Source organism: Chenopodium album, chromosome 3 (genome assembly GCF_948465745.1).
Source record: "Chenopodium album chromosome 3, dcCheAlbu1.1, whole genome shotgun sequence".
Classification (NCBI taxonomy): domain Eukaryota; kingdom Viridiplantae; phylum Streptophyta; class Magnoliopsida; order Caryophyllales; family Amaranthaceae; genus Chenopodium; species Chenopodium album.
The window spans coordinates 14,096,119-14,168,207 of record NC_137836.1 but is presented as its reverse complement, the minus strand read 5'-3'; the positions used below and the strand labels follow the sequence as shown (position 1 = coordinate 14,168,207).

General features: G+C 35.6%; 3 protein-coding genes and 1 long non-coding RNA gene across 5 annotated transcripts; 2 read left to right on the top strand and 2 right to left on the bottom strand.

Annotated features, from left to right (window-relative positions):
• The first annotated feature begins 25,868 nt into the window (after positions 1-25,868).
• LOC145623856 (uncharacterized) lies at positions 25,869-29,359 on the top strand. Its single transcript, XR_014110274.1, has 2 exons — positions 25,869-26,224; positions 28,856-29,359. It is a non-coding gene; the product is annotated as an uncharacterized LOC145623856 (long non-coding RNA).
• A 14,777-nt stretch (positions 29,360-44,136) lies between these two features.
• On the bottom strand, positions 44,137-45,473 carry LOC145624868 (uncharacterized). The gene is made up of 3 exons (XM_081677953.1): positions 44,985-45,473; positions 44,669-44,811; positions 44,137-44,554 (listed from the first exon to the last, which is right to left on the bottom strand). The coding sequence occupies exons 1-3, from the start codon at positions 45,471-45,473 to the stop codon at positions 44,137-44,139; spliced, it is 1,050 nt and encodes a 349-aa protein (XP_081534079.1).
• A 3,331-nt stretch (positions 45,474-48,804) lies between these two features.
• Positions 48,805-49,701, bottom strand: LOC145624867 (uncharacterized). Its single transcript, XM_081677952.1, has one exon. The coding sequence runs from the start codon at positions 49,699-49,701 to the stop codon at positions 48,805-48,807; it is 897 nt and encodes a 298-aa protein (XP_081534078.1).
• A 2,547-nt stretch (positions 49,702-52,248) lies between these two features.
• On the top strand, positions 52,249-63,139 carry LOC145623855 (phosphatidylinositol 4-phosphate 5-kinase 9-like). Of its 2 annotated transcripts, XM_081676738.1 has the most exons (9): positions 52,249-52,677; positions 53,430-54,781; positions 55,292-55,459; positions 56,593-56,758; positions 58,415-58,525; positions 59,452-59,639; positions 60,393-60,550; positions 61,492-61,657; positions 62,642-63,139. In XM_081676738.1, the coding sequence occupies exons 2-9, from the start codon at positions 53,505-53,507 to the stop codon at positions 62,910-62,912; spliced, it is 2,505 nt and encodes an 834-aa protein (XP_081532864.1). In that variant the 5' UTR covers positions 52,249-52,677; positions 53,430-53,504; the 3' UTR covers positions 62,913-63,139. The 2 variants fall into 2 exon arrangements, with proteins under 2 accessions (XP_081532864.1, XP_081532865.1); XM_081676739.1 differs by lacking the exon at positions 52,249-52,677 and having other exon boundaries at positions 53,387-54,781.
• Positions 63,140-72,089: the final 8,950 nt, after the last annotated feature.

The window sequence follows — 72,089 nt, the reverse complement described above, 5'->3', positions numbered from 1 at the left end:
GTACATATTGCTATACGGTAATGCCATTCGGGTTGAAAAACGCGGGTGCCACCTACCAAAGAGCAGCTACAGCATTGTTACACGACATGATGCACAAAGAGGTGGAGGTCTATGTCGACGATATGATCGTTAAGTCTAAAGATCGCCCAGGCCATATCATTGCACTTCGCAAGTTCTTTGAAAGACTCCATAAGTACAACATGAGATTAAATCCAGCAAAATGTGCATTCGGAGTCACGTCAGGCAAATTACTTGGATACGTAATCAGTTCTCGAGGGATTGAAATAGATCCTACAAAAGTAAAGGCGATCATGGCTATGCCACCACCCAAAACTGAGAAGGAGATCCGAGGCTTCATTGGAAGGTTGCAGTATATAAGTAGGTTCATATCAAAGCTCACAGCGATATGTGAACCTATATTCAAGAAGCTCAAGAAAAATGTCCCAGTCATATGGGATGACGATTGCCAAAAGGCTTTCGACAAAATCAAAGAGTATTTGGCAAACCCACCCGTGCTAACGCCAGCAATACCTGACTTTCCTCTTTGACTCTACCTTACGGTCACAAGAGAAACGATGGGGGCAATGCTAGCACAAGAAATCGAAAGCAAGGAGAATGCAATCTATTACTTGAGCAAGAAACTTCAAGGATATGAGACGCGATACACACCACTTGAGAAGTTGTGTCTCGCACTCGTATGGGCCGCACAGAAGCTAAGACATTACATGCTCACTCATACAGTGCATGTCGTGTCCAAGATGGATCCTCTCAAATACCTGTTCGAAAAAGCAACACTCAACGGCAGATTATCAAGGTGGATAGTCAATCTTGCTCAGTTTGACTTGAGATTTGTGCCACAAAAAGCCATCAAAGGTTCTGCGGTTTCTGACTTCTTAGCAGACTTTCCGCTAGAAGAAGCTGAAAAAGAAGAAGATGAGTACGATTTCCCTGACGAAGATTTACTCATGACCGAAGATGATAGCTGGACGCTCTATTTCGATGGAGCTTCAAACCAGAAAGGATGTGGTGTAGGAGTCTTGCTCGTATCACCCAATGAAGAACACATCCCAATTTCCATGAAGCTCGACTTTGATGTCACCAACAATGGCGCAAAATATGAAGCATGCATTTTGGGGTTAGAAACAGCTGTCGCCTTGGGAATTAAGAAACTTAGAATCTATGGTGACTCTTCACTAATCATTAACCAAATCTCCAAGAGATGGAAAGTGAGAAGCGAAAGTCTCGCCACGTATCAAGCTCATCTAGAAACTCTCACGGAGCAACTAGATGAAGTGGTATATACGTATTTGCCAAGAGAAGAAAACCAATTCGCCGACGCACTAGCTAAATTAGCATCAATGGTGCGAATTCCAACTGATACAATCAGAATGCCACTAACCATAGAAAGAAGATATGAGCCGGCTTACGTTCACGCACTGGACGATGAACAAGAACCACAGGAAGAAGATGAAGAGCCATGGTATACAGACATCCTTAATTATGTGACAAGAGGCGAATACCCTCCTAATACTGATAAAAGGGCACGCTGTGCTTTGAGGCTCCTGGCCTCACAATATGTGCTCATCAGGGGAGAACTCCACAAAATAACTGCAATGGGAAGAAATCTCTTATGCATAGCCAAGAAAGAAGCACATAAAATCATGGAAAACCTTCATGCCGGTATATGTGGAACGCACATGAATAAAAAGATGTTAGTCCAAAAGATTCAACGACAAGGTTACTATTGGACTACTATGGAGAGAGATTGTCACGACTACGTCAAGAAATGTATGAAGTGTCAAATCTACGCAAATTTACAGCATGTTCCACCTTCGCTTCTCTACACATATACTTCTCCATGGCCTTTCTCCGCTTGGGGCATTGACATCATTGGAAAAATAACACCACCAGGACAAGGGGGGCATGAATTCATTCTCGTAGCAATCGACTATTTCACCAAATGGGTCGAAGCTGCCTCATATGCTAAGCTGACGGCAAAACATGTAGCTCAATTCATTGAGAAAAATATCATATGCCTCTATGGGGTACCACATGAGATGATCAGTGATAATGGAACACATTTTCAAGCCGAATGCGCGGAATTATTACAGAAATATCATATCAAGCATCACAGATCATCACCTTACAGACCACAAACAAATGGTGCAGTCGAATCGGCCAACAAAAATGTGAAGACTATCATCGAAAAGATGACAGAAAATTACAAAGATTAGCCAAGTAAGTTACATTTCGCCCATCGAACCTCTGTTCGTACATCAACGGGGGCTACCCCTTTCTCTTTGGTCTATGGAGTTGAAGCTGTACAACCAATCGAACTCGAAATCCCTTCTCTTCGAATCGCATTGGAAAGCCAACTAGATGAAGTCGACTGGATTAGAGCAAGATACGACGAACTGGTCTTACTTGATGAAAAACGTTTGGCAGCTTTGCATCATGTCCAAACCTACCAACAGCGTATGGCGCGACATTTTAATAAGAAAGTCAAGACCAGGAATATCAAAGAGGGTGACCTAGTGCTTAAGGCACTTCGCAAAAATGTGTTAGATCCAAGAGGAAAATTCAGACCGAACTGGTCAGGCCCGTACATTGTTAAAGCCATCTTGTCTGGCGGAGCGGCACAATTGGTAGACATGGACGGTAACGGCTTCCATAATTTAACCAACTTGGATCAACTCAAGAAATTCTATGCCTAGTCGCATGGGTTCATGACCCAATAGAGCTACGTTTGGCCTGATTCCTTTTTAGGATACGTAGGCAACCCCTCAAGGGGGTCCGACCACTTTAAAAAATAAAAATCCTCCCTCTGTTGATCAAATATGCGCGTAAGTTCAGCATTGCGTCACGGCCAAAAAAAAAAAAAAAAAAGGGGAAATTGCCGCGACACGGGACATTCCACCGTGTCACGGTACTGTTCACCGTGACATGGTGGCCCTGAGCGAAAAAAAAAAATTGCCGTGACGTGGGAATTTGTAACGTGTCAAGGGACTTTTTCACCGTGACACGGTGGAATTTAAGATTTTTCGTTTTTTTTAGTGGCGCATTCGTTGCGAATTCATCGTTCGATTTTTTTTTTATTTTCGTTCTTCCATTGCGTTTGACTCCTTGACTCGGATAAATAATAAATAAAAGTCATTGTAATTTTATTTTTTTTAAGGCTGAAATAAATGTGCTATTATTATTAAAATAAATGCGACTACAAATATTGGCCTCATATGCCTTATTTTAAATAAAATTATAAATCATAAAAAGCAAAGCACTATTGATCTAATCTCTCTTCTCTTTAGGAATATCCTTCTCTTGGTCAATTAGGTCGGCCTTCACCATTAATGTGTCTTTCGTAGCCCGAACCGTCACACCCCTAGTCGAACTTTCACCCCTTTCACCCCTCTTGAATCTTTTCGGTTGTTTCTCCCTGTAGACCATTTTTTCTTTACCTTCCTTTCACATAATTCTTCTTTCTTGGCATTATAGGAGTCTTAAACTCAATCCCGTGTGTTCTCGGACCTAGACGATCTTTAGGAGGGGCCTTCTTATTTCCAAGACGACTCTTCACATCAGACTTGCGTGATCCAAATCGTTCCCTCCTACTTCTAGGGTTCAACCATGCCTTGTATGCACTAGATAAAGGAGGAGGAGCTTGGTCGCTTGCAGAAACAGTCCACAAAGGTCTTCCAATCCAATAAGTCTCATACTTGTGAACGTTACTTTCATGCAACGATACTTCACGAGGACTATCGTTATAGCGTGGAATTACTTGTTCAAGTCCATACTGCCGCATCAGTCGAGAAGGGAAATAAAAGGTCAGTTTTGAGATACTAGGAACACGGCAATATGGAGTATCATTCGTGCCAACCATCCTAGTAAGCCTCCACCAAGGCACCACCCAACGAATGGAAAATTCCCTCTTTGCAAAGAAATTTTTCCAATCTTCGTACGACATGTTCGCAGAGTAATTCTTTTTCCTGCGGACTAGGTCGTTAGGGCCATATTTTTCAACATCGTCGGGGGCTTCGAGTAGCTCCAAACGCTCCATCAACCAAATCTGAAAAAAATAAAAATAAAAAAAAAATCAGTCGAAAAAAAAAAATTAGCAGATTCCCGTGACACGGCAGGTTTCACCGTGTCACGGCAGACACCCACCGTGACACGGTGCCTGTTTTGTGTCACGGGGGCTATTCGGAGCGTATTTTTTACCTGCAGTAGTACCAGAGAGCCCTTCCTGATGGCTTTCCGGTCAGCCTTTGCCTCGTCAAGGCCACGAAATGTCTCTCCAAGGCACGTCGGCATAGGAGATCTTCCAGATTCGACATGTTCAAGCACAGACGCTAGACAAGCATGTCCTACCCTACCGTTTGCAAATAAGAGCTTGCTAAACATGCAAAAAATATATGCCCTTCTACGATATACATGATAAGACTCAGAGATAGGGCGATCAAAATATAAATTAGCAAGTTTTTCTAAGTCTACTTCATTACCACAAACAATTCTATTTAAATCTGGATCTGTTAGATTCAGATGGCGTTCAAAATATTGGTAATAATATTCACGTAGGGTAGGCATGGCAATAAGATTTCTAGCAGGAAATCCAAAGATTGCACCGAATTCCTCCGGCAGGGGACAGATTTCATCATAATCAAATTTGAAACAGTGTGTTTCTGGACTCCAATAATCTAATGCTGCCCTAAGAAAATCATGTTCAATAGCTACATGTCGCAGGGCTAGCAAACCCCTGACATGAAATAATTCTAACTCTCTTTTTTCAGCATTGGTCAAATAATAAGACCAGTCACGCAATGTATTATCAAAATTCTGAGACATGATTATTGAAATATGAAATTCTAAAGTATTTTGTGTTTCGTAATTATGCATATCATGAATAAACTGGTCTTATTTTATAGCAAAAGCGCTCGACACTGCCCAGAATTTATCTTTTTAAACGCGTAAAACAAACCGCAGAGAAATACGCGTACCGTGACACGGCAAGTCCTACCGTGTCACGGGAACTTTTGCCGCGACACGGCAAGTTCTGTCGTGACACGGTGAACAGTGTCGTGTCACGGCACCCCACGCGTTTTCCTTTTTCATCTTTTCCCGTATCTATCCGGATTTTTTTATAGTATTTTATCTTCTCCGTGTATTTTTCAGTCTTCTGAGAGTTTTATTTCTAATAAAATTTTCAACTTTTATCTCTATTTTTTTATTTTATTTTATTATTATCTTTATTTTACTTATTTATTCATCACTTTAATATTCTATTTCTTTATCATTTTATTTTTGCTTGTCTTTTTATTTCTTTTTCTTTTGGGGAAGGTAATTTTATTTATTTATTTTTTCCTCGCTGTAATATTCTCTTTTTATTTATTTTTGTTTGTCTTTTTATTTCTTTTTCTTTTGGGGAAGGTCGGTACCCTCCATTACTCCACTTATATTGTCACGTCATTAATAAATACACGGTCACACACAATGAGTTTCAAGCACACACTAACACACAATAATAAATACATAAGCTATGAATTGTGTACAAAAGAGTCGTAATAAATAAACATGTCAAGTGTCATCATAGTATGTACAAATAAAAATCCTCGGTCAAAAGTCTCTAGAGCCAGAATCAGTATCATCTCCACCCTGCGCATATGGGAACGGTGAGCCGAAGAGTCCCTCCATCATCCGAGTACGGGGAGTAGTATCCCTACTAGTCCCTGTGACCCCAACGGTAGTCAAACTCAAGGAAGGACCCGTTCAGCCGGAAAACGGGGTAGACTGGCTCAAAGACGCAGGAATCGTCGGTGAAGGCATCGTCCCATACATCGGAACTGAGAATAAACCCGACACCAGTGGAGGAATCCCGGACAATGGAGCTGAAAATGAACCAGGATCCAAGGGAGTAAAAACAGACCCAAGCTCAGGCTGTAGAGGTTGTGAAAACGACTGTCACTGCCCCTGACTCTGGCCCGAAAAGCGCTGGGAAGATTGAGGATGCTGCCACTGAGCCTCCTGAAATGGCTGAGTAGTCTGAGGCTCTCGCTGAGAATGAGAACGCCGGTGAATCTCAGGAGATCGTCTACCACGACCAAGCTCCTCCTCGTCTGAGCCTCTAGGCCTCGAGCGCAGCGGGACCTCCGTCGCTCCTGAAAGATACAAAATCAAAAGGTGTCAACAATGCAAAATAAAACAAATGGTAGAAGTAAAAAAATGAATGATACCTCAAGAACGTCGCTAGAGCTCCGACAACTCGCACCACGCCGAAGCTTGATGATGCAATACTTCAGGGCGTCAACCAGCTTCATGAGTCCCATCATCTCCGGGCGGTTAGGCTGAGGATAAAACAAAGAAAAGTCAGTAACCAACAGTGTTAAAAGGATGAATAATGCATCAAAGAAAACTCACCGGCTCAAAGACCTCGGGCAGAGACTCCTGCGCCTGTCTGTAACCCTCTGGCGCATCAGCAATATGGTCCTCGGTGATACCAATCGGCCCTGGATAGCGAACAGACTGAGGAGGAATCTCGATCCTCCCCATAGGGCGAATAGTCGTCTGAAAATATGATCGAATAATCAAGTTATTCGACTATTTAAAACAGAGACTAATAAAGAAGATCCTCAAAATAAATCATACCTCAGGAAGACGGGGTGGAGGAGCCAGAGAGGGAAGAAAATCCCGCGCATAGTCACTCTCCATGTGTACAAGCTCCTGCCATGGAAAAGTATAGCGCTCTCCCCTGTTGATCAACTCTCAACTCTGGTGGAGATGAGGGCACCACAAAACGATCGCCGCTATGCTGATTAACGACTCGCTCCCCCAAATACCAGACAAAGCGTCCAGTACCAACCAAAATGGTGCGGTGCGCAGAAAGACGCAAAGCCTCAGGTAGATCAGTCATCCCGGCCCAAGGACGATACTGGACATCAATGGCAACCTGAAAACCATAAAAAGTCGGCGTGAAACAACAGAAACAACGTCAGAGGGAAAATAACAGCAACAAAACTGAGTCTTACGCCGACAGAAGAGGTGCCTCGGCGTAGCAGCCCACGCATTGCAGGGACAAACTCCACCCGCGACTCTCCTCGATCACGCCAGCTGGCCCCGACAGGGAAATCATGGACCGCTCCATGACGCCGGCGAGGAGCCAAGCCTGGGAAGTACTCGTAGAACCATAGCTGCGATGAAAAGTAATCTTTAGCACATGAGTCGAACAAGTTAAAGTGAAATAAAAAGGGAAAAGATCATCACTTCTACGACTCTCCACAGACCATAGACGGTGATGGGAGACTCGTCATTCAGCTGCCGACAGCCATGACGTAGCGATAAGAGGAGATCGGCGTATCCAAGGCTGGCCCAGCTATAGGATCCTATCTCATGGATCCTGACCAGAGCGGGGAGGTAGCAAAGGAGTACACGTGAACTCCTATCGGGAGAAAGGGTCATAGAGATTAGGATCAGGATGAAGATCCGCACTCGCTGCTCAGCCGTCGTATCCTCCATGTCGAAGCCACGGGCTAAAACTGAAGCCAGCTCCGATCGTCCGCTCCTAGGACCACCTCGAGACAATGGTCGGGACCTGATGTGCTAAACGATCGGACCCAACAAATCAGCTGTCTTAGCCGATCCCCAAGACAGATCATACATCTGAGCTACAGCCCGGTCGGTGAAGCACAACCCGCTGATCATACTGAAGTCTAGGGGGGTCACCGTCATCTCCCCCCAAGCAAAATGAAAAGTGTTGGTAGTATCCCAGAAATACTCCAACAATGCGCGAACGACCGTCGCACCGCAACCCCGGGGGCTGCGAAACCCTACAACCGCCGTATAGAAATCTACTAAACCAGCCGATTCCCATAGGGCGCTCGTAGCAAGATCCCTCGTAATGATCTGGTGAAGTTGAGGGATCGAATCGCCGGCTCCAGAACCGTGGTGGCGAAGCGTGCCATCGACTATGCCGGAGAGTGAGCGATGAGAGACATGGTTTTCACGGCAGAAAACCAACTGGTCTGGAGTCCACGGAGGTGGAACCCACCTACCTCTACTCGCGGATGCCCGAGGCTCGGACTCTAAAGCATCGTCGTCCATACCCTCAGGAATGGTGGGAGTGTCCTCCCGAAAAGCCCGACGCCGGCCGAGGGTAGAAAGATCGCAATCTTGTCGCCTAGGCATGCTATTATAAAAATCTAAATGCTTAGCATCATTTCCTAAGACATTTAATTCAAGTTGCATTTTTATGAAAATAAAGATCTAAATACTTAGCATCATTTCCTAACTTATTTAGTTATTTATCGAATTATACGATAAATTTTTACCTCCAGGCTAAAAATTGGCAAAATTATGGTATTTAGTTTCTCCATGACAAACTAATACTACAGTTCTCCTAACCGCATGATACTATGTTCTCCATGACAATATAGTACATACGCAAAATATGTTTCGAAGTCGCACAAAAAAAATGAACAAACACATCACAGGGTTACCACCATTTTTTTCACCATTTCAAGTACAAAGAAGTAACATGAACATCATTTCACAAAAGCAGTACCCAAAAATGGATATTTGCTCAATTCTCCATCAAATCATGCAATTTTTGTCTCAAATTTCTCACAAACACACATACATACATATACAAGTAAAATCATGGCAAGAATTTCACCATAAAACCTCAAAATTAAAAATCCCCAAATTGATTTTTTTTAAGGTTTTTTCATGAAATTACTTGAAGCAAATTTGAGATAAAAATTAAGAAGAACTTACATAGATCTTTGTAGAGGTTCGAAAATGTGGAATATGGCGAAAAATTGGAGCAAATTCAGTATAAAATCGAGCAGCAAAAAGACTTAAAAAAATCAAAAAACTCCGGCCACCAGCAGACCGCCGTGACACGGTCAACTGAATCCGTGACACGGCGAGGCTGTCCCGTGTCACGGTGAGCTTCATAGGCGACGGAGCTCCGGTGACTCCGACGGCAGCTCCGGCAGTAAACAGCAACCTCGAACAACAGCAACAGCAACAGCAGTAGGCAGCAACAAAACGCAAAAAAATAAAAAAAAATAAAAAAAAAAAAAGAGAAGAGGCAAATCGCCGTGACACGGTGGCGAACTCCGGCCGACAGGAAGCAAAACCGAGCGCCGGTGAGCTGTCGACGAGGCACGGCCAACCAAGAAAATTTTTGAGCTCTTTGAGTGAGAATCAGACGAGGAAGAGAATGGCCAAAATGAGAAAAAAAATGTTGATATTTAAAAACATAAAAATCCCGTGCAACGGACCCCGTTCCCACGAAACGGTCAGATTTTTGTGTGGTGCACAAGCCTTGACCGGTCAAAGATTCTTTTTTGACCGTTTTTTCAACCATCCGGTTCCCGTGACACGGGACCCCCTTGCCGTGTCACGGGATGCAGATCCGCGCGACGGGGGATCCTTCCCGTGTCACGGGAATTTGTTTTGTGACACGACGATTCTTGTACAGTTATTTGCGACTATTCTGTTATTTTGACTGAAGTTACACGATTTTTTTGCATAAATTGGACAGTTATTTTTCGCTGGAATTACGCGGAAAATTGTAATTGATACTTAAAGGGGACTAAAATTACCATTTTACCCCTAGCAAGTATCAAAGTCTATTTTTCGACATTTTAAGCACCTAATATGGTCGGATAATCGAATTAAAGGTGTGAATCATCTGCGGCCCACGTTCGGAGATAATCGAAACATCATACACTTACAAATTTCAGCAATCGTCGGCTTTCCTCAGGCTTGGAAGGCGTTATCGGTGGATTTTTCTTCGAGTATAGAAAACCGCCAAGTCGGCTTTCCTCAGCCATGGAAAGCGTTATCGGTGGATTTTTCTTCAAGTATAGAAAACCACCAAATTCCATTGTCGGCTTTCCTCAAGCATGGAAGGCATTATCGGTGAAATTCTTCAAGCATAGAATGACCCAAATTCGTTCATCGACTTTCCTCAGGCATGGAAAGTATTATCCGGTAGCTTCCTCAGGCTTAGAAAGCTACCAGACTCTTCAGTCGGCTTTCCTCAAGCATGGAAAGCATTTCAACAAACGTCATCCGGTGGATTCCTTCAAGCATAGGAAAATACCAAACTCATTTGTCACCGATACACTGGTGTCAGATACGTATTCTATCCCTTTACTCCTTTTATCTGTAGAACTAACATTTTTCTGCAGGTATCGGCGTATACAGACTGATTTAGGATCGCAGAACGTCTTAAATCATTCTCCGTCCCTATCGGCTACTTTGACTATCGTTTTCGAAACTGACGTTTCTACAAACTCAGTCAAAGTGGGGGCTTCTGTAGACGCCTAAAAATGTCTCCCCAAAACCAAACCCGATGATGAACAACCTTTCACCGCCACTATTGGCCGGGTTCAGTATTTAATCCCGAGAGTGCTTAAAAAATCATACTTTATTAAATTCATATTTTTGAACAGTCCATGGATTAGTCTTGATGTTTGGTAAAAGCATAGTTTTAATTTCAGCCCAAACTTATTAATTAATTCTAGCCCAAAGCTTTTTTATTTTATTGTTTTATTATTTGTTTTTGGCCCAAACCCTTTATTTATTTTTATTTAATTATTTTCTTATTTTAGCCCGAATAATAAAAAGTCAGAAAAGGCCCGAAATTATCAATCGGCACTTAAAATGGCGAAGGAAATTAGGGTTAAAAATGTATTTAGACTGAAAAACGGGCTGGAATTTCCCGCGCCACGGCAGGTACCTACCGTGTCACGGGAATCCTTCCCGTCTGACGGTGGGATTTACCGTGACACGGGAAGTCTACCGTGACACGGGACATTCCGTGTCTTTTCCACGTAAACCCTTGACGCGTTTTCTATCCCGTTTTCTGAAAATTTCTCGCGTCACGCCAAAAGTGTACCGTGTCACGGGAAAGTGTACCGTCTGACGGTGGGGCTTCCCGTGTCACGGTACAGTTTGACCGTGTCACGGGATACTTTTTTAGGGTTTTTATCATTTTAGGGTTCCGTGTGCTCCCTCAGCACATTTTCCCTATAAATACCCCCTCATTTCTGATGAACGGGGCACCGAGTAATTCTATTTTTTTATTTTCTCTCTTCTATGCTTTAGCCTAAACACTAGCCTACCCTTTTCTACTTCAAAATTCCTTCTTCAAGTACTTAAAGGATTCCATACTTCACTCGTGGTTCCATCCTTAAGACAAGGCGTGAAAGGTAGAATTGTTTGAGGGTTTGGCCCCAAAATCAATTTTACTTAATTTAATTTAATTAATTATTGCTTTATTATTTTCTTGAAGTTACTAACTCGTTTATTATTTTGTAGTTGCAAACAAACATAATCAAAGTAAGGATCATGCTCCTTTTATTTTTATTATTTTTCTAACGATTTTATGTTGTTGGAATTGTGATTAATTTGGTTTTAATATTAATGTTGTTCTACTATTTTTATTATGATCACCATATTGCATGTTTAAAGGGAATATGTAATTGAAAATCACGCCTAATAAGATAATTTGGACAACCGGTTTAGGATCCTTTTAATCTTATTATTAATTGAAGTGATCACCAATATTTTAGAATTATGTGTGCATTAATGTTAAACCAATTTAGTTAAATAATAGTTTGGAGCGAATTGAATTATTGTTTGTATGCCTTTGAGATCACAGGAATGCTTTTCAATATAAGAATCGAGTAGAGGCCAATACGGGCAAATGTGACTCCATGACTCACTTCGTACCATCATCCCTGATCCTCCTTTCGTGGTTCCGAACCATATGGAGTTAGTAATCTCATGGATTATGAATGGGGTGTAACCTTCACGGGTCAATCGTTGTTGCCTATCGTTGTCCCTTATTGTGGTTGCCTTTTTATGATCCGTGAACGGTTTACAAGTTCCTTAAAAACTTGTTGGCGGCTCCCTACTTTATTTGTCCCTAATCGTATTATGTCAATTCCCACTTCCTATGAGTGCCAAGCATATTCACACATGCATTTAACGTAGGCGCACTTCGAGCGACGCCTACACTACTATGCTACTGAACATTATAATTTTTTGTTAATCTTGCATTCTTACTGTAAGACCGTTTGAATTGTTTTGTTCTCTGTATATATATATATATAACTATGTTAGTATATTTCAATAATGACAATTGCTCAGTACTCACTAGTGTATGATTTTAGTTGGTTAAAAGACAGTTACTCTTGAAATGCTATTCAATCTCATCTCTCCGAAAAAAAAGAAAAAAAAAAAAAAAAAAAAAAAAAACCCTTCATTATACTTAGTTATTAGGTATTACTCTTTATATTTTCTTCGGTATTCAACATTGTATTTCAATTTTCAAATTGTCAACATTGTATTTCAAATTAATAATACTAAAACAAATCAAACACTGATGCTCTTTGCACCTTTATATTTTAATTGCATTTCACTGTGGTTGTGTAGTATGAAATTCTTGTTAATTTTGTGTAGCTTCATATAAATGATGCTAGCATTCGAGCTGCTATCTTTACCAAAAAAAAAATAAAAAAAAATAAAAACATTGCGGGATAGACTCACACCGTTGTGGCCATAATGGATATTTTCAATACAATATACTTGTAGCATTCTATTGAACAAACTAATTAAAAATAAGTGTTCCAAAAGAAACTAATTAAAAATAACTCTTGTTTTGTTAGTTTTTGAGCCTATTTGCAAGAGATTGGGCCACCAAGCATAGACCCGGAGGTGATATTTGACGACGAAGTAACTAACACAACTTTGATGCCTTTGCAAGAAACCTTGAAACATTGACCTATAATATTTAAGGTGAACTCCATATCAACATTGTGTTCCTTTTTTGTATAATTTTGAACCGACATCCTTATTTTCATGATCTTTTTATGGCTAAGAATATTTTCGTGATAAAAAGAATCAAGCTCTATCGAGGAGAGGACATAATTATCATTTTCGTAAGTAAGTGACACCAAGATTGGCTCAAATAACAACGATAACCTATTAACTAATGAAAGAGTTACGTTGAGATCCAAACTCAAATTTGGCTCCATAGTAACATTATTCGAGATCATCATCATAGGTGATAGTTTCGCCTCAAAAGAATCCACCTCGAATTTATATCGATCTTGATGATGTCCAAATTGTCCATAATAAGCCACAATGAAGAGTGCTAGTCCAAAAATTAGAAAGCATACTAACGCGTCGGCTATCCCCACGCACAAACGAGGAATTCTCATTCTAGGGACCATCGGATTTGATTGCTTATCAGCCGTTTCCATGGTAACAACGTCTTTTGCATACATGATGACAACGAAAAGTGGAGTGTGTACCTAATGGAAAAGCTTTTGTAAGCTAGAAATAAAATACTCCGTATTGTTAAAGTTTTACCGATAGAAAGTTTTATAAATGAGTAAGAGAAGATGGAGAAATTAATTGTGTATATTGCTCCGGTAACATGGCTTATATAGCCAAGAGTTTTACATATAATGCCATACAAGTTCACAAGTCTTTGGACTTATGTGAACATTGTTAAATCAAATCAAATAATTATAGGCATTCATATTTATCTTCTAACACTCCCCCTTGAATGCCCATACTTATTATACAGAAAAAAGTATATGTTGCCTCATTAAAAACCTTGCTAGGTAAAACCCTAAGGGATAAAAACGATAGCTAGGGAAAAAGAGTACAACGATAGTTTATTATATGTTTTGGTATACTGGCTCGTTAAAAACCTTATCAGGAAAAACCCAGTGGGATAAAAACCTGATCGAAGGAAAAAAGAGTGCAGTACATATAATCCTCCCCCTGATTTCAGCATAGTTCACGGAGATGTCGCATTCCGATTTTGTGAACTAACTGCTCAAATTTCTTCGAAGGAAGTGATTTAATGAACAGGTCGGCAAGATTTTCACAAGACTGAATTTGCTGGATATTTATTTCCTCGTCCTTTTGCAGATCATGTGTGAAGAACAGTTTTGGGGCAATATGTTTTGTTTTATCTCCCTTAATATATCCTTCAGTCACTTGAGCAATGCATGATGTATTGTCCTCAAATATGATGGTTGGGTCTTCTGTTATTGCGTTCATTCCACACTCCTTTTGGATATTACCGATCATCGACCTCAGCCATACACATTCTCGTCCTGCTTCATAGAGGGCTATCAATTCTGCATGATTTGAGGATGTCGCGGTCAATGTCTGCTTCGTTGATTTCCATGATATTGCAATGCCGCCATAAGTGAACACATATCCATTTTGTGACTTGGCATTTTGAGGATCCGATAAGTATCCAGCATCTGCGTACCCAATGAGAGCAGCATCTTGTTTTGGTTGGTAATATAAGCCAAGGTCTTGTGTCCCTCGTAGGTACCAGAGTAAGTGTCGAACTCCCTTCCAATGCCTATATGTTGGTGCATTATTGTGCTTGGCTAGCAAGCTCACAGAGAAAGCTATGTCGGGTCTTGTGTTGTTAGCTAAGTACATTAAGGCTCCAATTGCACTTAAGTATGGTACTTCTGGACCCAGAACCTCTTCTTTTTCTTCTCGGGGTCTGAATGGATCATTTTTCATATTCAAAGAACGAACAACCATTGGGAAGTTGGTTGGAGTTGCTTTGTCCATGAAGAATATTTTCAAAACTCTTTCTGTATAGCTTGACTGATGGACAAAAATACCATGACTCAAGTGCTCAATTTGCAGTCCAAGGCAAAATTTAGTTTTCCCAAGGTCTTTCATCTCAAATTCTTTCATCAAGTATTTTGCAGTTTTCTCGAGTTCATTTGGGGTTCCGATGATATTTAAATCATCAACATAAACTGCAATGATAGCGAATCCTGATTGTGATCGCTTTATGAAAACACAGGGACTAACTTGGTTGTTTTTGAATCCTTCTCTCATAAGGTATTCACTCAGACGGTTATACCACATCCTTCCAGATTGTTTTAATCCATAAAGTGATCTTTTTAGCTTTATGGAAAGCAATTGTTTAGGCTTATGGTTTTCTGGTAGTTTTAGTCCTTCGGGGACTTTCATGTAAATGTCCGTATCGAGTGACCCATACAAATACGCAGTCACTACATCCATTAATCGCATTTGAAGTCCTTTTGTGACTGTCAAACTTACCAGAAATCTTAATGTGGTTGCATCAACCACTGGAGAATAGGTTTCTTCATAATCAATCCCTGGAATCTGAGAAAATCCTTGGGCTACAAGTCTTGCCTTGTATCTAACTATTTCATTTTTCTCATTACGTTTTCTCACAAATACCCATTTGTATCCAACGGGTTTTACACCTGCTGGTGTAAGGGTTATATTTCCAAAAACTTCTCGTTTTTCAAGTGACTTTAACTCAGCCAGCATTGCCTCCTTCCACTTTGGCCAATCACTCCTACGTCGACATTCTTCTACTGTTCTTGGTTCAACATCATTTTCATCAGACACAATGTCGATTGCGATGGAATTTGCAAATGTTTCATCCACAATAACATCTTTCCTATTCCATTGAGTCTTGGTAGAGACGTAATTCATTGAAATTTCATTGTTATCGATGTTTTGAACATCTTGTTCATTTCCCGTAGGGTTGTCTTCTTGTTCGTCCCCTTTTGAATTATCATCATTTTCTTTACTTTCATCCACATTTGGTCTTTCTTGACCTTCTGACGGGGGAACATCATTAGTCTCATTTTCTATTCCATCCAATCTTTTCAATTTTCTTGGCTTAGAATCTTTTGAACCAAGTGGTCTACCACACTTTCTGCGTGCTTGAGATTCACTTTCTATGGCCTTATTACCAGTTGGAATTCGATACGTGCAGGGGCATTTTCCGCTGATATATGTGATTTTGTCACCTTCTTTGTGTCTACAAATGCATCAGGCAATTGATTTGCAACACTTTGTAAATGAACAATTTTCTTGACTTCTTGTTCACACATATTTGTTCGTGGGTCTAACATCAACAGTTGTGTTGCATTCCAAATAAGTTCTATTTCTTTCTCACGTGGGTCCACTTTCTCTCCCCCTAAGGCTGGGAATACTGTTTCATTAAAGTGACAGTCGGCAAATCTAGCCGTAAATAAGTCACAAGTCAATGGTTCAAGATATTTAATTATAGAAGGGGATTCAAACCCGACATAAATTCCCAGTCTTCTTTGTGGACCCATTTTTGTTCGTTGGGGTGGAGCAATGGGAACATATACAGCACAACCAAAAATTTTTAGATGTGAGATACTTGGTTCTCGACCACAAACAAGTTGTAGTGGTGAGAATTTATGATAAGCTGTAGGTCTTAATCTAATTAGTGCTGATGCATGTATTATAGCATGTCCCCAAGCAGATGATGGCAATTTTGACCTCATTAATAATGGTCTTGCAATCAATTGTAATCTCTTAATTAGTGATTCATCTAGACCATTTTGTGTATGAACATGAGCTACTGGGTGTTCGACATCAATTCCAATTGACATACAATAATCATTAAATGTTTGGGATGTGAATTCCCCAGCATTGTCAAGTCTTATTTTCTTTATTGTATGATCTGGGAATTGTGCTCTTAATTTGATGATTTGGGCAAGTAATTTTGCTAAAGCAATATTTCTACTTGAAAGCAGACTAACATGTGACCATCGTGTGGAAGCATCAATTAAAACCATGAAATATCGAAATGGTCCACATGCTGGATTAATTGGCCCACATATATCTCCCTGAATTCTTTCCAAGAATTTTGGAGATTCAGTAGCAATTTTGTTCATAGATGGCCTTATTATTAATTTTCCAAGTGAACATGCAGAGCATGTTAATTCATCTGATCGAGGAATTTTGACATTTCTTATTGAATGTCCAACTGAATGTGCTATTATTCTTTGCATCATCCCAGTTGCTGGATGTCCCAAACGATCATGCCATAGAATAATCAATTGTTTGTCATCTAACTTCTGGTTAGATACCATATTAATTTCCACGGGTTGATGTTTATACGATATAACCCCGAAGAGTATGCTGGCAATTTCTCATATATATGTTTCCTGCCATGTTTTTCTGCCGTGAGGCATATATACTCCCTTTGATCTGTCGTCATTGTTCTAGATGATAGCCATTTTGGCGTACATCTTTAAAGCTTATGAGATTTCTTCGAGATTTACTCGAATATAAAGCATTATTTATTATTAATTTTGTTCCATTTGGAAGTATTATACAAGCCTTTCCAGATCCTTCAATTAATTTGGCTGACCCGGAAATGGTATTTACATTTGCTTGAAATAACTTTAGTTGTGAAAAATATTTTCTATCCTTTAAGATAGTATGTGTTGTTCCACTGTCCAAAAGGCATTGATATTCGGAACTAACTTCAGGCAGATCCATATCTTCATAAAATAAATTTGAGATTAGTTTAGAATAATATCATACAAACTTTTATTGATGATAGAGATTTAAAGTACATGACTAGAAATTTAAAATACAGGATACTAAGAAAATACATTAAAACATAGCATATGTTACATTAGTAGATGGGAAACCTAAGCATTGTTGTTTTCTCCAAGAATGAAATCATTTCCAATTTCAGCATTATCCATGAAATAATCAGACACATCAAGGCTGGGACAAGGAGCATTTTCCTCGTTAACATAATTTGCTTCTGCATTTTTCTCTTTGCCTTTTACAGAAGCCTGGTAAAGGTCTACCAAATGTTTGGTCGTACGACAAGTACGTCCCCAATGTCCTGTCATGCCACATCTGTAACATGTGTCTTTTCCTTTCGAAGGATTTTGTTTGTGGCTTCCAGACGACTGTCCCTTCTATTTTTCAAAATTTTTGAAATTACTGTTTCTTTGAAAATTATTTCTACCACGACCACGGCCGCGTCCGCGATAATTTCCACGGCCTCTTCCACGACCATTGTAATTTCCACGTCCACCTCTTCGTGTAGCATTTGAATCGGGTGGATAAGAATTTGTTGCATTTGCCTCATGATGAGTAGCCAAAGACCCAGTTGGTCTCAGGTTATGATTTTTCAACAAAAGTTCACTATTTTGTTCCGCAACAAGCAATACACTCATTAATTCATTGAACTTTTTAAAACCTCTTTCACGATACTGTTCTTGCAACAGTATGTTACTTGCATGAAAGGTAGTGAGTGTTTTTTCAATCATCTGTTCGTCCGTAACTGGATGATCACAGTATCTCAACATAGACACTATCTCATGTATGGTTGAATTATAATCAATTACAGATTTGAAATCCTGGAACCGTAAATTTGTCCAGTCAAATAATGCCTTAGGAAGGAGCACCCTTTTGTGGTGTCCAAATCTTTCATTAAGGCAATCTCATAATTCTTTGGGATCTTCAACCATCATGTACTCAGTTTTAAGGCCTTCATGTAAATGATGCCTTAACAACACTAAGGCTTTTGCCTTATCTTGTTCAGTGATAGGTTTTACAACCGTCATTGCCGAAGAGGTAGTATTAGTTGTTTGACCAGAGGGACTTTTATTTTCTTTAACAGTGTGTTCCAAGCCTTGAGCTTTCAAATTCATCATTGCATCCACTTTCCATTCCAGAAATTTCTTTCCAGATAAATCTAAGATGCTGAACTGTCTTTTCATAAGGTCTCCCATTTTAGCTACAACAAATTACGTGATAATTAGTTTATAATGACAAATTATATGTACAACTCACATGTTTAGTTCTTCCATATTTATAATTAGGTCAGTAAAACACGTGATAATTAAATTTAATAATAATAAACCATAAATAATGTAGTCTTTTATCCCCCTTGGTTTATTATTGTGAGTAATTATATGATTAGGCAAAAATTAATCATGTTAGTTGCAAAAAAAAACAGCAAAACGACAACAATGACAGTAGTAACAATAATTATAATGATAACGGTAATATTATACAATGATGATTAATAACAACAAACAAACATAATAAAACAAAAACAAGATTTTAATATACTAAAACAACAAAATAAGTGAGTTTTACTTATACATAATGATCGACAAAAATTAATATTGCTACTAATAAAATTACAAGCGCCGTAATTAGAAGGAAATATTGTTTTATCTTCATTAAATCTTCCTCAAAAGTAAAGTTGTGGGTGTTTTGGTTGCCGTCGTCGGGGAACATATCGGAGAAGAAGGGGGGTGATAAAATTTTTAGGTGATTTTTGGATAAAAAGTGGGAAGGGATAAGGGATTTGTGGTGAAATCGGGGAAAATCCGCCTTTTATAGAGGTAGGTTTACCGTTACTGTTCTGTACAACTGTAAAAATATCATATAACAATCTAATATACTGAAAAAATTATGGTCCAAATATATATATTTATAATTGTAAAAAGTTATCACACTGGGAATGCAAGCCATAGTGGTCCGAGAGCCCTAATATCTATAAAAGATCATGGGTTCGAAAACGGAAAGAAACACAAAAAGTATGTAAAAGTAAGAAAAATAATAAGTATAAAAGGCTGCATCTTTTTGTTAATAATATGCATGCAAAGTTTCTACTAGGCAATTATAATAACTAAGATAAAAAATTTACGTAAAATGAGTACGTAGTATCAACATGAATCAAACAAAAAAAACATCAACATGAATAAAACAAAAGATGGTAGTAATGAATTCACAAGTAAGAGAACTTTCACCGTTGTTTTTGAGGTATATATATAATACAGTAAATGTTTGAGTTTCTGGTATAGAGGATCCCAAATATGGGCAACTATAGAGCATACTCCTCGAAACATTTAGAAGTAGATAGTATTATTTGTTATAAATTTTTATAAGTAGGTATAAATATACCTGACTGGAAACTGGTGATGATAACGTGTTAAAGTTTTACCGATAGAAAGTTTTATAAAGGAGTAAGAGAAGATGGAGAAATTAATTGTGTATATTGCTCCGGTAACATGGCTTATATAGCCAAGAGTTTTACATATAATGCCATACAAGTTCACAAGTCTTTGGACTTATGTGAACATTGTTAAATCAAATCAAATAATTATAGGCATTCATATTTATCTTCTAACACGTATATTGTTATGCGTATTTATTAATTTTTATTACAACAGTGGAGTATTTAATTATTTATAGATATAGAATTGTACTGATCGACAAACCGACCTGTTGACCTCGATTAGTTTTGGCGATGACAAGCAAACTCGATTTGATAAAAGTGTATTAAGTGTGCAGGTTATTTAGGCAGGTTCTTATTAAGAACAAAGTTCCGGGGTTGGAACTAAGAGAAGTCCTTAATCTACATATAGCATACACAACAATTTGAAGTGAAGAAGGCAAAGAAGGTTTTATGCTTGGATGTTCTATTTGGCAAGATAGAGTTATCAAAGGTCAAATTGGAATATCATAAGAGCAACGAGTATTACATGAAGACTAAAAAGTATGAGTTATTATTTTTAGGCTTTATGTAAGTGTTTGATATTTTATGATTGGTTGGAACAAAAGGAATACGAGAGTTAATTAGAATTAAAAGTGAAACGATCAATTATTTTTATAAAATTGGTTTTTATCTTTTTTTGGTTTTTGTTAAAATTATAAAAAGATATTTCTTTGTTATATTTTTTAACAAAATAAATATCTTCTGTAAAAAGATTTTAACTAATTCCTTAAATTACTCTCCAAGGAAAAGATTTATTCAAACCTCATCCCACGTTCTATATTGAACGACTTTCCTGACTTCTCTACATTGCTTGAGTTAGTTCCTAAAATTTAGGAACACCACCTCAAGTAGTGGAGAATGTGGGGAAGGTGGTTGGGTTGATGAAACAGTATAAAAAGGAGTTGAGTTTCAGTTTTAAGGCAATCCTGACAATTGTACAACATTTGAGTAAAAAATATATTTGTTAGTGAGAGTATTCCTATGTTCCAATTATTGTAAGATATCTAAACACGTAGAGTTCAAATTACTAAGTTGTAATTTGGGAAAGGGTTGAGTGATCCTTGTAAAGACTTAGAGTTAAGTCTTGAGTGTAGGCTTCGGAGTACAAGCTAGAGTGAGCATTTGGGGTTGGCTTAGGTTCTAATTGGAACTTAAGTTTTGTCGAGTTCCTTATAGGTTGTAACGGAGTAGTTGCCCTATTTAGTGAAGTCGTGTTCGAAAATCCCAAGTGGTCGTGGTTTTCTCCTTGTTGGGCACAAAGAGTTTCCACGTAAAAATCTCTTTGCATCTCTTTATTTCGTTCTATGTTTTTAATTTCCGCAAAATTTGGGAACACTAGTTCCTACACAATTCACCCCCCTCTTGTGTGTTCCATTTAAGTTAACACGACCTAGCAACGAAATTTGAGTCAATATAGGATAAGGATTTGTCAAAGGATAAATTGCAGGATATAAGTTTATGCCTCTCAAATTCTAATCACGATTAACTTTATTTACTATATTTTTGATCAATTTTCATATATAGAAATCATATCTCAAAATCATGTATCAGCATAGGTTTCAGTTTAGCGGCCTCATAAGTACAAGCCCTACTCCAATAAATAAAGAAGCCTAATTTTATACGAACTTTAAAATCCAAATTATTTTCTACTAGACAATGGTGGTGTATCCAGGAATTCCGAACTGTGGGTTCAGAATCTTAAAAAACAAACGATGCTCATATATTAATTAAATATTCAATATGTAAGTTCAAATTTTTTAACACAAATGGATGGATTAAACAGTTACAAAATAATAAATAAAAAATTAATTCTATTCAAAAAAAAAATTAATTAATAAATAAATAACCCTACAAAAGCATTCTTCGAGTCCCAAGTCCCAAATACTTCTATAAATGATAAATCTATAATTATATTGCAAAAAATCAATATTACACGAAAAACAAAAATCCCAAGTCCCCAATAAACACAAATTTGACAATGTAAATTTTTTCTAATTATCAATTAGAAGACCAAGTAAAAATTTTAAATTCTAAGTTTCTAAATTCAATTTGTACGTCAACAATATATCAAAACTAATTAAACAAATCAATAATTAATCTAATAATAAAGATTTAAGAATTAAGAGGAGTAGAGGAATAAGAGGACTGTTGAAACTAATACGTACTAAAGGATAAAAACAATAATATTATTAAATAAGGGTCTGTTCTCTTCCGTTGAAATTCAGTTCAGTTCAGCTCTTAATTTACGTCTAATGATATTGCTAATGATATAAAGCCAAATTTCATTCTTTTAATCTCTTATTACAACGACGACGACAACAACAACAACAACAACAACAACAACAACAACAACAACAACAACAACAACAACAACAACAACAACAACAACAACAACAACAACAACAATAATAATAATAATAATATTAACAATAATAATAATAATAATAATAATCAATAAGTAATAAATAATTATAATAATAATCATCAATAAATAAATAAATAAATAATAATAATAATAATAATAATAATAATAATAATCAATAAATAATAATAATAATAATAATAATAATAATAATAATCAATAAATAATAATAATAATCATCAATAAATAATAATAATAATAATAATAATAATAATAATAATAATAATAATAATAATAATAATAATAATAATAATATGTACATTTGTATATACATATATGTATAGTAATAAATAATCAATAGATAATCAAAGATCACTAATCCGTAGTTAGAAATCACTAATTAATAAGTTCAGTTCAGTTCAGTTCAGTTCAGCTCAGTTCAGTTCAGTTCAGTTCAGTTCAGTTCAGTCGGAACATGCCCTAAGTATGAAGCAAGTAAAATAAAGAACTCAATAATATTTCTTCATGCTTAATTCACCAAATACAAGAGCCATATATGCAGGCTAACAAACAACAAATAATAAGCTAAAAAACTGAAAGTATAATGCCATGAACCCACTAAATAAACTCATTAAATTCTAAGTTCATTTGACTCTCTAACTTAACAAAATGACCAACATACTACTCCTAAAATTATTGACCCAACTATGGACTAACTCATGAAGAACAACGGAAGAAATCGAAAGGGAAAAAAAAAACAAAAAAAAAAACAAAACAAAACAAAAAAATTAGGGTGGCTGGTCTTGAACCCATGATCAAGAGGAGTCTCACTACTCTATTGTCTCTATTAGTCACTCCCTTACTAATGTGCCAGAGTTACATATTTGTATATTTACTTCACAAAAATTTGTTTTAACTTTTTTTTTATTATTATTATTTTAAATTAAAACTTATTATTTTTTTTCAAAAAATATGGGGGTTCAATAAACCCCCTTGAACCCCCTAGATCCGCCCATGGTTTCATAATTATTTTTATGAGAGTTTTAAAGAGTAAAAAATTTATTTTAAATATATAAATAGTACTATATTAAGATTTAAATTAATTTTTTTTAAAAAAAAGATATATTTTCACATAAAAGATAATAACATATTTAAATTTAATTTATTTAATAAAATTAAAATTATCATGTAATTAACAATTATATTGTGTGTTGATGCATAATAAATTAATAATCATCATATCATATTATATCACTAATAGCAGGTCTCGCAGCCCGGCCACGACACCAGTGGCGATTCCAGTATGGGTTCAGTGGGTTCAGCTGAACCCATAATGGAAAAAAAAAAAAAAAAAAAAAAAAAAAAAAAAAAGGCATATATATTAAACTCCGCATCTTATTTCACTCATACATTTCGCGTTCTAGTGGTGAATGCCTTGCTTTTTGGTACATGGGTCAGGGGTTCGAAACCCACTCCTCTACTTCCTTACTTTTTTTTTAAGTTTTTATTTATCCCCAATTCTCAATTTTACAGAATGGAAAAATCGAAAAACAAAACCCTAACTTCTTCCTGAGTTCCTGACTTCCTCTCCCCTCACTCAGTCACTCTCATTGAAGGACGACGCCGCTCTCTCTCAGACCGCAATCCGGCGACGGTCGACCGGTGTTCAACCTTTTCCGAGTTCTCTCTCTTCGACAGTCTTCAGGTTAGTTGTTAATTAATCTTTTTTTTTTTTTTTGTAAATTGTTAATTGAAATTGTGATTTGTGATTTCATTTATTTGTGAATTAGTGAATATGTGATTCTGTGAATGTATTAATGTAATGTAAAATGTAGAATGTTAAATTGTTAATTGTTAATTGAATATGTGATTCATTGATTTCATTTATTTGTATGTCTTGCTTTAGTCCTGTTAATTCCTTTGCTTCTTTTAATACACAAAAGTTGCTTAGACTTGCTGAATTTTATCCAAGTGAGTTCTCAAGTAATGATTTGGTAAGGCTTCGATTTGAGCTAGACTACTTTGTTAAAGAAATGCGAAGGGATGATAGGTTTCGAGCAGCGAACGATCTTAGCCAACTTTCTATGATGCTTGTTGAAACCCAAAAACATAAATCTTTCAAACTTGTATACTTGCTTTTGAAACTAGTATTGATCCTTCCGGTGGCAACAGCAAGTGTGGAACGAGTCTTATCCTCAATGACTTATGTGAAGAACAAGTTGCGCAACAAAATGGGAGATCAACTCTTAAATGATTGTTTAGTCACATTTGTTGAAAAAGATATGTTTTTCTTAGTTAAAGATGATGATGTAATACATCGCTTTCAAAACATGAAGACTCGTCGAGTTCAGTTGTAATTTATTTAAATTTGTTTTTTTTTTTTTATTTTGTTGTTGTAATTGACATGAATTGTGCATTTGTGCACACCCGAATTTTATTTTGAATTATGGTATTTGATATCCTTGAATTTTTTTGGAGAGTCCGAACCCATAACGAGCAAATCCTGGAATCGCCACTGCACGACACATTAATACTTAACTTATTTTTTAAAATTCTCAGTTTTTTAAAAATATCTTAAATACGGGTGAGAAGCTTTAACCACTTGAGATATCCCTTACTCTCTCCGAAAACTTTGTAGACCATTATAGTATTGCAGTTATTACAAAACGATGGAGTATTGTTTATTAAAGAGATACAGAGTAAATTGGAACTTCCTCATTTTGAAAGATATCTATATCTATATACCTAATTACCTATACTAAAGTAGAGTTTTTTTTTTTTTTTTTCTTTCTTTCTTTCTTTTCTTTTATTGAGGGAATTTTCTCACTTAAACTCTACTTTATATACTACGTATGTTTTTTTTTTTTGGATTTTGTAGAAAAATGTCTAATCGTTGCACATATATTTATATGTGAAAACTTTATTATTTTAATTATTTATTGATATTATAGACTTTTTCAATTACATTTAAATATTTATATTTAAATTATCATGATTTTAATAATCACGTCTGGCTAGAAAATTATCTACTCGTAGTTTGTAAGGAGGCAAAAAACAGTAATCTATAGTAATATATAAAGAGAAAGGGCTTTTTGGGTGATAAATTTCACTATTCCCAAATTGCCCTTCTCAATTTTCAATATTACCTCTTTTATTCACAATTAAAATAAAAAAAATAAAAAATAAAAATTATTTTTTATAAAAAAAACTAAAAATAACTACTTTTTTTTTTTTAGGGAAAATAACTACCTTATCATAACTGCTCTCACTCATCAATTTAAAAAAAAAAAAAAAAAAAAAAAAAAAAAAAAAAAAAAACTGCTCCCACTCCCTATAATAATTGAAATTGCTCTTAATTATTTTTTTACCTTTTACACATGAATTGATGTCAAAGGTTCAAATTTAAGCCAAATTGATAGAAGGCTTTAATTTTTTTAAAACAATAAAAAATATTCCATAAGTTTAGCAACATTTTATTTCATAATTTTTTTTACTAATATATATATCAACAAATATTTATCGTTTTTATAGAATAAAGATGAGAATATAGCCTAATTAATTTTCTATATTTCACATACACACACGCTGTGTTTCTTACCTTGTCCCCATAAAACAAAAAGGCAAAAGTATAAATTATTCCTGTGAAAAAAAATAAAGTATGACTGTCTTTTGACTCAAAATGAATAAACTCGTCATAGATTACTTACGGTAGTTGACAAGTTAGAGCACAGTAGAAAAAATGGGTATTTGGGAGTGGATTTATTCACCCATTAACGCCGTCAAAAAGAACACTCCCGACTTAACGCCGGTGACAGATGTGTGCCGGAAAACCTACGATATTTGTCGTGATTCAACTGTTCATGTCGCCGGCAAAGCACGTGACTTTCACGGGTACTTATCCGATGATCAAGTTCGCGACAACCTTAGCAGTTTCGCCGTCAATGTCTCCAAACACAGCGCCCTTTATATCGCTCGATCATATGGTATATTCCTTCTCTTTTAATAGTATTTTCTTTTTTTCATTTTGTTGCTAATTATTGAATTTCTTGATCATATGTCGTTTTCGTTTTAGTGGAAGTATATTTATATTGTTTTTTTTATTTTAATCTTCTGAAAATTTGTGCATAAAAAATTGTTATTAGTAAATCTTCAGATCTTCGACATGGGTATGATTTATAAACACTTTAACACTTCATTTTGGACCAAAATTATAAAAGTACTTGAATTGTGTTACAGGAATAGGTCTAGTACCCAAGTCCTATTGATATGTTTAAGGCTTTTATAATACTAAAGCTGATTAATTGCATGTTAACAGTATATAACGTGTCTATCATAAACTTGGTAGTGATAATTCAATGACTTTTAAAGTGAAATCTGCTTCATGGTTAAATGACATGATCAAAGTCAAATTCTATGCTAATCGGACTCGGGTGCCCATGTCCAAAACGGGTACATGTCCAACTGTATAAGTGTCCGACTTAGCCTTTTTGTGAAAATTTCAATGGTTTTGAACTATAATGAAGTGTCTTGGTATTCTACCCACTTCCAATGTTGAAGGTATGAAGAGTCCGAGTAACATAGGTCAATTTAAGTAAGTATGCATAGTTTAACACTCTAGTACTCTTCAAAGAAAAACTGAGGCATGAGATGATCCACATGATTGAACTAAACACAGAAGGTAAAGTTTGATTTTAGTTGATGTAGATTGTGGGCTTTGTGGCAATGGATTGATGGTGTATGCTATAGCCTTATAATTTGGGAATTTATTGAATTGGTGTGGGTTTTTCTTGGATGCTCTTTCTTTTTCTCACTTTACTCACCTTTTTTCAAACTCTTTCAAATGATTATCTTGTTATGTTCTTTTCTTTATATCAAGCGGGTTCCTTGTGATGATTCATGTTAATCGACCCCACATCATTTTGGGACTAAGGCTTTGTTGTTGTTGAGAGGGATGAAATTTTGTCGAGTAAAAGTGTTATTGAGAGTGATTACTCCGTATATTGCAAGAACGGATATAATATAGATGCATGATAACTAAAGAAGTATTAGTTACTTTGTCATCTTAAAAGATGAGTAAGTTCTGAAATCCATTTCAAAACATAATAAAACTTCTAGAAGCTAGCTGAAAGGGAGTCTAAGGAATTCAGATGAAGCCTTTGTTAATAAATTTATTGAAGTGCACTTTGTAAAAATGATCTCTTCTGAGCTCCATGCCTCCATGTACAAAATAGCTTCCTCTGAAATGACTAACGAACCTCAATCCTACTTAACGGTGTCCAAATGATTTAGTAGTACATTAGGACACCGTTAAGTAGGATTGAGGACTCACAAACGGGGATGTCCTGAAGATGTCCTCGATCTAGGAGAATAGCTCACAATTAAAAATACCAAGGTGCTGGTGATAGGGGATGTCCTGAAGATCTTTAGTGGCGGAGCAATTTGTGGGTATTAATCTTTTCGTCAATTTGATAATTGTAGCAAGTTTTAAGTATAGTTTGATAATGTGAATGAATAAGTTTGTATAGTTAGGAATAAGATGTTAGGTACTTTTTCGATAGAGTACAATGGTAGTTTTTAATGACTATTAAGATTTAGAGGGATTACTCCCTCTGCTCCTTTTTGTTGGTTTACACTCTGACTATTTTTCTCTCACTAAAAGATTCAAAATGTAACCAACAAATAGGAACGGGAGGGAGTAGTTATCTATATAAGGTAATCGATGTACTCATTACTATTATCATGCATTAAAAGTTTTGTCAAAAGTAGATGAGCTACAAACAAGCTAGAGCAACGAGCGTGTTATCTGTTGGGAACTACTGGTATACAACTGTTCGCATAGGTAAACATTTTTGCGATGGTTTCAATAGACCATTATTATTTTATGAAAGTCTACAAGTAGAAGTTTTACAGAACATTTGTTTTTTTTTGAGTTGCATTTTTTCTTAGTTGATGGACAAGCTTGCAAAGTGATCATTGCAATGCTTATCGTATTACTGTATGAGACAACTTTTGGCTGTTATGTGTGCGAGCAAGTAGTTAGCTCTGTATCTTGGTGTAAAGTGCTTATCCTGCACTCATTATTTTCTCGCAAGGCCTCTCTTAGCTCACAAAATTACCCACAATAGGTGTTTTATGCTAAATCTGAATATTGATAAAATCCGTCATTAGGTCTTAATTACTGGAGTCAGTCTTCTAAAGCGGGGTCTTTTTTTCTGTAATACTTGCTTCTATGATGGAATTTGTGCAGCCGTGCAGGAAGTTGAGCTGGTGGGAGTTTAAGGAATTTAAAGTTATGCTTCTGTTTTCATTTTCAGAAAATAGAAGTTTAATAATCTTGTGAAAGGAGGGTAGTACTCACTTTCCAGTCTCATTTCCATGTACTGAGTACAAGATAGCTTCCAAGACTAACCTGCGCCTCAATTGTACTAACCATTGTCCAAATGTAGGAAATTAGTCACTGCAGCAGATATGGCTAACCAACGAAAGAGAGGCCCCTATTGATTTAAGTTGTAATTGATACTCGTGAAACCTCTCAATCTCTCATACAATTGTACAAGTAGACTACTCTAAATTATTATTGTTTGATTGCTCGGTATGTGTTGTTTCATGTGCAGGGGCCGGTCCAATAATTGATATTGTTTCACGATCAGTACAAGGAAAAAAGGCCGACTCACATAAGGGAAAGATAGAGGAGTTTGAGACTAAATTAGCTAAACTTGAGGAGGAGTTGAGCTCTACTCAATTAGAGATACAAAGGCTGAGGTCTGTGTCGAAATCCCAAGATGAATCCAACTTAAGTACTACGTATCAAAGGCCAGAGGATGTGCTGAACATGTTTATGATGGAATGATCTTTGGGTAGAAAACTTTTTGACAACCTGATCATTCCTGTCGATGTTGGATCTGAGAGGAAGGGGAAGACAGTGTCGAGTACAGATGGAAATTGTTAGTAGTAACAAGAAATGTTCATTGATGTACTGTATTAATGCATTGTACTAGTGTTTTAGTGCTTGAACCCCTCGGTGTCCCCTAGTATGGCCTGTGTTTTGAACACTGTACGACACTCCTCTCTTGCTTTTCCATGGTTGATGCATCTATGAATATATTGCCTATCTACTATCTAGTAACATGAAAGGAAGCAAAGCAAGCTGTCTTGTTAGATGCGGAGTATGCTTCATGAAGTTGCACTTGATTATTTCCATACAACATGCTACAAAGTAGAAATTGTAATTATTAGGTGTCGATTGCATGGTATCCTTAAAACTAATATTGTATCTGTATTCAAATAATCTCCTCATTAGATTTGGATATGAAACTTAAATCATCATAAAAAAAAAAAAAAATACAACATTCAATAGTATTAATTAGACTTGGTTTATTGAATCACAATCACCACAAAATTTAGATAAAAACAAAGATTTAAATGCCCAAAAAAAATCACCTACACCATCGTACAAAGTACAAACCATGTACTAGTAGTATATTTGAATCTCTCCAGCATGGTGGAGGATGTTCTGGGCTTTACCAATTCTTTCAAAATAGAAAATGTTTGGTTGGAAATTGTTTTTACATGATGCTCTTCCTTTGGCAGCTATTCTACATTCTCGAGGTTTTCCAATTGATCCAATTTGTGCCTTTTGTCATGTGGATGTGGAATCTATATCTCATACATTCAGAGATTGTCCTGCTATTTGCAGTCTTTGGCTATTTGGAGCTTTGGGCATTAATTGGGACCTTATGCAGCTTCCTCCGTTTAGTGTTTGGTTCTCGAGTATAGTTTCTCATTTTTCATCGTTGAAGTATTGAAAGGGTATTGCTTCTTTGTTTGCTCTTCTTTGGGCAATTTGGATTGCTCGTAATCAACTGAGGTTTAGGAATGATGTTTGGTCCCCTAGGACAATCGTTGATTTAGCGACAGATTGGTTTCTTCGTAGTATGCAAGCTCTAGATTGGAAGAAGTCTTCGCAGTTTTCCTGTTTGGGTCGTTTGGAGGCTAGGCAGGATGTCCATGGGCTTTGTCTATAGGGGTTACCTTATATTTCTCTAACGGTTTGTTTGATTATAGATGAGGCTTGGGATTGTTCTACTTATAGGGCTAGAGCAGGCTGGATAGTTCGTGATCTTCATTATTCTTCTGAGGTACTAGGAGGTGGTTGTCTGGCTTTTATGGCAGGTTCAGCGTTGCAGTCTAAGCTTCAGGCCTGTGCCTGGGGTTTGGAGTTTGCTATTCGTAAAGGCTTCTTGAATATCTAAGTTTATACAGATTGTGCTTCCCTCCTTACTTATCTGCCTCCGTCTGGTTCAATGGACATTTCTGCTTGGTGGCTCATTCATGAGTTGTGCGCTTCACTTCAATCTTTTTTGGTTTGCCAAGTTCAAAAGGTTCCTCGTTTGTGGGTGTCTCTTGCTCACTAGTTAGCTGGTTTTGCTAGGCGTCGTCAATTACTGTATTTTCTGTTTTAGCGGTTTGTTGACAGTTGTTATTTTGTTTTTATTATTATTTGATAGCTCTTTTGTAAAAAAAAATATAAAATAAAATTAAAAAAACCTTCTATTTAACCATTCAAAAACTGTACACTAATTAGTATCATTTTTAAAAATAAATTTTGACAATCCCCCTAGAGGTGGACATCGTGTCGTGTCGGGCCACCACGGACCGTGCCTAGTGGTGGCTTGTGTCGTGGCGTGTCGTGCCTGCATTTTGACTGGCCATGTCGTGCCGGACCATTATTTATTTCGCACACCCCAGCCCACGACACGGCACGACCCAAGTGCCTAGCGTGCCGCCCATGTATTTTTTTATTTAAAAAAAATCGATATATATTTTTTGAACAACTTTTAAATGAATACACTATTTAAATAATTTTATTAATTTATGTGTATGTTATTTTATTATTATATTATTATTGCTCTTTTATTATTCTTATTTTTATTATTATAGTTCTTTACTAGATGTAAGCCCGTGCAATGCACGGTTTTTAAATATTTCATTTTGTATATTTTTTTTGTAATTTCTTAATACTTTTTGTTTTTATTTTCTATTCTATTATTTTAACATTAATTTAAGGTAAAATATTTTGTTAAGTTTTAAATTATTCCTATTCAAATTTTACGTATATAAAACTTGAATTTATAAATTGAAATAAATACTATCTCGTTCATCGGATAGTTAGATAAAATCATTAAATCAAAATATATTTTTTAATTTCTAATTATTTGTTAAAATAATATAAATCCTAATGTAAAAGATAATAAAAAAGATAATTTTTGTTTTTTTTTTTCATAATTTAAATCTTAAATTACTATTTTTTTTTCAATTCTCAAATTTCATTTGTTAATTTTTTCTTAAATGGCGATGAAAATTTAAATTCAAAATTAATATATAAATCTAATTTTTCATTGGTCGAAATATTACTTTTGCTTATGTGACGTGCGATGCACGAATTTTTATATACATTTTGTGTATAAATATTTTTTTGGTGATCTCTTAATTTTTTTTCTTGCATTATAAGTTTTAAAATTTTGTATGAAAATATCATATCATCAAATATTTACATAAAACCATTAACATCAAATGATAATTTATATTTTTTAAATATCAAAATATAATTTTTAGTTTTTTAAATAATATAAATCCTAATATCTAAAGATAATTGTTAGTTTTGTAACAAATAAAAATGATAAAATTTAGTGTTCTTAAATAATTAAAATCTTAATAAATTACTATTCGTCGTTTTTACCTTCGTGGCAAAAATTTAAAATTTCATTCGTCACTTTTGTTTAAGTGGCAAGTGATTTTTTTAATTCTAAACTAAAATAGATATCTAATTTTTAATTGGTCGAAAATCTACCTTTGCTTACATGGCGCTCCCAATGCTCTCCAAAAATGCCTACTTTATTTATATATATTAGATTATTTATGTTATTTTTATTATTAATTTATTTGAAGTAGCGAATGAGTAGTCATTTTGCACGGGTCGTGCTGTGCCTGGTGTGCTGCTTGCTGGGCCGTGCCATGTGTCGTGCTTGCGGGCCAAAGTACCGTGCCGCTCGCAGGTTCGTGCCCGTACCGAATTTTTGAAATCGTGTTCACGGCACGGCCCACGACCTACTCTTCGATCATCGTGTCGTGTATTGCCACTGGCGTGCTCGTGCCATGCCGTGCCATTTTCGTAATGGGCCCATGTCACCCGCGGGCCGGCCGGCCCATGCCCATCGATCCCCTATTTTTTCCTCTTTGTAGATGCTATTGTGCCACTTTTTTTGGTGAAAAGGAAGAGCAAATATTAATCATTCATAATAAGATAATCCATAAGTACATGACTGTTGTGCCACTTAGGGGCTATTCTCATTTACTGAAGTCAGCTTAACTGAACTGAACTGAATATTTTATAAGAGAAGGAAATTAGGAGTTGAACTGAACTGAGCTAAATCGAACTGAATTGAACTGAAAATAAACGTATGAGAACAGGCCCTTAGTAAAACAGTTTTTATAGAAATTTTCGGATTATACTTTTCATTTTATCTAAAGTCGTTCATAAATTAAACATTTTTCTATGTTGCATTATTAATCAACTTGCTTACTCTATTGGAATCTTTGTCTTAATTTACAAATCCACCACCTCCAAAAGGTGTTCAAGTAATTTAGTATTTTCCATCTTTAGTTATTTCTACTCTACACCAATGGGATTATATCACAATGAAGCCTCAGAAAATCTTGCGTGGACCTGGTCTACAATAATATTATTGTGGACCTAAAGTTTATACACACGTAACTAACATTATATTTAACATAGTAACCCCTAATTTTATTACAGTAACCTTATTTTAATATAGTGACTTTTTTTTTAATTAATAAAACAATCAGATAGTCTCTAATGTTAGTGGTTCACAATAAATTAGTGTGAACCTGGTTTATTTGAGAATTTGCAATGAATCCTAGTATCCTTGTTAAAATTAGTTTAATTTAATTTCATATTAGAATTTAGAATTCTCTTGAATCTTAAAGTACAACATGAGGGGAGGATATTTTCTAGTGATGATTTTCTAGACAACAATAGAGACGGGCATGCAAATGATGAAGTAAATAGTAAAGAATTGCCATGTGTATGTAAAATATTTTTATACAAATGTATCAAGCTGTAGTTTTTTTTTTTTTAATACAAAAACAATTTTATATTACTTTGTTAATCAATATGTGATTAACGGTAAGTTAAAATTTTGTCAGCTACATTGTATGAACAACAAAGTATTTCCTACTTTGATATTAAACTCTTAGGAGTCTTACTAAATTCTACTCAACATCCTTAAATATATGGAGTACATATTTTGCACATCAAATTGAAATGTTTGTTAGTTGTTTTTTTTTTTTTTTTATACATATTATAGATTGGGTAACCAAATACAAAATAGGAGTCAATATAAAAAATTATTTTAGTAAAAGTACCTTTGGTGTATCTTATTATATCGTTAATTCGTTATACTATCTTACAATTTTTTTATTTAAAAAAAAAAAAAAAAAAAAAAAGGACAAGTCTTAGCTGGATTGACGATAAGATTAAGTAATATACAAACAAAGGTAAGCAATCACTAATAATGAACATCAAAGCATTTAAAAAAAGCAAATGTAAATTAAAGTAATCAAGTAGTCCTCAATCATCCTCGCTACTGATACATGTTTAATGTATTTAAGCTGATCCTCTCTTTTTATTAAACTTTCCACTCAAAAAGTTGTTAAAACACTAAAAGCATATAATGTTAGGTACATACATATATACATGATAACATCCGACATCTTCTAAACTTCCTTTTCAAATTGGACTAGATTATATCACTACATTTGTTAACATGCGAAAATAGTACAGTACTTCATATTGCTCTTGTTCTTGTCATGGATCCCACTTACATTTATTATTTCGGATGTAGAAACTAGGAAAGAGCTATGTATTGGAGTTACTTGTCCTCTCATAAATAAATAAATAATGCTATGTATAAATTAGCTACTCTCGAGGTTTTATTGAGAAAACCCTCTTTTGAACATGCATCATTTTTTTATTTTTTTTTTGACGGAAAAAACATGCATCATTTTAAAGAGAAGGTGGTTACATAACCTTTTTTTATTATTAATATTTATTTATTTATTTTAATGCATCATTTTTAAGACAAGGTAGTTACATAACTTATATCATCGTTAGTGTGAAACTAGAATGAGTTCTCTTTGCCTTAAGGAAAAAAAAAAGGTTTTAGGCTTAATAAATAAAAATTAAGTTTCAATTATATGCATATAATACAAATTAGTTAGGTCTAATAAGTTTCAATAAGATCCAATCTGATTTAATATTAACTTTGAAAATTTTAATGTGTGTGCTATTATTATTACTATTTAGAATAATTATTACTATTATTATATTTTTATTTATTATCATGTTAATTCTAATTACTACGAGTATATTGGAGTATTTATTACGGAGTATTAAAATAATATTTATAATAATTTATTTTAGTTTAATGTCAGATTAGATCATCCAAGTTTAGTTTAATTTAGGTTATTAGGTTGTTTCAATTCAATTCAATTCAGTTCAGTCTAATTAATCTCAAAAGCCAAAATATCATGGCCTTAAAAAAGTACTATAATTAATAGTATAGATTATCAATAAATATTTGCAACGATTAAGTATGACTAATTAATTTGCTAATATTTGGTATCATGTATAAAATAATAACTCCAGCTATAATATAGTCTCGTACGAAGTATTATTGTTGTGATGACGAATTCTTAATTAAGGCCGACTTTCATTCACTTATTGTAAGATGGGTTAAAACTATACCCTAAGATTATTTAAGGTGCGCTCGATTCACCTGATTTTCACTTATTTGAACTTATTATCTGATCTTATCTGAACTTATTTTAACTTATCATAACTTATATGAACTTATCCAAACTTATTAGCCCTTATTAGAACTTATTTTAGTTATAAATTAAATTTGGGTAGCCCTGATTAACTCTTATCACAACTTATTATCTGATCTAAACTTATTTTTTCTGATCTTATCTTATCTGAACTAACCTGAGTTTATTAACCCTTATTTAAACTTATCTAAACTTATTAAACATGAAATATGTGGAAATAAGGTGAACATAATATGGCCTTAAAATTGCCCTTATATATTGCAAAACTTACCACCTATCTAATGACTATACTAAAATAACAATCGCTAATGTCATCTTATTTGATAGTTATACAAGTGGCACTATCTGTTGAAAAATTTTCCCCTCATCAAATGCTAAGCCCATCCAACCTTGTTCAAAACAAATATTTTTTTTTTTGTTGTTCCATCCGGTTCACCCTTTGGGCTAATCCGGATTCGGGGATCAGTTCTGGGTGGTTAGGTTCCAGTCCCCTCCCGATTTGTTGTTGCGGGGGATCGAACACGGGTCCTCCCTACCAAGTGTAGTCCCAATCACCACTACACCAACAACCAATTGGTTGTTCAAAACAAATATGGTATATGATACTTTTTAGAATTTTTGCTAAAAAAAAAAAAAAAAAAAAAAAAAAAAAAAAAAGTAGTACCCTTATTTTCGTTGGGAAATTTAAATGAACTGGGTCTAAATGTTGACTACATGCACTTCCCTCATAAATACCCTTCATATCTTATACTTCCTCCGTCCCTGAAAGAACTACTCATTTGACCTAATTTTAGTCCCAAAAAAACATCTATTCATTTTTCATCCTTTTAAAATTGTTAGTTTGACAATCTTGTGTATTTAATTATATTGGTTGTTGTAAAACAATACTTTAATCTTATTGGCTAATAAAACATCACATGCATTAGTGCATTATTACATCATGTTTATTAGGCATAGGATAAAGATAAAAACTTACATCTAGGACTTTCTCTCTCTAGATAATAATTGCAAATTATTGCTGACTTGTATTTTCTCAGACATTTGTACTTGCAAATTAAGTTTCTTAATACTCGCAAAATCAACCCAAATGGGTCGTTCTTTCGAGGACGGAGCTGAGGGAGTATATAATTGCAGGGTTAATTCATCACAACCTTCTTCCAAATCCCCAAAACTCAAATCGCATTTTTTTTTTTACAAACCAATAACCACCCAAATACCCATTTCACTATATTATTTATTTATTTTTTACTTTAAAAAAATATCAATAAGGACAATAACTACCCAGGCCATGACCCATCCTGCCTTTTTTTTAAGGGACTGCAATAATTAATGAAAATTTACTTTTTTTAAAACACTACTAACATTACACTTTATGTTATTTTCTTTCGCGTATAATATATGTCATGCATTAGCACATATATGCAGTTCCTTCATCAACAGTTATTCACCATAACACTCTAAATCTTCAACCCTTCAATTATATATGCATATTTTTTTGGGGAGTATCCTACAAACAATTTCCACTTCTCCAATCATTCAAAAAAAAAATTGTAATGCACGCTATTTAATTTGTGCGACTGGCCTCACCGAATACCTACTTGCAAAAGATCAAAAATAGACATATGACACTAATTGAGTAGGCCCTCTAACACAGAACGATCGAGTTACTTCTATAGATTTAACAAAGTAGCCCCATAATAACTGGTCACATTGTGTGGCCACCCACATATAAGACTAAGTCCCCTTTTTTGAGTTTATGAGCAAAGCAATGAATATCAGATTTCAGTAGAATAGAACAAGTACTGCCAGATTACTAATACTCAATAGAGTAGATTTTAACAAAGCATTGTAAAGCAGATCAAACTACAGCAGCTCTAAAAAAAATGGCCTAAGTTACTACATAAAATCAACTTCCCTATATATTTTTTTTCTTATGTTATATATTTAATTTCTCAAATATAAAATATATCCCGTGCATTTTGCACGACTACACTCTATTTCTTAATAATTTCATTGGTTTTAAGTTAAATGTCAATTTTGAAAATATATTACTCATTCCTCTACATTAAAAACTCATACTCTCCTATGTTTGATTACCATTTGATTACTTTAATTCATGTGAACGAATTAAAGTAATCCTTTTCTTTTACTTTAAAAGATTTTAAATTTACTTTCTCTTAATCTTATATATAATTACAGAGTCAATTCACCACAGCCCTTCGAATCCCCAAAACTCAAATCTCATGCATATTTTTTAAAATAAAAAGAAAAACCAATAACTACCCAAGTACCCATCCCACTATTTATTTATTTATTATTTTTTTTTAAAAAAAAAAACATCAATAAGGACCATAACTACCTATCTCATTTTTTTTAGGGACTGCAATAATTAATAAAAATTCACCTAATTTTAACGCCTATTTCACCAAATGCCACTGAGTACTTACAAATTCACCAAATGTTAAAGTTTTCAAAATTCAACAAATGTCACTGACAAACAATACAATGACACTTCATGCCACTAATAGTATATGGACGTTAGTTTTTAATTAATGCAATTCTTATTTCACCAAATGTCATTACTTTGGAAAATTATTTCACCAAATGCCATTACTTTTTAAAATTAATACACAATAATTATTTATTTTAATGAATAAAAATAATACTTTTTTCGATTTTCGTGATGAATATTGTTCGGGTAAAGTTTTGGGGGTCATTTTTGACCCTTTATGGGTACAAATAAAACTCAAAATTGGCAAAAAAAAAAAAAAAAAAAAAAAAAAAAAAAAAACGTAAATACCCCGTTTTGCAGTTTTTTCGAAAAAAAAATTACGATATCGACATACAAAACGAAGCATATATATTATTTTTAGTCAATTTCGAGCTTAATTTGTTATCATAAAAGGTCAAAATGACCCCAAAACCTTACCCGATCAATTTTGATAGTTAAAAAATAACGACGCGCTAATCGAAATATTTTTCAACACTCAAAACGGAGCATTTACGTTATTTTTTTTGTCAATTTCGAGCTTAATTCATATTCATAAAGGGTCAAAATGACCCCCAAAACTATACTCGAGCAATTTTTGCCACGAAAATGAAGAAAAAAAAATATTTTATTAATTAAAATAAATAATTAAAATGAACCAATCATATTATGACACGTGTCAAGATTTAATCTTAATGACTAACGGTCATTAATACCGTTAGTCATTAATGGCATTTGGTGAATTTTTTAAAAGCTCGATGACATTTGGTGAATTTTGAAAACCTTGATGACATTTGGTGAATTATTTAAGTACTCAGTGGCATTTGGTGAAATAACCGTATTTTTAAACAACACTAACAATTCACTTTGTGTTATTTTCTTTCTCGTATAATATATATCGTGCATTAGCACGAATATACAATTCCTCTATCAACAATTCACCGTAGCACTCTAAATCCCCAACTAACCATTCAATTATATGCATATTTTTAAAGGATTATCCTACAAACAATTTTCACTTCTCTAATCATAAAATAAAATAAAAAAATTAAAAATAAATAAATAAATTTGGAGCAAGCTATTTGCTCGACTGGCCTCACCGAATAGCTACTTGCAAAAAATCAAAAGTAGACCTATGACACTAACATCAATAAGGACAAAAACTACCCATCCCATTTTTTTTTTTTTTGGGGACTGCAATAATTAATAAAAATTCACTTATTTTTAAACAATACTAACAGTTCACTTTGTGTTATTTTCTTTCGCATATAATATATATATCGTGCATTAGCATGAATATACAATTCCTCTATCAACAATTCACCGTATCACTCTAAATCCCCAACTAACCCTTCAATTATATGCATATTTTTAAAGGATTATCCTACAAACAATTTTCACTTCTCTAATCATAAAATAAATAAATAAATAAATAAATAAATTGGAGCACACTATTTGCGCGACTGGCCTCACCAAAAAGCTACTTGCAAAAGATCAAAAGTAGACCTATGACACTAACTAGGTAACCCCAATAACACAGAACGGATAACCTCTTTGGATTTAACAAAGTAGCCCCCATAATAGTTGGACACATTGTGTGGCACTGGCAGCCCACATATAAGAGTCGACCCTGTTTTTATTGTGTTTTTTAGCAAAGCAGTGAATATTAGATTTCAACAGAGCAGATCATGTGTCAACAGATTACTAATACTCATTAGAGCAGATTTGAACAGAGCATTGTCAAGCAGATCACAACAGCTCTAAAAAAAAATGGCCTAACTTACTACATCAAATCAACTTCCCTATTTGAAATATATTTTTTCTTATATTATATATATTTAATTTTTTCTAATATAAAATATATCCCGTGCATTTTGCACGGATACACTTTAGTTATCTATGAAATTAAGTGTTTTTTTTTTTTTAAATTCATTTGAATGAGTAGTTGTGTGGTCTTCTCAATATATGTTAAGGATACTATAATTCACTGTTAAAATCGTGTATCGCATGAGCTAATTTAATTTTCCTAACATAAATTTAACCTTTAAAAACATTTATAATGTATTTGATTAATCATATTAACCTTTATAACATAAATCTATTAGAAATTACACATTAAAATACAATCAAACTTATTTCAAATTAAAAATTATCCTTAAATGGATTAAAGTTGTCATAAAAATTACTATTAAAGTTACCCTAAAATGGACCGTCTTACAAACATAATGCAAGTCTTATATAAGACTTATTATTTTATAATTAACATTAATTAATACTATAGAAAAAAAAAAAAAAAAAAAATCACAACCCCTAGATGATGTTTTTGTCAACTTTGAATATATACTAACTAACATCTCAATATTTAAATCTTTTAGTGCTTATACACTTGAGAAACCACATCAAATACTCAAAATCTCAAATGGTCTAAATTTACTGCTCTATAATTCTTTTTCTTTCAACATCATCCTTTAACAATGGATTATGAATTCTAAAAAATAACTCAAGTTCGACAATAATGGATTATGAATTCTAAAAAATAACTCAAGTGGACTATATTAAATGTTCAGTAAACTATTAACTTTTTAATAAATTACGTTTTTAGTAGGAATATTTTTTTTAGTTGACATGTAGTGAAAATGAATTATGTAAGGAGTACTTAATTTTCTATACAATTGATTTCTCTTTTATTTATATAATAAAAAAAATCCAAAAAATGACATAATACTAAATTTCTTTTTACTTTAACACTTGTAATAAATTATTGCTGTATGTACAAAATGAAATATGTTATACAGAATTTTTGTTAAAAAAAAAAAAGAAACAATAGATATCCGAATTTAACATATGCAGCATAACATATTACGGAGTAATAATGTAGAAATTGACTTCAATTTTTTTTTTTTTTGAAATAAAATTGATTCATAAATAAAGTCATATGACATCTACAAAGAGATTTAGATCTAATGAATACATAATGATTGAATCAAATAAAAACATTCCATAAGCAAAGCTACGATCGTTGTTGCAAATCGTACATTCTTCATACCCTCTTTCATATCGTTGTGATTTACAGCCTTCATTGGCGAGGGGGTCTATCGATTTGTTGTAGCCCTGCAGAAAATTCCCGTCTGATTTGCTAGATTGTAATCGACATATTAACCTCTTTTTCGATCTCGCACAAAATTTTACCCATGAAACAACTCTATAGCAATCCATGAAATAAAAAAGCAAATCCTCCCTCAAAAGAGAGAAGAAAAACCCGGTCTTTCAAAGGAGCCAAATCTTCCTAAAGAAGAAGAAAAACCCTGTCTTTCGAGGGAGAAATATTCCTCCTAGAAGAAGAAGAAGAATTATTATTATAAACCTAAAACAATAAAAAAAAAAAAAAAAAAAAGCACACAAAAACAAACAATTGGGGCTTTTCACCGATAAAAATCGATGGATGGAAGCCCCTCAAAATTCAACAATGGAGGCTAGGGTTTTAGAGAGAGAAGATACTATACCCAAAGTTTAAAAATAATTGATTTCATTTTTTTAACTAAAACAAAATATATACCTTTTTTTTAATAGCAAAACAAAATATATAATTTGTATTATGATCTGTAAATTTCTTTCATATGAGAAATATTTGAGTATTTCACAATAGTGTCTAATTCGTCTATAACATTAAGGGCCTGTTCCGATTGACTGAACTCAGCTGAACTGAACTGAACTGAGCTGAACTGAACTGAACTGAACTTATTAATTAGTGATTTCTAACTACGGATTAGTGATCTTTGATTATTTATTGATTATTTATTACTATACATATGTGTATATACAAATGTACATATTATTATTAATAATAATAATAATATTATTATTATTATTATTATTAATTTTGATTATTATTATTATTATTTATTGATTATTATTATTATTATTATTATTATTATTATTATTATTTATTGATGATTATTATTATTATTTATTGATTATTATTATTAGTATTATTAATTTCAATTATTATTGTTGTTATTATTATTATTATTATTATTATTTATTACTTATTGATTATTATTATTATTGTTGTTGTTGTTGTTGTTGTTGTTGTTGCTGTTGTTGCTGTTGCTGCTGCTGCTGCTGCTGTTGTTGTCGTTGTAATAAGAGCTTAAAAGAATGAAATTTGGCTTTATATCATTAGCAATATCATTAGACATAGAGCTGAAATGAACTGAACTGAATTTCCACGGAAGAGAACAGGCCCTAACACTTTATTATTTTTTTTTAGGAATCAATAACGTTATTACTTAGTAAGTTAGTATAGGACAATGTTGATTCATTGCCTAATTAGTTAATACATGACCTCTCTTTTTTATGATTTTATTTTATTTCTATTCAAAAAAAAAAAAATTATTTTATTTTATTTATTTATTTATTTATTCCGGTGAAAATAGATGATAGATTATCTATGAGAGATACATATACGGAAATACGCAGTACATTACAAGTTTTTATTTTATTTTATTTTATTTTATTTTTATTTTTATTTTTATTTTATTTTTATTTTTATTTTTTTTAGCGTGTGAAGTTGTACGCTTACAAGTTTACAACTTTACAAGGTCCATCCTAAAATTGTCAACTACTTTTTCTCAATAATTTATTTGGGTTGATGAGCAACTTACTTGTTAAGAAGTAAGAGCTACGTACGTTACGTAGGTCGTCGTAGAGTATGCAATACGTAATACGTTGGACATGAATACATTATCATTATTAATTTAATTTAATTCATTAATTAATATGAGGGACCTATTACTCTATTAGGCTAGCTAGCAAGTAGCAAGACTAATTTAAATTATATAATTAATAAGCCATCCCTTCAATTGTACTTGTACAACTTTATTATTACTGTTATATTGTCATCTATGGTGTCTATAGATAACATATTTTTAATTAACAATGACAAAACTAATCACCCAGACACTAAGTATCAATAAAAAATATATATATAAAAAATATTTGCAATATGGGGAAGTACAAATCAAACACCAACTTTTGCCGACCTTTTTAGATTTTTAGTATTACAATTTTCTTTTGTAGAATATAATTAGGAAAAGTATTGGGTGATCACGTCTCATCAAGATAGTATAAGAAAATTAAAGTATATAGTGGGAAATGTATTATTACGATAGTATACAACCTCACTCATTTATGGAAGATATTTTGTATTTCGTTTTATTTTTAATTAGATATATACATGTATTAATGTATTATATAATCATGCCCAAAACCACATGTTTCACATCTCTCAAAAACCCTTATCCAAATAATGTGTGAAATGCATGAGATAGGACAATTGTTCACAAATCGCAATAACGAAACCATTACCTCTTGCATTACAACATTCTACGTAGACAACGCATTATATAATTTAGGTATATTATAAGTATTTAGAGAGCCACATATTACAAAGATGTAGATGAGGACAATGTGGTCATATTGTTTGGTACACAAATCTTAAACTTTAATAATAAATTAAGATGAAATTTGGAAAAAAAAAAAAAATTTACTTTGCACCCCTTCCGTTCTTCAAAGAATGCCTCATAGTTCTCACTAATATTTCGTTCAAAATTATTTGCAACATATGTGTGGACATAGAAATTAAGGGTTTGTTCATATTTACTGAACTAAACTAAACTAAATTGAACTGATTGGAGCTGAACTGAATATAGCTGAAATGAATATTTTATGAGAGAAGAAAATTAAGAAGTAAACTGAACTGATTGGAGCTGAATTGAACTGAACTAATTGGAGCTGAATTTAACTTAACTGAACTGAAATTAAGCTGAAGAGAACATAACTAAGAAAAGATAATAATTTGGGATAAAAAGTGGGTTTTGGTCCCCATATATAGATATAAGAAGAATAAAAAAAAAGTCTACTATTGTGCAATGAAAAGGAATTTAGTGGGTGTTGGTTCCACATAGGGTAGTTTTGGTATTTTACTAGGAAAAATTACTGAAATTAATTAACTTTTCAAATAAATCTATTTTAGATATGCATTGAAACTTATTCTGGAAAAAGTTTATTAGTTTTTTTTTTTTTTTTTTTTTTTTTTTGAATAGAGAATATTTCTTATGTTTAACTGAGAACATTTAAGCCCGGTTCTTTTCCCCTTATTTTCACTCATTTCAGGTAAAATAAATACAAATAATTTCATATAAGAGTTAATAAGTTCACATAAGATAGGTTCAGAAAAATAAAATAATTAGGGCTATTCAAATTCAATTTATAACTAAAATAAGTTCTAATAAGGGTTAATAAGTTCAGATAAGATCAGATAAGTTTGGATAAGATCAGATAATTTCAGATAAATTCAATTCAAGTAAATATAATGCACTCTTATTACATATACTTTTAAAATATGACGTAAAGTACTTCAAACTAATTTTGTGGGAAGAGTCTGTTCTGTTCACTTTATTATTTTTTTTTTTTTAAAACACCTGCGGATAATATTATTTAAAGGAGGTCAATTTCTGCCAAAGCTAAGAGGCTTTGAGGGAAAGGACCTATACAAACTCGTTCATTACAACCATTAGAGTCCCACCTAGCAACATTGTGGGCTAAAGTATTACCCGCACGTTTAACATGAGAACACGAGAAAGCATTAAAACTATGAGAAAGGGCACAAATATCCTCCACAATCAGCGAGAAGGGAGTGAAATTTGTAGAATTCTTCTTCACTCCATCAATGACATTGGCAGAATCACTCTCGAGAACAACCGAGTTGTAGCCCAATCTTGCAGCCAATTGAAGACCAAAACGGCATGCCGCAGCCTCAGCTTCATCAGACGCCCACCCAGCCTTCTCCCTACGCACAACAGCAGCAAGGATACAGCCATTCTCGTCTCTAATAACCACCCCCAAACCAGTCACACTACCAACATGGGCAACACAATTGATCTTGATCATCCCAGAGCAAGGTCTTGACTACGAACTAGAAGATTGTTGTCTCGGCCCTGCTTGCCCCATGAACACGTTTTTTGCGTACACTCCATACTCAGCCACATTTTTAACAAGGTTAGAAGCAACGCTCACTGGGCACACACTTGCATTCTCAAAAATTACCAAATTACAACACCACCAAGCAGCCCAAGCAAGTGTAACAAAGGTTCTTAGTTCATCACTGCTGACCTGCGAAGCTATCCAAAGGAGCCTATCACCAAAACCAGAAGACGGGGCATTGGAGATAAGGGATGAAAAGTTACTTGCTGCCCAAATACTCTTCGCAGCACTACACTCAAAGAGAGAGTGAATCACAGATTCGCCCCCCCCCCCCTGCAAATCGAGCACAATGCATTATCCACCATATGTCTAAAGAACAATCTTTCCCGGACAGCTAAGAACCCTTTGCAGGCCCTCCAAAGGAAGTGAGCCAACTTAGGAGGGCCCTTAATCCCCCAAATTAATCTCCATATATCAGCAAGTGGCTGCGAGTAAGCACCAACAATCCCTTGCTTAGCTAACCAATAACTCGATTTCACCGAATACTCCCCATTCTTTGATGGCCACCAAAACATAACATCATTCACAGCTCTCAAAGATAATGGAATTGATAAAATTTGAGACTGATCTACAGCATTGAAGTTCTCAATTAACACATCCTCACGCCACACCATAGCATTATGGTCTATTAAATCACACACACGCAGCTCCATATTACTATGAGTCAATGGGGTTGGCACACACACAGAAGAACGACTAGGCAGCCATGCCGAGTCCCAAACCGAAATGCAAGACCCATTCCCGACCTTCCATTTCAAACCATCAAGAAGCAAAGACTTATCACCCCACATACTTCTCCAAGTATAGCTAGGGTTGAAACCCCTACTCGCCTCCAATACGTCACAATTTTTAAGTACTTTGCTTTCAAAATAGAATGTAAGAGAGTACCTTTGTTATGATGTAAGCGCTGACAGGGTAAAGTCGTATCCCCTAATCAAAAATAATTCCTAAGTCCTCTAACTAAAGTAGATAGGGAAGTAGGGTCGATCTCCACAGGGAAACAAATCTTTTTACTCCTAATTAATTAATATAATCTAAATTATTTAAGTAACCAATATTTATAATTAAGTAAGAAACTAAACTACTAAGGTTGAGAATAAGAAGAAAACAATATATGAAAGAATCTAGGGCATAGGTTCACCAATAAATAATACTCTAGGGTAAAACATAGTAATCAATCATTGACATTGCATAAATAACATGATTAACAGGCTCTCGCAATTTATTAATCAACATAGATCTAACAGGCTCTCGCAATTTACTAGATCTAAGTTCTTATTGAAAATAGCCTTTAATATCAAATTAACATCTGCTCGATTCATCAATTTAATATTGTTATACTTTTACAAGCCGCAATTGTAAAACATTAAAACAATCCAATAAGAAATTATCATGCAATACCAATAATCAATAATAGTCAATCATCAATGCATCAATTAACCAGATTGTAAAGGGTTCTCGCTATGTATTACAATCACACAATTAATTTACCGGTATTAAATCTCATCTCTCGAATCTTGACTTAACCATTTATAAATTAACTTGCCTATTGAAACTAGACCTAAACATTAATTCTCATCTCTCGATTCTTGAATCAATATTGTCAAACTCATGCATAAAAGATAGGCCTAATCTAGTCACAGAGCATTAAATCAATCAATAGGAAATTAATCTAGCATTGATAATCAACAACAATAATTTACCCCTTCATATTATTTATTAGATCCCCATAAACCCTAGAAATTAAACTACTCACAAATCATCATGACTAAACTAATCAAATAAATAAATAAAAACATAATCCAGGGAGTAAATAAAATAACTGAAATTAAAGGGGAAGAAATTGTTACCAAAAAGTAATCTGGAATTAATGGAAGAATTAAGAGCAAAAGTTTAGAGAAAGAATTCTAAGAGAATAATTAAGAGAGTAAAGAAAGAGTAAAGAGAAGAAGAAGAGATAAAGAAGTGATCCTAAAAACGTATTACCGAGGAGTATTTATACTCCGTACAAAAATCCTAAGCTAAAACAAATTAAAACTACGTTAATCGTCAACTATAAAACACGCGCCCGATCGGGTGAGGCACCGCCCGATCGGGCGCGCCTTTTTTGCTCATTACTATTAATCTCGCGCCCGGCCGGGCGCGTCACCGGGCGCCAGCCTTTGCTTCTCCCGCCCGGCCGGGCGCGCCTCCGGGCGCCAGCCTTTTTGGCCGGGCGGCTCATTTGGGCCACTATTTGGACTTCGATTGGGCTCCAATTCTTCGGGCCAATCTGGGTTTCCTCTTTGGGTCTTGAATACTCGGTCCAAATGCCCCGGTATCACCTATACCGAGCCCTTAATCACCGGTTCGATGGCTCTAACCGGCCCTGGGCTATAAAATCTGGTCGTGTTTCTCCAATGCTCGTGATTGCTCCAAAATATCTCGGGAAAATACTCCAAAAGTATAAATCCCTGCAAAAGTCAACCAAATCTACGAAAACACTAGAAAACCCCAATTAGTAATAAAAGTGGCTCTAAAGAGCCAAAAACACTACTAATTATGACCAAGGGACGGGGGTAAAATAATATATAAAATAGACACATCAAGCGCCAACATTGTTTCGCCAAAAGAGCTTGGTTGAAACACTTTAAGTCACGAAAGCCCATTCCACCAAGACGTTTCGGTTTGCACAAGTCCTCCCATTTTTGCCAATGGAGTTTTTTCCTCGAAGCTGTAGACCCCCACCAAAAACGAGCCAAAAGAGAATGAAATTCATCAATAATACCATCCGGAATCTTCAAAATGCTCATCATATAAGTTGGAATTGCTTGAGCCACCGCTTTGATTAACACTTCCTTCCCCGGCATTGACAAAAGCTTTTCTTTCCAACCCTGCAATTTATTCCATAGGCGTTCCTTCACCCCGGCAAAAATAGCACGCTTCGATCTGCCAATAATCGTAGGTAAGCCAAGATATTTCTCATGTTTCTCAACTTCCCTCACCTCCAGAGTATCAACAATTTCTTTCCGACGAATTTCACATACTTTTTTTGCTAAAAGCCACTTCAGTTTTGTTAAAATTAATTTTTTGGCCCGACGCTCTCTCATACTTGCTAATAATATTAGCTATCACAGAGCACTATTGAGTATTAGCTCTAGCAAAAAGAATACTGTCATCGGCAAAGAATAAATGAGACACCCGAGGAGCACCTCTATAGACCTTGGTCCCATGAATAAGACCATCACTAGCCGCCTTATTAATCAGACACGAAAAAGCATCAACACATAATAAAAATAAATATGGAGAAATCGGATCACCTTGACGAAGACCCCTAGTAGGAGTCACCGAACCCGAAATTTGCCCATTAATCTTGAAAGCAAACTGAACACTTTGAAGGTAGCTCATAATTCTACTAATCCATGCCAACGAGAAACCCATCTTACACATCACTTTCTCCAAAAAGACCCATTCCACCCGATCATACGCCTTACTCATATCAAGCTTCAGCGCAATGATACCCTCCTTCCCCTCCCCTCCACGCTTCATGGCATGAAAAATTTCAAACGCAACAAGAGCATTGTCTAAAATTAACCGACCCGGAATGAATGCACTCTGATTAAGGGAAATCACCTTATCCAAAATGCCCTTCAATTTATTAGCCACTGTTTTCGACACAATCTTATAAATCACATTACAGCAACTAATAGGTCGGAAATCCGTAAGATGAGCTGGGTAATCACACTTCGGAATAAGGACAATGCAAGTATTATTAGCATCCGCTAAATTCACATCACCCCTCCACCAACCCTTCACAAAATCTATGATATCAGGACCAACAATATGCCAAAATTTTTGGACAAAAAGAGCATGCATACCGTCCGGACCGGGGGCTTTATTAGGGTGCATCTGGAAAAGAGCAGCTCTGATTTCCTCTGCAGTCGGCTCACAGTCAAGCATGATGTTCATGTCATCCGAAACCACCCTTTCGATTCCCTCTAAGGCATCCTGAAATCCCATCGGAGAACTAGTGGCAAAAATATTCGAGAAGTAAGCCGATATCAGTCTTTCCAAGTCCACATGTTGCTCAACCCATTCTCCGGAATCATCAAAAAGACCCTTAATTCTGTTCTGTGCTTTCCTCTAACTCGCTTTCTGATGAAAATATTTTGTATTTTTGTCACCATCCCGGAGTTCATTAGCCCTTGCTCTAGCATACCAATATGATTCCTCCATTCTATACAAGGCCTCCAGCTCCAAAGACAAAGCATTGCACTCCTCCACTTTAGCACCATCCATCGTACCCTCTTTCAAGCCTCGCATTCTCTCCTCACCCTCTTTTATTTTTTTCTTCACAGAGCCGAAAGTCATAGCAGCCCATGACGCCAACCTATTTCCACAAACCGCCACCCTCCTTGCCATATCAAGCCCTTCACTGTCGCCCCACCCCTTAGCCACCACATTCCCACATTCTTCTCGAGAAAGCCACAAGGACTCAAACTTAAAAGCCGATCCCCCACTATTTCTGACACTTCTCTTCTCGGTGGATAGCAAAATTTGAGCATGGTCAGAATTTGACTTGAAAATGGGCATGTTACGAACCTCAAAATCAGGGAAGAGATTGCACCACTCCTCGTCCGCCACAAATCTGTCCAATCTTTCTCGAACAAAGGTATCAATAGAGTTGCCCCGTTCCCAAGTAAAGATACTCCCTTTGAATCCCAGATCACGCAGAGCACAATTATCCATAGCCTCTCTAAAAGCATCCATAAGCCCATCATTCCTCGGCACACCCCCTTCTTTTTCATTCATACACATGATTTCATTGAAGTCACCAAACATGATGCACGACAAATGACAAATAGCTTTCAAAGATGACATAAGGGACCAAGTCAAGTGTTTATTCACTTGTTCTGGCCACCCATAAATCCCAATTGCCCTCCAAGTTGCACAATCATTATTATCCAACACATCTATTGCAAAGTGATGCACAGAAAAAGAGACAACATTCACTTTCACATCTTTCCACCACATCCCCATTCCCCCGACTTTCCAATACTACTAATACACACACCATCAATATAGCCACATTTATTTTTTATTTTATTTAGACGTTTATCATCAATCATAGATTCCATAATAAACACAATATTAGGCCTATCCCTCCAACAACGATCTTGGAGGGCCCTAACTGTCCACGGGTTGCCAATCCCGTGGCAGTTCCAACTTAAAATTTTCATTGCTTTTCGAGGGCTTGGACATCCCCAAGACCCTCTACTTTTGAAACAGAAATAAAAGAAGAGTCACTACTCACACCTAGTTTCATCTTCTTCTCGGCAATGCTAGCAGATCCACACGAGTCGTCCTCAAGCACGGTATCCACATTTCTCTTTCTAGACAAACTTGAAGCAGCACCACACTCAGACAAGTCCATATCCACCACACCATCACTCCTAGCTTTTTTACGGCTTCCCTTACCTGCTGGCAGCTTATCCCCCGAGGCCTCAACACGCACCACAGAACTCGTCGCACTAGCAACATTATTGCGAATGATCCCAGCAACACACGGACTGCCCTCGCCAGTTATAAGGCCAGTCCCCCCATTCTTATCCTCGGGTCTTTGAATCTAGAAAGGACGCAGCACCAGTTTTCCATCACTCTCTACAGGAGTTGCTCGAAGGGTAATAGCACGAGGTTTCGGGGTATTATCAGCACCCTTAGTTGGTGAGGAAAACAAGAGTTTTCTAGCAGCCCCCGGAGGTCCAAGACGGATCACAGAGGGATCATTATAGTCAGAGCGTTGCACCCTCCCACCCCTAGACATACTTTCCACCCATTTTCTTTCTTTTTCTCTTTCGATTGCAGGGACTTTTGATCTATATGGAGAAGCAGCCAAGAACGGTCCGTATTGAAAAACTAAGGGAGATTCAGCCACACACTTCTCTTTCTCCTCACAATCTTTGTTATTGTGTCCAATACGACCACAAAAGTAGCAAAAATCACCAAGGCGTTCATACTTAAACTCCACCCATTTTGTTTTTCCGGATTCGACAGAAATCTTCATGCCTCTACGGAGAGGCTTGTTGATGTTCACCATCACTTTAACCCGCATAAACTCCTCCCACCCAATAGGGTCAGATTCATCCACCTCTAGACATTCACCAAGACACTCACCAACCTCCCTTGCGAATCGAGGGGTTCGCTTACCAAAAGGGACATCGAGAAGCCGAACCCAGAAAGGGCACGAGTCAAAAGCTATGTCAGACGGTTGTTCATTGGCACATATTTCCTTCAGCAAAAGGGTTTGATTGTCAAAAGCCCAAGGTCTACCATCAAGCACCTTCTTCCTATCCATGTCATTGAAAAACTGAAAGACAAAAAGGTTTGTATCAACGGCCCTAATTGCAACATTATCATCAATTCTCCATAAGTTCTTCAGCACACGTTTCATAGCCTCCATGTTAAAGGATTTTTTCGTGAGGAGTTTCCCCATCAGAGATAAAGCAAGCTTTTGATTAGGAGCATCCTCCTCCAGCATAGCATTCGATTCACATAATACAAAGTTTTCTTCCTCAGTCAGTTTTAAGTTTTCCCACGCTTTCACTAACTGGTCATCCATCACACACACAAACCAGAGAATCAAGAAATTGGATGAAAAACTGGAAAATTGAGCGAAAAACACACAGGAAACGATCGAAAGTTGAATCAAAACAGAAACGGAACCCTAGACGAGAGAGAGCTTTTCAAACCCTACACGAGGGACTTTTTTTTTTCTGTTCACTTTATAATTTAGGTCTAATTAGTTCAGATAATTTCTGTTAAGTTTAGATAAGTTCAGTTTAGGAAAAATAAATTCAAATAAGTTTAATTAGGAAAAATAAGGGCCTCTTCTGATTTACTGAAACTAAACCGAATAGAATTTAAATGAATATTTTATGAGAGAAGGAAATTAGGAACTGAATTGATTGGAGCTGAACTGAACTGAACTAAACTGAAATTAAGCCGAAGAGAACAGAGCCCAAGTTTTGATAAGGGTTGCCCGAGTTCAAATTATATCTAAAATAAATTTAGATAAAATTAAATCAGTTTAGTTAAGTTCAGATAAATGAAAATCAGGTGAATAGAATACACTCTAAAGTAAAGGGGGAAATTTCTCTGCCTCTCAGTATCTAATAGCTTGAGTTTTTAATGAATCTAGTATGTAAGTTGATATACACAAGTTTTGTTAATCCAAAGACGTCTTTGTTGATATTACAATGATACGAAATACTCTGTACCATCTAAATACCGTGTACAATTAAGGGTATGTTCTGATTTGTTGAATTGAGTTGGGTTGAACTGAATTGAACTAATTGAAGTTAAATTGAACTGAATTGAACAATATATAAGAGAATGAAATTAGAAATGATACTGAAATGAACTGAAATTAATTAAAATTAAATTGAAGAGAACACACCCTTAATATCAACCGAACTTATTAAAATTATAAAAGAGTCAAACTATTAACGTAGTACATATACTTTGTATATCCATACTATTTACGGTCTCAAATCTCACTATTATCAAACACAACACACATTGTTTTCCCTAGGCTAATGTGGAGATATACAGATATAATATACCGAAGGAGACATATATGGCCATGTGAGTCGTGAAGTTGTGTGACTTGTGTTCAAATAAAAAGGAAACCTTTTTTATTCAACTGCTACACTTTTACGCTCAACAATTTAATGCTAGATTTCATTTTTCATCCATTTAAGCTGAAACCAGGAGGAAAGAGAAATTGATACAGTCAATTAGAATATAAAATATTCTTAAAAGGAAATTTGGGGGGTCTTTCAGTAATCGAAGATTTGAAGGCTTAAGTTTGGAGCTTTCAGTATCACATCATCTGATAAAGATTTAACAAATAAAGGGTTTATATTTATTTGACCCACCTTTAAATATTTTTTTTTGTCCTGTTTTTCACAGAAGATAAGCATTTTGCTGGACATCTGCTTTGTTTTTTCAATCTGGGTATTTCTTCTATCTCTTAATTTTTGCATAATACTGTTTATAATTTCTGGGTTTTTATCAATTTATTGGAAGGTTGACTATATATGTTGTCATATTTGAGTTCATTGGTTTCATCATAATTGTTATTACTTTATAACTATGAATAAAGCAAAAGATTTATCTAGGATTTTGTTGTCTTTTTGTTTTTTGTTTGCTGTAACTTTTTGTATTCTTTAGGTTCTTTTGGAATTACAGTAACAATGTTTTAGATAAAGGATGGAAGTGGTGAAATTGTAACAATAGTGACAATCTTTTTGTATTTATGTTTAAGAATTTTTTTGCACAGTGTCCAAGGAATATTCATCCTTTTTATGTGGTGTTTTTGCTGGTATGGTTGATTTATCTCTTCAAATGCATCATCAGATTCATGGGGATGTGTCGGTAATAAGTCTGTATAAGCTAATAAAGTCTTCGGGTAGTATCGAAAACTTGAGATTAAATTCCGTCTACATCTATGCCTTTGCGGTGTCTTATATACCATAATTTGAAATCATTTTGAATTTGCACCGACTATTGTGATAGAAAGTGAGCCTAGAAACTATAATTGCTTGTTGATGTTTGAATTTTGTGGAATAACAGGAGTTGGTGGAACTACCATTTTTCACTTTCTGTGGATGGACCCTAGCTTTAAGCTTGAAGTCTTTTGGTAGATTATTTTGTTTCCTAATATTTGGGTTTTTATTTTTCTTGATTGTTTTTTTTGGGTCCTGCAGTTGTTAATTAGACTTGAGGCTGTTAATGGTCCTTTGAGGGCAATATACTCAACCTGAAATCTTTGAGTCTTATGCATGTCTGACCCCGTGGCAGCTGTCGAAAACGGGGGAGGAGTTGCATTGTGTCCAGCAAGAACTCAATCTCTTAATGTCTTTGCTTCGAATTTAAAAGACGGCATTGGTGCTGTATCGAATGGGGAAATCTCTCGTACATCTTCCACGGCTTCTGGATTTCGAGTGGGAGATATTGAACTACCGAATGGAGAATCTTATTCAGGGTCATTGCTTGGAAATGTGCCTGAGGGGTCAGGGAAGTATTCGTGGTCTGATGGTTGTGTTTATGACGGTGAGTGGAGAAGGGGGATGAGACACGGGTGGGGCAGGCTTAGCTTTCCTTCTGGAGCAGTTTATGAGGGTGAGTTTTCAGGTGGTTATATGAGTGGCCAAGGTACATATTCGTGGCCAGGGCGTATGACATATAAGGGTCGATGGAGACTTAATGTTAAACATGGATTGGGATATCAAGTTTATGCCAATGGTGATATCTTTGAGGGCTCCTGGATGCAGGGATCTCCAGAGGGGCCTGGGAAATATACATGGGTTAATGGGAATGTTTACTTAGGAGATATGAAAGGAGGACTGATGTCTGGAAAAGGATGCCTTACTTGGATTAACGGAGATATGTTTGAAGGTAGTTGGCTGAATGGAATGATGCACGGGTTTGGAGTTTATACATGGAGCGATGGTGGTTGTTATGTGGGAACTTGGACTCGAGGTTTGAAAGATGGGAAGGGTGCATTCTATCCGAATGGTAGCAAGCTTCCAGCTGCCCAAGAGCTCTACTTAGGTGCTTTAAGGAAACGAGGAGTATTACCAGATCTGAAGAAGCAGAACCAGGTGTCTCATCTTCGTCAAGCATCCACAGTGAACATGGGAAATGTCAAGGTTGGCAGAAGCCGTGAAGCTCGTCGTCATCCATCTGATAAGCTTTCAAAAGGTAATTTGCTAAATCTTGAGCAATCCCGTGAAAAAAACATATCTCTTGAGAGACGTTGGAGCCTTGAAGTCGCAATTGAGAAGGTTATTGGACATGATACATCATCTGGTTTCGCTGAATCACTTACTGAAGGAAGAGATAAAGAAGCTGAGACAAATATTCCTATTGTTGAACGGGAGTATATGCAAGGTGTTTTGATTAGTGAGATGGTTGTCAATAATTCATTTTCTCCAAGGTCTAAAAGAGCAAAAAGGAGGCAGAGGAAACTAGCAAAAGACGTAAAGAGACCAGGTGAAGCTATTATTAAAGGTCACCGAAGTTATGATTTGATGCTCAGTTTGCAGCTTGGGATAAGGTAAATTCACCTTCTTTACTCTGATTTAACACAGTTCTCCAGGCATTCATTTTTGTTATTGGTTTTCATGCCATCAAGCAATTTATTTATTAAGATGGAGTCTTCACACTTTCTTCAGAATTGTAGAGCATGATGCAATTGTTCAATTAATAGGATCTATTAATCATTTGAGATTTCTTAGCTTTGTTATGGCCGAATGGTAGACCAAAGTTTGTACTGAAATTGGAAGTCTGAGACTCAGAGTTATGGGCTGCTGTTTTCCACAGTCTAATTTGATTTAGCTGATTTAAGTAATGTTCTTCTTAGAGCCTTGGATCTTTCTCAATTTTTTGTATTCCTTATTCCATTTTGGTGTTGGACAATTTTCTTGTTTATCTTGTAACCAATGTTTTTTTTTTCCATTGTTGGAAAGAGTTAAAAAAGCATGCTTGTTTTGTCAGAAACGTATTCATACATATGATGGTGTTTTCCTCAGTATGCTATGCTGAACTTGCATTAGATTTTGTTCAGATATACTGTGGGAAAGATCACTCCCATACAAAGACGAGAAGTCCGAGCATCTGACTTTGGTCCACGTGCAAGCTTTTGGATGAATTTTCCTAAAGAAGGGTCGCAATTGACACCCCCTCATCAATCAGATGATTTCAGATGGAAAGATTATTGTCCAATGGTTTTCAGGTTTGTTGTGGACTCTAAATTTCTGAGACATCGTTGCATATACATTCTACTTCATAAATCCTTTATCCCGAAGTCTATAAAGAGTCTGATCAGACCCCAGAATTGAGTTGATCTTTATTGTTGTCTTCAAGAATAATGCTCTATTTTCTGTCAGCAATGAACATTCAAATTTAGTTTAGTGAATCTCACATATGATGATTAATGGTCATGTTCTCATGCAATGAGCTCACTCTGAAAAGCATGGTCCTTAGTAGTAACTGTTGAATGATTTAATTGAGGAACTGAATCGTGGATGTTTGTTATGTAGCATCCATGAAGATAATGCTGTTGCTTCTACTTTACTCTTATGCTAATGCATTTCTGAGATATCATTTCTGTTGTTAATATGATAATTTTTTGGATTGGACTCCAAATATTACACATGTTGCAGACAAATTTGATTATCAAAATATCTTATCTTTGAGAAGGTTTTCTTTCTTTCTTTCTTCCCCCCTCTTCACTTTTCCTGTGGGGTATTATCATGTTTTTGTCATATTTGCCATGATAACTTAGGAGTGGGTGTCTTTTCATGGGCCCAGAATTTGTAAAGCTTTTCATGGTTGGAAGATGGGGTTCCTAAAAGTGCTTAGTATCAGGCCTTTTTCTGTCTACTGACTTTTAGGACTTTTTGAAGAACCTTGTTAGCATCGCATTCTTCCACTTACTCAATAAGAGGGTAATTTTTTTTACTGTAGTAAAGGTTCTTTTAGCAAGGAAGGTAAGAGAGTTAAACACTCATCTCCGATGGGGAAGGTGACAGGAGAGCCTGATCTGATCTCTGTTTGGAAATGAGTCACTACAGAATGTGAAATTTTAACGAATTCTTTCTGCAAAAGAATTTGTAAAATTTTATAGCAGCTTGTAAAAGCATGAGCAGTACTTTTTCCGATGTTTAAAAGTTTGCCTTTTCTCTATCAGATTATCTAAAAGAGTGCTTTCTCGAAGCACAACTAAAGGTTGAAGTTTAATTACTTGTCCATTACATAATGGGAAACTTATCTCTTTCTCCCTCTTCATCCAATTTATGGACATACATCATACTCCGTAGATCATCAGTTTTTACTCTTGAAAGGCTAACCTGCTTATTTTTATAGAAACTTGAGGGAGATGTTCAAAATAGATGCTGCTGACTACATGATGTCCATCTGTGGAAATGACGCCCTGAGGGAATTATCATCGCCTGGGAAAAGTGGCAGTGTCTTTTTCCTCTCTCAAGATGATCGTTTCATGATTAAGACACTGCGGAAGTCTGAAGTAAAGGTTGGGGCTTAGCTTATATTTTATATTCTGTCAGAAATTTCAGTTTTGCATGTTTAACTTCAATTCTATTTCACATTTTCACTTCACCTTTTGCATGTTTAACTTCAATTCTCTCTTAAGTAGAGATCATGTCTTGTTCTAATAATACTGAGTGTTCAGTTGTTAGAACCATGTGACCTTAGTAGTTGGTGTGAAGTTTCTACTAGTGTTAGTTTTCATCTGTTTTATTTAGCTTTCATGTTCTTTTTCAGACAATTATGACAAAAGGCCATATGCGTAAAAATAACTAGTCTAGAATCTAGACATTATTTCGTCCTTCACAACTACCATGTATCATTCATATGTTTGGTTCATATTTTTTTGGTTGGTCCAAATGTAATCTCCTGCCCTGTTAACAACTTTGTACAGTACACAGGCTGCATTTAGTCTGAAGCAATAGAAACAGCAATTCTTAATGGATCCTGCCATCAGCAGTCTAGGAGACCAAGGTTATGTAGACCCGTGAATTTGTGATAGTGTAAACATGTGTGGAGCTTGTTTCAGAAAGATATACGAATAACATCTATAAAAGGGATAGAGTGACTAACCAAACTATAAAATCGAATTATACAAGTCATTTTTGTTATAAGGAATGCAGTAGTATGTGATGTCAATTTCACTCAGTCGCATACTGCATCTTATCAATAGTGGTTATCAACCAAATAAACGGTGTAGAACTATAATAACATCAACTAAAGAAAATAGAGGTTACTACGTTTTATACAATTTTACTATAATAATAGCTTAATAAGCATCTAGAAAATGGATGCCTTTCTAACATTTGCTTCATCTTGTTTCACTGAAACTTCTACATTTGTTAGAAGATGCTACAAGCCTTTTCCCATCCAATTTTCTCTCTCTTTTTTTGTCTTCTTTTTATTCTCGTTCTGAATTCCAACATTGTAGGTGCTGCTTCTAGATCTTGTATGTCAAATCAAAACTCAACAATTCTCATTACTAACTATTGATGCCCTCCTTTCAGCTTTAACATATTAAATTTCTATACATATTGATGTTAGCAGCATGGGAATACTTTTTATTTTGTTTATTTTGTTTGTTTGCCAGTTATTCCCTTCATATATTCACTGAAACTTGAGATTATATCAATCATCTTTTGAAGATGAATACATGATCTAAATTTGAAAGTCTACTAAAATATTCCGTAAGGTTTCACTGGGATTGTTTAGACCATCTTTGGCCAGAAAGGTTCATAGTTTACTGATTGTATTCAAAGCCTGCAAGAGTATGTAAGTTTTGGTTTGAGTAACAAATAAGCTTGTAGGCATGTGAGCGAAGTGAGGCAATGTATTGATTGTATTCCTTTTGCTTGGTTAGATGTTTAATAATCTATTTTGGAAGGAGGTATACCTGCGTATCTGTGAGACTAGGCTTAAGTTTGAAAATTGATCAATCATCAATAGTAGACATAAGTGGCACTGCTGTTGATGTTTTGCTTGCTTGGTTGCTCTAATAGGCTTGTCTTTATGTGAATTTCACTATGCTGCTTACTACTGCTTAACTAGATTGAAGGCTATAAATGTCAATCTGCTACTTTTCTGTTGCAAAAATTGTGTGGAATTTATGATCAACTTCTGCTAATAGTGTGCATTGATTTAGGTTCTTTTGCGGATGCTTCCTGAGTATCACCACCATGTGCGTACATATGACAATACACTTATTACCAAGTTTTTCGGCCTTCACAGGATCAAACCTTCTAGTGGTCAAAAGGTAACATAGTTGTACTGTTTTGACTCTTTTGAGTAACAACATAAACTACCATTGGGAGTTCTATAGTTTATCCTAAAGTTAAACCTTTTCCTAATATAATCCCTTCGTTTTGAGATAGTAGTTACATTTTTCTATCTTGGTTGTTTCAAATTAATAGTTTAGGACTTTGGGTCATATGACCCATAATATTTTAGTAGTGTTTCTAAACATTTGCCCCCACTTGCCTTGTTTTATTTCTCCCCTGGTCTCTCTTTATTTGATATACTTTCCACACAAAGGCATCCTTATTTACTTGAAACATTTCTCTATCTTTCCTTGAAATGCATAGACCCTTTTTTTTTTTTTTTTTTTTTTTTCTAATAATTATTTCTCTCTTTTAAATTTGGATTTACTACCCACAAACTATAATAAGAAAATACCTCAGCATCGACTAAATATAATAAAAACTCCAACTACCCACAAAATATAATATTTTTTTAAAAGAAGGGAAAAAAAAAAAAATCCACTACCCACCATTTATAATTAAAAAAAAATGTCCTACGACTTCTAGTTACTGTCACAGAATAAAATTAAAAGTCAATGAGTTTGCATGAAATTATGTGCGGGTGAAAGAGTGTCGAGTAAATAGGGACGGAGGGAGTGTTCTTTGATTACAATGTCTCTACTGTACATTATTTTATTCTTTTTGTACAATGTTCTACTTTTTACACTTCTCTCTCTTATTATCTTAGTGATCACCTTGGTTTATTAGAGAAGAAAAGTGTAACCATTATGTTGAAACGGAGGAGGTAACTAAAAATGTAGTTGTAGTTTTCTAGTTAAGGCTTATATTTTTTTGGTGACCATTTGTCATCTTGAAAACGTTCGTTTATGATTTGGATTGTGTCCCTAGAGCCTTAACTTTGTCATGATTTGGTTTCTTGCAGTTTAGATTTGTGGTGATGGGAAATATGTTCTGCACTGAATTAAGGATTCATCGAAGGTTTGACTTGAAGGGATCTTCTCTAGGGCGCTCAGCAGATAAAGTTGAAATTGATGAAAACACAATTCTTAAAGATTTGGATTTAAACTACAGCTTTTACTTAGAGCCCTCTTGGAGGGAGGCACTATTAAAGTAAGTTACTTTACATTTTAATTGTTTGTGTCTTAATATGTCTATGTTATTGGACTTTGTATCCTTTTTTGCTTTGCTTACATTGACCTTCTCACTGGCCTTAGTAACTACAAAGTGGGGATCTGTTAAATCATTAATGCCTGTGATTTGCTATATCACCGTGTCAAATGTCAATCATAATCTATTGAACCTTTCTTTTCCAAATAATTTGTTAACGCAATTTATAGCCAAAGCAGCCCTTTGCTTTCCTCTCACTCAATGTTGGATTAAGAAAGTATGACAGAGTGACAGACCTCTTGTTACACATGACCCTGTATGAGTTAAGTGTCATTGATTTCTTTAAAATTCCAAAGACACCAAGTCAATATACTTGGAAGAGGCAAGTTGAGAAAAGAAAGTTGTTAATTATGTACTGGTGAGAGTGAGAATGGGTATCTTTCTATCAAAATGATGCTTTAGCTATATAGAAGATATGTTACTGTCACATCCTGTAAACATATAAGCTATTGAATGTCACTTTTATTATTTGCCTTGTGAGATGGATGGATTAACAAAGTTTTGATTTACTGATATGGCTATGATTATTGGAACATTTTTATATCTTTGAAGTATTTCTGTGAGCTTTCAGGCCACCTGATCTTATCATCCATTTTGAAATTCTTTCTATCATGACTGAACAGGAATTTGTAATTATTGATTTATGTATGATCTGGTGGTTTTCATTTCTGATTAGTTCTGTATGGAAATTTGCAGCCAGATTGAGACTGATAGTAAATTCTTGGAGTCACAGCACATAATGGATTACAGTCTTTTGCTAGGAGTGCATTATCGTGCTCCTCAGCACCTCCGTTCAATCATGTCTCGTACTAGGAGCATGAATTCAGATGGTTTGGGCGTTGTAGCTGAAGAAGGTTTGTTTCTAAGCTACTACCAACTATTTTCCTTGATATGAAATGTTGCTTTTGAAATGTAGCTTATTCAGAAGTGTACAGGTAAGGAGTGAAAGAGCTTTCAAAAAGAGGTTTATTATTAAATTTCTGACTTGCAGAAGCATATGCTAGTGCTGCCTAAACAAGTCCACATTGGATCAAATGGATCAATTTTTTTTCACTCTGATAGTATTTATACCATCCAATTATATAGCAGTCGAGCTTAGTCCATTATTTTCTTGCATATTATATATGACTATATATGTATTTGGAGAGGAGAAAATGTCAATATTTTACCCCTTCAAGTAAGATTTTTCTTGGATGAATTATATGCATGATGCCAGATTTCTATCTCTACCCATGAAGGCCCTTTTAGTTGTTGGTAATGAACAGAGGTAGTGAGAATGGGTTTAAGTTGTAATTTAGCAAGGAAAGTATCATCCTACTGCCCTTGGTAATGCAATCCCTTGGTGCTGGCATAAGATTTTCCTTACAAATTTACGAATTCATTCCCATTACCAAACGTACCTTGAACTTTGTTGTTAGTATCAATTTGGACAAACATGGTCTTATTCTCCACTCTTTCCTTCCATAGGTGTTATTTGCCTTACAGCATCAGTGTTGTTGAATGTCATTGGGCTTGTAAACTTTGCTCTTAAATTACTAGCAGAGCCATGTATGGTTACAGTGTTGAAGGAAACTGTAATCTAATAGGAACATAGAATTTTGAGTGAACTTGATCTATTCCCAGTGGTACAAACGCTTGTTGAAGTGGAGATGACTGTTAAGTCATCAATCTTTTCCTTCTAACGCTTGTCAAGTTAATGTTGTTTGTTGGTAACCCATGAACTTTCTAATAAGTGCAATGTTCTATGTGCAATTTTTCTACATTTTGATATATTTTAAAATGGACACAATGGCAGATGCTTGGGATGATGGCATGTTCGCTTATCCACAAAGCCTTGTACTGGTTCCACGAGGAGACGACAGCAGTGTCGTTGTGGGTTCTCATATAAGAGGCAGTAGATTGCGGGCAGCTTCTGCTGCAGGTCATGAAGAAGTGGATTTGCTCCTTCCGGGCACGGCTAGGTACGTAACTCTCTTTTCAAGGTTTTCCTCATCTTGTCCACCAGACATATCTGTATGTGCTTTATTCTTTTCATTTTTCCTTTGACAATATTTTTTTTTTTTTTTTTAAATTGATTGGTTTCATTTGTGATGGGACGTTCACCCTCTGCGGGCCACTGCTTGTGAATCAACGGACAAATATGAGACTAAATGACCTTTAGGGTAACCATGAAACTAAGTATCTGTTGGGAAAATAAGGTTTCATTTGGTCATATAATTTGTTTATGTGAGCTTAGTCACTTTTTTTGAGAGTTGAGGCATGCTGCTTGTCTAGCTGTCAATACTACTGTCTTTGACTTCCAGTTAGTGGTTTTGTCTGTCTCTTTTAAAGGACATTCTGAAGTGAAGTTAACAAATTCGATTAAAAAAAAATTATTAAATTATAAAAACGAAGTGTAGGTTGGAAAAAGCTGGATAAACTTGTTATCCTTTCATATTCTTTACCATTTTGCTATTCTCTTGACTGAGAATTGAGGGTGTTATATTGTCATCTGTTTATAAATTGGAAAGCTAGGCTATTGGAAATTTAGAAGCAGAGCCAAGAGAAACTTCCCATGTGCATCTTCTCTAGTGGTGGTTGCCTATATATACTTTCTTGCATGATACTTTCTTCATCCGAGGATTTATATAAAAGGTAAAATAAACCAATAGTGGCTGTCTCGATTTAAGTTTACACACCCACTATAGCAAGGTTTATCTCTCTTCTCTCTAATATTAGGCCTTGCAGCCGCACCTGCCCACTTTTTTCTCTCTGAACCTGTGCATAATCTACATGCGACCCTGCCATATCTTTCTAAACTTAAATATAGGATGGAGTATGGATTTTTGTCATATTAGCTAAGGGTGACAATGACTATGGTTTTCTGCTAATTCCATCCGCACCTTATCATGAATACTTCTTGGTCTAAATTGATGGTTTCCATCTTTTGATTTTTCTTTTGTTAGGCTTCAAATCCAACTTGGAGTGAACATGCCAGCAAGAGCGGAGCGTACTCTAGGGGAGTCTGAAGCACCACATCATGAGGCTTATGATGTCGTCTTATACTTAGGTATAATTGATATACTGCAGGATTATAACATGAGCAAGAAGATCGAGCATGCGTATAAATCTCTTCAATTCGATTCATTGTCCATATCAGCAGTCGACCCAACTTTTTACTCTCAACGTTTCTTAGGTTTTATTCAAAAAGTTTTCCCACCTTTAACTGAGACTTGAACAGGTTCTGACTACTTCTATTTAATTTTCAAAAAAATAAAAAAAATTACCTCTGTAAATCTAGTGAATGTCATTTCTTGTTTTATAGTGCGTTTATTTTCTTCAAAAGCAACCAAAAAAAAAATGTGTTCGTGAACATGATGGGGTTTATAATCTGCATCATCATTTTTGTGCTTGGTCTGTATTAAACTATTATGTAAAGTAAATAGATTCATTATTTTTGTGTATGATTTTTGTTAGGGGTGAGCAAAAAAATCAGGGCACCTGAATTGAAACCGGAACTTGTTAGGAACTAGCAATTACGAGTAGCAAAATAGAGAACTTATTGCAACGTGTTTCAGTTCAAGTCCTCAATTTTTCGGAGCCAAAACCCCATTAATACCAGTGTTAATATCAGGTACCTAGATGCTAGAACCACAACCGGATAAAACTGCTGTGTTAGCACTTAGCAGCCTACATCATAAATCAATCCAAGCCAAGTTTTAAAAAGAAAAAGCGAACAGAATGACAACTTTAGCCTATCATAATTCATAACCGTATGAATGTCCAAATCATGCAAGACATCTTTTTCCTAAATGAATTGGAAAAAAATTTGATCCAGTTTATGAAATGATGGGCACTCGCACTCGGTTGTTCAAGTTTCGGTTCTGGTTCTAATTTCGAGGAACTTCTTGTAGTAGGTTTTGACCTGAGAAATTTTAATAGGTCCTTGTTTTGCTCACCCCTCCCCTAATTTTTTGTATAGTTATTAGTTAGGGGTGCAAAAGAGTTGATTTGTTCAGTGGCTGAATCAGAATTTTTTATAGGGGGGCAAGCGAAATATATGTAGTAATATTTCTCGTATAAAAATAGTATGAAGTATGTTGAAATTAAAAAAAAAAAAAAAAAAAAAAAAAGATGAGATCAAACAAAAATGTTTGAGAGAAGGTTCGAACTTAGGGCCTGTTCTTATTGACTGAACTCAGATGAACTGAACTTATTAGAGCTGAGCTGAACTAAACTGAAATGAATATTTTATTAGAGAAGGACATTAGAAACTGAACTGAACTGAAAATAATTGTACGAGAACAGGCCCTTAAAGCTAGAAAAAAATCTTTATATTTTCACCCAAAATTAACTCATCTATGTTACAACTAACATGAATTAAAGCAACATATATCAAATTACTAAAACTTAGAGGGAGGCCCACCCTAGCCCCCCTTGGTTCCGCCCTTGTTTGTTCATATAACGCGAACAATTTCAGTACAAAACATACAAAAAAATAGTTTACAATCGCGAACAAAATGAAAACTTGGTGGTTGTAAATAGGCAATCTCCGGCAAATGTAGAAAAGAGAGGCATGAATTTCCATCCTCCTAAGGGCCTGTTCCGATTTACTGAGCTGAACTAAACTGAATATTTTACGAGAGAAGGAAATTTGAAACTGAACTGAACTGAACTGATTGGAACCAGTGAGATCTACCTTTGGGCATGGTGGCCAGCAAAAAAGCAAAAAGTTTATAAATATTAATATTGCAGTTAATAATTATATGTGCTCACTAGACTAGTAGTTGAGGCATAACTTTTCTAAGGAAAGAACATAAGTTCGATTCCCACAAGCAGCATTTATAGGCTAATGTAATTTTAGAAACTACTACCTACGATGAAGATGTTTCTTCCCTAAATATAGTGTTATTTCTAGCTATCCATAACTTCCAAAGTGTGGCTATAAAGTAAATCATCCTACTGTGAATACCATCCGTGTTATTGAAGAGTTTTTTTCAAAAAAATAACATTGTCGCTCATTTGTCGACTTTGAACGAAAGCATGATTTTTTCGAAATAAGCTTGGATAGGACTTGTTTAAAACAATTAATGATGCACACTTACTATACAAGTTGGATCGCCCCGTGCTACTGTTGGAAATGGTAATGCAAACGGAAGATTATCGTGCCCGATCAGGCGGTGGTTCGCCCGGGTGAAATTGGATAAGGAAAAAAGGAAGGCTCTCGCGCCCGACCGGGCGGTGGTTCGTCCGACCGGGCAACGGAGTTGAGTTTTGACGAGCCCGATCGGGCGGCTCTTGCCCGATTGCTCGCCCGGGGTGGGATTTCCAGATCGCCCAACCGGGCGGGTGTGGCCCGACCGGGCGCGACACCAGGTTTGGGAAATTTCATCTCGTGCCCGATCTGGCGGCAGGTTGCCCGACCGGGCCCGCCTTTTTTCTTAGGTCGGTTTGATTTATTTGTCTTCTAATTTTGGGACACTGTAGACACCTAAAAATGTCTCCCCAAAACCAAACCCGTTGATGAACACCTTTCACCGCCATTATTGGTCGAGTTGAGTATTTAATCTTTGGAGTGCTTAAATCCATGTTCTATCCAATATATTTCATGAACCAATCCAATTTCTAGCTCATTTCCCTAAACCATAACCTATTTTCCACTTTTCGTGTCCACTGAGAGAAACTGATTTTATGGCTATAAAATTTTGATCCAATTATTATTTTGTTTGATAGGCCTTTAAATAAGCTTTCCAACCATATATCATAAGCCCAATTCCGAGCTATAACGAAAAAACCGACACCCTTCCACTAAAACGACCATATCTTAAAATCTACATATCATTTTGACTTGATTATAATTGGGTTGGAAAGTAGACTTGATAAGCTTTCCAATGATATATTATATGCCTTATTCCGAGTTACGGATCAAAAGTTATGATTATTTTAAAAACGGGTAAAAAACTGAAATTACCGCGCAGCAGCAAAAATGTCGCGACGCGGCAAAAGCTGACGTGTCACGGGACTTATTCCCGTGACACGGTGCCCATTTTTGTAATTTTGCTCAATTTTCCCCCGTGTCACGGGATTTTGCACCGTGTCACGGTGCAATTTCCCGTGTCACGGTTCCCATTCCGTGACACGGGAATATTCCGTGTAATTTCCGCGTACTTTTTACACCGTGACTCGGCATACTGCACTGTGCCACGGTGGACAATGCCGTGTCACAACATTTTTTTCCCGTGTCACGGTGCACATCCCGTGCCACGGGATTGCTCCGTGTTTTCTCCGCGTAATCCCTAAATGCGTTTTCACTTCCCGTAACCTAAATATTTCCCGTGTCACGCAAATTTGTACCGTGTCACGGGAAAGTTTCCCGTCTGACGGTGGGATTTCCCATGTCACTGTGCACTTTGCCGTGTCGCGGGATACTTTTTTTAGGGTTTTTATCATTTTAGGGTTCCGTGTGCTCCCTCAGCACATTTTCTCTATAAATACCCCCTCATTTCTGATGTACGGGGCAACAATAATCATTTTCTCTCACCTTACACCAAAAATCATTCTCTTCTCCCTCTTTAACCTAATTTCTAGCCTCCTTATTCTTTCATAACAATTCCCCTAAGCACTCCAAGGAGTCTATACTTAACCCGAGGTTCCGTCCTTAAACCAAGGCGTGAAAGGTACAAATAACTGAGGGTTTGGACCAAATCAAATCTAATATTTATTTAATTTAATTTCCATTTACTTTATATTTTTATTGAAGTTACTAACATTTTATTCATGATGTAGCAATTTAAAGGAACGCGCGGAATGTGAGTAATTAATTAATTTAATTACTCTTATTTTATTTTCTTATTGCTAGTATCATGATTAGGTTATTTCATATTTAATTTGACTAACGCTATTATTGTTGAATTGCTTCCAATATTAATGTTTATTCTATTATTTTTTTTTTATCACCATATTGCATGTTAAAGGGAATAGGTAATTGAAAATCACGCCTAATAAGATAATTTGGACAACCGGTTTAGGTTCCTTTTTAATCTTGTTGTTTAATTCAAGTGATCACAAATATTTTAGAATTATATGTTGCATTAATATTCAACCAATTTAGCTTAATAATAGATTTGAGCAAATTGAATATTTTGTTTGTATGCCTTTGAGATCACAGGAATGCTTCAATATAAGAATCGAGTAGAGGCCAATACGGGCGAATGTGACTCCATGACTCACTTCGTACCATCATCCCCGATCCTCCTTTCATGGTTCCGAACCATATGGAGTTAGTAATCTCATGGATTATGAATGGGGTGTAACCTTCACGGGTCAATCGTTGTCCCTTATCGTGGTTGCCTTTTTATGATCCGTGAACGGTTTACAAGTTCCTTAAAAACTTGTTGGCGGCTCCCTACTTTCCTTGTCCCTAATCGTATTATGTCAATTCCCACTTCCTATGAGTGCCAAGCATATTCACAACATGCTTTTAACGTAGGCGCACTTCGAGCGACGCCTACAGACACATATAAATACGAGCATTTGCCTTTTCTATCTTCGTTCTTTCACTTTCAAAACCTCAAACACAAACCTACCCTTTGAGATCTGAACAGTTCTTGAGCCATTCCACTCTTCGGGTTCGGGTGCATGGAATACGGAGAGAGTTGCGTTAAACTTGGGGGGCGTGCGTCACTAGGAAACTTGTACCGGTGGTGCCGTATGTTGCTTCTAAGGCAATGGATTATTGTTCCACGGCGCGACTTGAGTTTGAGAACTTCAATCCAGGAAAGTTCTAATATTTTGTTTGTTATTGATTTCAACAGTTATTTTACCAACAATTTAGAAGCAACAATATTTTTATTTGTTCTGTTGATATCATGACTAGCAATTCTCAAACTCGTTTATACCTAGATCTGTCTAAGGTTGAGTCTCTTGATGGAATTAATTATAAGAGATGGTCACAAAGGATGTTGATTTCTTTTGAACAAGTGGAGGTTGATTATGTTTTGTTTTAGGATGCCCCAAAACCTATTGAACAAACCAATGCTATGATTGAAATTCCTAGTACTCCTGTTCCTGGGAATAAAGAATATGATCCTAGCCAGAGGACCACTACTGTTATTGTTAATGAATGTGAAATCAGGAAATTTGATCATGATAATAAGTTTGTTAGAGGTCATCTTTTGAACATCATGAAAAACAATATCTTTGATTTGTATGTCAATATGAAATCTGCTAAGGAGTTGTGGGAGTCTTTAGAAAAGAAATATGGTGTTGATAATGCAGGGAAAAAGAAGTAGGTAACTGGAAATTGGTTGAACTTCAAATTGGTTGACTCTAAGCCTATCATAGACCAAGTCCATGTGTATGAAAATTATGTTGCTGAGATTCTTGCTCAAGGTATGAAGATGTGTGAAATCCTTCAAGCCAATGTTTTAATTGAGAAATTACCAAATTCCTGGTCTGATTATCGAAATCACCTCAAGCATAAATAGAGGGATTTAACCCTAGAAGAACTTGTGAGCCACATGAAGATTGAGGAAGCCAATAGGCTTAAGGATGTTTCCTCTAAGCCAAAGAACGTGTTAACTCTGACAGGAAATCAGGTGATAATTGTGCCAAGAAGGGGAAGTCTGAGAAGAAGGGAAGTCTCCAAGCTAAGGGCAAGATTGAGAAGAAGAACATTGTCAAGTGTTGGTCATGTGGTGAAGTGGGGCACTTTGCTGCACAATGCAAGAACAAAGAAGAAGAAAAATCTGAAGTCAAGTGGAGGGAACAAAGGTCAGGCTCATCTGGTTGAGAATGAGGATGAAGATGTCATCGTTGCAGTTGTCTCTGAAGTCAACTTGGTTGAGAACAACACTGAATGGATTGTGGACACTGGTGCAACTAGACACTTCTGTGCTAACAAGGACCTGTTTGTCAGTATGGAAGAGGCAAAGGAAGGTGAACAAGTCTACATGGGAAATTCAAGCAGCTCTGAGGTACTTGGGAAGGGCAAGGTGGTTCTGAAGCTGACTTCAGGGAAGACATTGGCTCTTCACAATGTATTGTATGTTCCTTCTCTTCGTAGAAATTTGATTTATGGTGCTTTATTGAACAAAGTAGGAGTTAAGTTAGTTTTTGATGCTAATCAACTTGTGTTAACCAGTAATGGGGAGTATGTTGGAAAAGGTTACCTTAGTGGGGGCCTATTTTTCCTTGAGATTGTAACTGTTTCTTCAATGAATAAGATTTCTACTTCTCCTTATATTGTTGAGTCCTTTGAATTATGGCATAGTAGATTGGGTCATTTTGGTGCAACGAAATTGAAGCAAATGAAGAGTTTAAATTTGCTCCCAAACATGTCATTAGATGGACTTGAAAAATGTGAAGTGTGTGCGGAGTCTAAATTTGTGATGAAACCTTACAAAACTGTCACAAAGAGAGAGACCACACCACTTGAGCTAATTCATTCAAATTTAGCAGACTTTAAGAACTTGGAAAGTAGAGGCGGGAAACACTACTACATCACTTTCGTTGATGATTGTTCGAGATATAGCAGAGTGTATCTTTTGAGAACAAAGGATGAAGCTGAGTCCAAGTTTCTTGTGTATAAGGCAGAAATAGAAAATCAGTTGGAGCAGAAAATAAAGAGAGTTTGCTCAGATAGGGGTGGAGAGTATGGCTCCAATTTCCTCAAAGATCTATGTAAAAATGAGGGAATCATTCATGAAGTATCCGCCCCGTATACTCCATAGAAAATGGTGTCGCAGAAAGGAAAAATAGGACCTTGAAGGAGATGATGAATGCAATGCTCTTGAGTTCCGGGTTGCCAGATAATCTGTGGGGGGAAGCGGTTCTATCAGAAAATTATGTACAAAACAGAGTGACTCACAAGAAGTTAGACAAGACGCCATATGAGATATGGAAGGGTTATGCTCCAAACTTGAATCACATGAAAGTGTGGGGGTGTCTAGCTAAGGTGGGTTATCCATCGTTCAAGCGCTCAACGATAGGTTCTAGGACCTATGATACAGTATTCATTGGTTATGCTGAGAATAGTGCCGCATACAGGTTTATGAGCCTGGAAGATCGCTCTATAAGTGAATCCCGTGATGCAGAGTTCTTTGAATAGGTATTTTCGTTGAAGAAAAACTTAGTTACTAATGATGTTTCTTCAGTTTCTTCATCTACAAAGCCAGAAGATTCTTCCCCTAGGATTGAAAGTGAAATTCAACCTAGGAGAAGTAAAAGGCAGAGAGTGGAGACAAACTTTGGGCCGGATTTCCTAACAGCCTTTATAGCAAAGTGTGGAAATATTGGTGAATTCGAGTATGGTCTAGATGAGATCATGTTGTGTCTACAGGTTGTGGATGAAGATCTAAAAACGTTCGAAGAAGCTATGAGCTCAGTAGATGCAACCTTCTGGAAGGAAGTTTTGAACAGTGAGCTTGATTCAATCATGTCTAACGGGACATGGGAGCTCGTGGACTTGCCAAAAGGAAGTAGCGCTATTGGGTGCAAGTGGATTTTCAAGAGAAAAATGAGAACCGATGGCACCGTGGAAAGGTTCAAAGCTAGATTGGTGATAAGAGGGTTCACTGAAAAATTTGCCCTTGATTATTTTTATACTTATTCTATTATGACTAAAATTGAAACTATTCGTGTTTTTTTTGCCTTAGCTTCATCTTACAAATTAATTGTGCATCAGATGGATGTTAAGATAGCTTTTCTGAATGGCGATTTGGAGGAGGAGATCTACATGGAGCAACCTCTGGGTTTTGTAGTTCCTGGCATGGAGAATAAGGTGTGCAGACTTAAGAAATCCTTGTATGGTTTGAAACAAGCTCCGAAGCAATGGTATGAAAAATTTCATAAAACTGTTCTTAGTTTTTGTTTTGTCATCAATGGTAGTGATGTATGTGTGTACTTAAAAATGTTTGGTGCCCAATGTGTGACATTATGCCTATATGTTGACGACATGCTCCTGTTTGGCACAAATATGTATGTCATAAATGAAACTAAGAAATATTTGAATTCAAAGTTCGAGATGAAAGATTTGGGTGAGGTAGATGTGATCCTTGGTGTTAAAGTTACTAAGACCAAGAAAGGTTATTTTATGTCTCAGTCGCATTATGTGGAGAAAATTCTGAAGAACTTTAATTGGTTTGATTTGCCTCCATTGAGGACGCCCTTTGATCCTTCTGGAACTTTGGTGAAAAATGTGGGAGATAGTGTTTTTTAAACTGAATATGCTAAGGTGCTTGGTAGTCTGATGTTTTTAATGATTTCACTTGCCCTGATATTGCTTTCGCAGTTAGTAGACTTAGTCGCTACACTCATTGTCCTAGTGAGCAACATTGGGTTGCTTTGAGGCGTGTGCTTAGATATCTCTGTGGAACCATGACTTGGGGATTGAATTTTCTTGGTCATCCTTTGGTTCTTGAGGGTATTGTGATGCAAATTGGGTAACGGATAGCGATGAAACAAGTTCTACCAATGGTTATGTTTTTACCCTTAGTGGGGGTGCAATTTCATGGAAGTCGGAAAAGCAGACGTGTATAGCTCGATCGACAATGGAAGATGAGTACATCTCATTGGATCTTGCTACTCAAGAAGCAGATTCGTTGAGGAATTTTCTTATTGATATTCCCTTGTGGGGGAAGCCGACACCACCTGTGTCAATGCGTTGTGATTCACAAGCTGCTATATGTGTTGCTAAGAACAGTGTTTACAATGGTAAGAAAAGGCACATAAGAGTCAGACATGAGTCTGTGAGGCAGTTTATTGTGAATGAGGTTATTTCGTTGGACTATGTTCGAACGGAGAAGAACCTGGAAGATCCCTTTACTAAGGGGTTAAATCGTAGACTGGTGGTGGAATCATCAACTGGTATGGGTCTAGGACTTATGTTGTAATGACTTGAAATTGTAGCTATAAGCTATGTGACATGATACTTTGGTTTTTAATGAATCTGGAACCCGTCTTGGTTTAATTGTTTCATTGTCGTGAATCATGTGGATTTGTTAGTTATGTATCATGTGTTTGAATCTATTACTCTTTATGAGTGGTAAGTTTTCCAGTTAGATTCTGCTAGGATGAGCTTGTCTCTTAATGTCATTTGTCCAGTTGTTTCATGAGCAGGGATTGATGAAGGTTCTTAAGTGAGTTAAGACCTTTAGCCCAGTGGCTCTTGAAACAGGATTGATAATGACACCAAAAGTTGAGGGTTGAACTTTTGTTCTTAATGTTCTAATTCCATTGCATGTAATTCTCTGGTTTGTAAGGTGCTTAAATGTGTTTAAGCCTACTGGGAAAGACCTTTGAATTTGCTAGGTTGAACACCTGCATGAGTACGAGGGGTGGCCTCCTTCAAGGGAAGACTGGAGTATAGTTTTCCTGAAGTACTCATGAGAGCCCAAGTGTTGGCCAAGATTGGCG

Coding starts and splice junctions, on each gene's coding strand:
- LOC145624868 (XM_081677953.1), bottom strand. CDS start 45,473: ATGTGGGGTGATAAGTCTTTGCTTCTTGATGGTTTGAAATGGAAGGTC. Junction 44,812..44,984: donor GATTGTTCTTTAGACATATG/GTGGATAATGCA, acceptor ATAGCTTCGCAG/GTCAGCAGTGATGAACTAAG. Junction 44,555..44,668: donor AATGTGGCTGAGTATGGAGT/GTACGCAAAAAA, acceptor CCATGTTGGTAG/TGTGACTGGTTTGGGGGTGG.
- LOC145624867 (XM_081677952.1), bottom strand. CDS start 49,701: ATGGGGATGTGGTGGAAAGATGTGAAAGTGAATGTTGTCTCTTTTTCT.
- LOC145623855 (XM_081676738.1), top strand. CDS start 53,505: ATGTCTGACCCCGTGGCAGCTGTCGAAAACGGGGGAGGAGTTGCATTG. Junction 54,782..55,291: donor AGTTTGCAGCTTGGGATAAG/GTAAATTCACCT, acceptor GATTTTGTTCAG/ATATACTGTGGGAAAGATCA. Junction 58,526..59,451: donor AACCTTCTAGTGGTCAAAAG/GTAACATAGTTG, acceptor GGTTTCTTGCAG/TTTAGATTTGTGGTGATGGG.